General features: G+C 34.6%; 4 protein-coding genes across 5 annotated transcripts; 3 read left to right on the forward strand and 1 right to left on the reverse strand.

The window, feature by feature from the left end:
• Positions 1-278: 278 nt before the first annotated feature.
• On the reverse strand, positions 279-26,370 carry LOC118268441 (uncharacterized). Of its 2 annotated transcripts, none has more exons than XM_035582936.2 (7): positions 26,097-26,370; positions 14,973-15,136; positions 14,578-14,743; positions 14,013-14,250; positions 11,259-11,405; positions 1,865-2,741; positions 279-1,277 (listed from the first exon to the last, which is right to left on the reverse strand). In XM_035582936.2, the coding sequence occupies exons 1-6, from the start codon at positions 26,118-26,120 to the stop codon at positions 1,888-1,890; spliced, it is 1,593 nt and encodes a 530-aa protein (XP_035438829.2). In that variant the 5' UTR covers positions 26,121-26,370; the 3' UTR covers positions 279-1,277; positions 1,865-1,887. The 2 variants fall into 2 exon arrangements, with proteins under 2 accessions (XP_035438829.2, XP_035438830.1); XM_035582937.2 differs by lacking the exon at positions 1,865-2,741 and adding an exon at positions 3,071-3,127 and having other exon boundaries at positions 26,097-26,364.
• Positions 26,371-33,672: 7,302 nt separating this feature from the next.
• LOC118268376 (uncharacterized) lies at positions 33,673-35,511 on the forward strand. Its single transcript, XM_035582841.2, has 6 exons — positions 33,673-33,810; positions 34,056-34,101; positions 34,185-34,303; positions 34,432-34,509; positions 34,852-34,949; positions 35,227-35,511. The coding sequence occupies exons 1-6, from the start codon at positions 33,781-33,783 to the stop codon at positions 35,411-35,413; spliced, it is 558 nt and encodes a 185-aa protein (XP_035438734.1). The 5' UTR covers positions 33,673-33,780; the 3' UTR covers positions 35,414-35,511.
• Positions 35,512-37,663: 2,152 nt separating this feature from the next.
• Positions 37,664-39,829, forward strand: LOC118268247 (uncharacterized). Its single transcript, XM_035582656.2, has 6 exons — positions 37,664-37,819; positions 37,909-37,999; positions 38,368-38,471; positions 39,042-39,131; positions 39,300-39,400; positions 39,494-39,829. Exons 1-6 carry the CDS (start codon positions 37,790-37,792, stop codon positions 39,702-39,704), a joined length of 627 nt encoding a protein of 208 aa, XP_035438549.2. The 5' UTR covers positions 37,664-37,789; the 3' UTR covers positions 39,705-39,829.
• A 7,442-nt stretch (positions 39,830-47,271) lies between these two features.
• Positions 47,272-49,296, forward strand: LOC118268248 (uncharacterized). The gene is made up of 6 exons (XM_035582658.2): positions 47,272-47,409; positions 47,496-47,586; positions 48,115-48,218; positions 48,463-48,552; positions 48,719-48,819; positions 48,913-49,296. The coding sequence occupies exons 1-6, from the start codon at positions 47,380-47,382 to the stop codon at positions 49,124-49,126; spliced, it is 630 nt and encodes a 209-aa protein (XP_035438551.1). The 5' UTR covers positions 47,272-47,379; the 3' UTR covers positions 49,127-49,296.
• Positions 49,297-55,801: the final 6,505 nt, after the last annotated feature.

Below are 55,801 nucleotides of genomic sequence, written 5' to 3' on the forward strand. Positions count from 1 at the left end.
GAATAATGCCCAGTGTATGGCAATATGGTAATGGGACTTATAACCCAAAAAGGTGAAAACTGGGTGTACTTTGTACAGTGGCATTAGGTACATGCTGTATTGGGCACACCACTTTAATTGACCAAAAACGTAATTTCTAAGTATAAAATGTACCTAGAACTAGTTTCGTTGTAACTTTCTATTATATAAAATAAAATTAGTCATCTGCCCCATTGTGTACTTTATGGACTGAGGTTATTTAACAGGCAGGAAATCTGTGACACGAAATAAATACAAAGTTTCACACACCATTCGTCGTTTATTTACAAAAAAGAAATTATTATTAATATTTTACATAAAATATAAATAGCATCTAAGTATTAGGTATTTATCTGAGCATTATTTACAGAATACATTTTAATTTCCCTATATACTTATATGTAACACCAATTCTTCTAACAAGCAGCTTAATAAATAAGGTACATTGTGATGATTGAAGGCACAAATATGTACTTTACATGGTTTCGAATTGTGTATTTTATCTAATACTGCGAATCGCATAATTATATCTAATTAAATTTAAGACATTTGAGCAAATTAACTTAAAGACAGCATCTCTTAACATACATCTATTTTTGATAACAATTAGAGGCATTCGTTTAACTTTAATGGATACATTTTCGAGTCGATTATTTTTATACGTAGGAATAAAATCCTGGTCGCTGTCTTTCTGGTAGGTACTCTAACACACATTAGAATAAATAACGCACGATTGCACTGGGCACATATTCAGGAACATCAATTCAATATATCAAGTTACAAAATCCATCAATGTCCTTTCCATCAGCGGTCCTTCGATCTACCAAATGCTGTAGTACTCACGATCGACATCTGCTGGTGTAACTCAGTGTGTTATAACGTAGGTATTATCTCTCTATTATTTTTTTATTTGAATTTCACTCGGAGTCTTTTTGTTTTTTAATACAATTTTTGGTATTTCACGGTAGACTTACTTATAACTAACATCACCATCACTAGCTAAACTTGTGCATAATTTGAATAGTAGAATAATGTACCACATTTTGAGCATTTGTGTACAATTTACAATATAAGTCTGGCTTCAAAACCTATTGCAATTCAGCTAAGAGAACTTTTGGCTTAGAAAATATGAGTTATTTATAAAAATAAGACAAAAATTAGGACATTATCACCAAATAGTTTCAAAGAATGTATGGATTAGTGATGGTAATAGTGCTGCAGCTCCTCAGCATTGAGCAAAGTATGCTGGACTGGAATATCTGTAAAACAAAAACGACAACAAATTAATAAACTTGTAGAATAAATGACGTTTCCTTTGGCAGCAGTATTTACAGTTACATAATTCAATATTTTGCATACAAATAATATGAAATACAATTATATTGTACTTTCTACGCCGACTGCTATGAATGTGATGGCAATATCTGTCAAAACGTGAATGACTAAGATAAATAATGTATGATGCGCCTTACACATTGCGTCTAATAGGTTTACTTTCTCGACAGCTACATAGTTCAATGTATGTGTGTTGTATTATCTGTCCATAGACAGGTGAGCTTTATCATGTGTTCTGTAGTCTGTGGTCCTTTTATACTTAATTATGTTATAACGATTGCATTACAAAATAAATCTTGACAGATATTGACTTATATGTAATTACAAGTGAAAAGCAGTGTTTTGGCTAGACTATAACTACACACTACATGCGCATGAAATGATGCAAAGAGAAAGTTAGTCTTGTAGTCATTAAGTGGTGTTTATGTATAGAATAGTTTGGTCAGTTGTACATAGTCGAGAGGAGACAGTCACAGTCAATAGAGTTGAGCAGTCAGTCATCGTCACATACCTTCAGTCAGTCAAGAGTCAATGTTATCGCACTTGAACAATCTTGTTGCCTCGTAGATAGTATTTCACGTCTTGTCTTCTGGTCTGTTCTGTGGAGGTCTGTGGCTTTGCTGTAGTCGTGCTTGTGGTGGATATCGTGGTAGTGGTGGTGGTGCTAGTGGTTGTGGCCACTGAAGGAAGGGGATCGAGTATTTCCGCGGGGAGCACGCCAATCTCGTTGTCAGATACCACGGGTGTGGGTAGGAACGGTATCTCGCCCTTTGTTAACATTTCGCGATAGGCTTCTAAATCGGTCAGTTTGAACTCTTCCGATGATCTTTTTTGTTGGTGGTTGTTAATGTAAGCTGTTACTTTTTTCAAGTTAGTTGTAATTTTTTGTATTTTTTCTGGTGTTAAGCCCTGCTTTTTGGCTGTTGGCGCGACAGATCGTTTGGGTGTCGCGTAGTCGAGATAACTATGAGTGGGTGTTCTCGGGTCATAATCAATATAAGTGTCCGGGGCGGCGGGCTGGCCGTACGAGTTGACTGCTCCCCATGTCATTGGTTTGAAGGTAGGAAAAGATTGTGGAGGTGGAGGAGGTTGGTATGCGACTGGCGCGGCTGGAGCTATTGGGTCTTCAGCGTAGGAGGTTGGGTACGCAGGTGCATAAGAGGGAGCACCATAAGAAGGCTCAGTAAGTGTTGAGGCTGTGGATGAGAACGCGTTTTTAATGGCGCTGTAGACGGTGTGGAGGATAGAGGGAGGAGGGTCGAGGGGCGTGTGTCCAGTGTGGCCGGAGTGCTCGGTGTGCGCAGTGTCCAGAGTCTCGCTCGGCGCTACGTCGCCCAGCGGGGTCAGTATGACGAGGCCGGCGTGGACGCCGTTCAGTTTACCCCGGCCTGTCTCGAAAATGTGTCAGACTTAAATAACATGATGTCATTAATGATGGTTTGGATGCCCAAAAGTAAATACTACCCAAATTAGACATTATTGATAATAATTATGACTATGCAAAATAATTTCTAATTATTTGGACATTTTACAATGATAGCTACATAAAACTGCAGTGGGTAAAACCAGCCACAAACCTCAACTGCTATATTACTCAACTGCGTCTACATTTAGTAACTAACTACGTGATCCAACTCGTTACAATTCATATTATGTATATTTCGAACTACATGATGATTCGTAATGCCAAACATACAGAACTGAGGTCACGTGGTACCTAAACGGTTGTAAAACTGTAGTTCATCCCGAGGAGGATGAGGTTCATCGTGGTATCCTAAAATAAATGCATTTGAGTTAAATTCCTGTACCGAATGTCTGCGAAATACTTCCATATACTTTATCTGGATTTAAATTAACTTAAGAATAAATATTTTCGTCTTTTGTTCGCCGGTGACACTTTCAAGATTAATTTAAAAAAAAACAATTACAATGGACAACCATAGTATTATAGCAACACTGATTAGACTAGGTATATTACATATATGAATAATTTTAATAGCAATTAAATTATCAATTGTAACCTGAATTTAATGCTAATTAAATTAGGTTTACCACCTAATAATCAGGAAGTTGTATCAGTGAAAGGCCCTTATTATAAAGTATTTTCTCCTGAGACTTGTGAGGTGAAAGTAAGTGCAGATAAATTACTTATAAATAAAATTATTATTTCAAATAAATACCTACACGTTTGTGCAGTGACAACTATAGAAAAAAACAAAACTGGAAACATTACCGTTCAGCTTAAAATTAAGCATATGTGTGTTATGTATATTTCTAGGATCTCTTTCTGTCTGTTTCTTTCTTTATTTTCATTCATTACTTCTGTTTTTTCTTTTAAAAATATACTATAGTTAATTGTCCAGAGCTGCTCTACATATTGTAGATCTAATTCCCGGAAGCTATAAAATATTCTATTATTTATTTGTTATGTTTTAGTGTTCACAACTACAAAATATTATGATTTTTTATGGTTTAGTGTGTAATTTATGTTTAATGTGTATATAAACGCTAACATAAATTTCACATAGCTTAATATTTCATTTCAGAAATAATTGTAAGTTGTAACTTACGTTGAGAAATATTTGTAATCACTGGGTGTGAAATAGGAAGAAATTACAAAAAGAAGAAATAGTAATAAATTATATCATCCACATGTTTTTTTTACAATAAAACATAAACACAGGAGGGACTTAACAAGTCGCGCTCCATTAATTTTCTTGCACAAATATCTAATGATGCCCAATTTTATTCCGCAATTTAATGTTTATATTGCACTTAATGTGACGTAACCCGTACATCTGATGATTTCGATAACAATAGTAATGACATTAACAATGTTTCCTCATATTGCTGTCACTGCAACAGCAATTGCACTTGGGTATTAGTTATGTCATAATAATACACGAATACAATTGCTTTTCCTAAATAATTTGTCATTGATGAAATATTGACTGCACGGTTGATGCAGAGACTGGGCAGGTTAGCAGGTCCGAATCCCGCATGGAGCAACTCTTGTGTGTGATCCACATGTGCATGTGAACTTGTATGTTTGCAAAAGCACCCATGACACAGGAGAAAATTCTTATGTGGGGGGATTAAAATTTATAATATTCCCAGGTATCTACCTCTATTGAATTTAATATTATTACGTCATCTTGTGCAAATAATGGGTAATTAGCAACGGTTTAATGACATCATTAAATCGTTACGTAAAATAACTGCTTCATGGTAAATAGGCGGAAAAATACGTAATATTATACATAAATTCGCAGCTCAGGTGCGTAAGTACTTTATATGTATTTTACTTTTTCCTCTTGGTAATTGGCTTAGGTTGCTTGATGATATAGGTTACAAAATATTACGTCAGAGTTAAATTATCATAAACACACAGTCATACGTCACGTAGCGTGATGATTTAATATTATTACTATTAATTATATTGTATTCATAGTAATGTAGATTAACTTTCTCTTAATGGGTTATTATATAAAAATGCTGAAGTAAAATAATTATAAGAAAATGAGACTAGGATCAGGTGGTATTATGCACCTGCAGATTTTTCTAATCGTAAGTAGTCATAGTACTTAATAACTTTTATTCAAAAATTTAACTATTCCTTAGTAACGATTTTGTTCCGAAAAGAGGACGACGAAGGACTAGGTTAAAGGACCATCAAATGATCGGTTAGTGATTATAATAAAATTTTCAGTCCGAAGCGAAGCCATATATCATTCATTATCATTGTTCGAAGTAGGTACTTAGATAAAGGCATGGTTAAAATACTTAATGTTTACCATCAAACAGTACGTACCAACATATACAATATAAATTTTGGTAATGACATCCATGAAAAGATAAAATAAATACCCGTCGCAATATGATCGTCGATCGCATCTATTCATAAAGTGTGTCCCCTCTTACAATGAGCTACTTTCTGTGATGTGTGAAAGTGATGAGTGCTGCGCGTCAACGGACAATTATAGTAAAATGTAAGCCCTACATGGGTCGAAAGTCGCATAAACCGCGGCAAGTCTAGATCTGTGTTCTCGATGCATGTACCTGCGCGCCCGTGACCACAGAAGTTCACTGACTTCTACTATTTATAGCTACACCTGTTCTTACTCTACAGACTTTGAAACGAAACTATGATCTATAAAAAATGTACATACTACTTATACGTATGTAAAAGGTAGATGCAAAGTCATCAGAATTTTAACTTAAACTCGAAAACAGAATCACACTAATAATATAAATGTGAAAGTTTGATTATTTGGATGTTTGTCCGTCAATTACGCTGAAACTTCAGAACGGATTTTGATGAGATTTGGTATAGGTATGCAGACAGGGTATGAGTTGACTTGGGTGATAAGACTTTTTATGCTACGGGAACGCGGCCGAAGCCGCTAGCAGAAGCTAGTTTCTTAAAGAGTACTTATTTTATTTATAGCGAAAGTATTTTTATTGTGAAATAGAAATTATGCTTTAGAACATTCTCTACCACTCTGAAATACATCGTACCTATACATTGTAAATGGTTTGCATATTAATGTCTACGTTGTACCACTAATCTACTCATGCATGTTGTTTTGGTAATTCCGATATTTACTTATTTGTTAAGTGTTTCAACAGCGCGACCCAACCATTAGCCGACCTTACTCATATCCATTCTTCTGTTAAATTTGTCAGTTAAGTTAGAAAAGGATGTTACTGTAAATGTTTCGTAAAAATGATAGATAGTCCGTCAGGCATTTAATTTTAGTTTGGGTTTTTTCTTTGTCCGGCGTTGCATAATTTGTGTAGTCACAGAACAGTCAGTTAGGCGAAAAGTGCTTAAGTTTTTACGTTAATGTTTTTTGAAAGGAATTACGTAATTAAGTTTCTGTTGATAATTTATTATTTAATTCTCTATGCAGTAATTAAGGAGTGAACGTTAACTGGTCGTTGTGGCCCGGAGGTTTAAGATCCCCACTTATCCCGCTGCCATGCTCGAGGATGCGGGTTCGGAACCTACCAACGGCAAGTACCTATGTGACTTTTTCCGAGTTATAAATATTTACTTTCTAACATTATTTAGACACCACTGAAAATCGGTGAATGAAAACATCATGAGGAAACCTAAACTTATAATTTATATAATTATAAGTTTGAAATCCCCAAGCCGCATTGAGCAAGCGTGGTGGTTAATGTTCAAATCTTTTCCATGTGAGAAGAGGCCTTTGGTCAACAGTGGCCATTTATAGGCTGTTGATGTGATGTTGTGAATTGAGGTCATAATTAGCTCTGTACCGCACTAGAGTGATTCATGAAATATGTTTTAGTCAATCCGTGATAAACAATGTAACAATAAATTACAACAAAATATTTTTCACGTTTCGTTTGATTATATTATATGACATCACTGTGTACTCTAATTAATTGATAAGTATTGACTTTCAGAAAAACTATGTTCCAACAAGAGATCGTCGTCATCATACAGGAATTAAATAAATTAATCTATAGTAATATCGTATACTTAGTCACTGCAAATGCAATTTAACGAAAACTTCTGACAATCAAAGTTCTAGAACATTTCAAAATAATAATTCGATCAATTTATGTATCATTCTAAAAGTAATCGACTCGCTACACAAAGACGCTTATTGCAACAACTGTGCACTTACTCTGAAAGTTGGTTATATATTCCTAAGTATAAAGTATAATATTCCCAGTTATGTCACATGTTGCAAAATGAAATACAATGTAAAGGATCCAATTCCCTGAGACTTGGCGCTGTGCTCACGTGTCATATGATCATATAGTTACGACCGGGCCGACTGGATCCGTGACATAATAGGTACACTTTCACTGAAAGGCACCCGAAGCCGCGCCTAACTAAATCGTGTGCCTTCCTTAAATGTTACGGAATATAGCGCGATTGCATCTTGCACTTCCCTGATCTTAACAAATAGAGTTTCAAAATAGGTCTTTAGTTGACTTTTAGTGCGAGTGTATTCAGGTTAACAGATATGAAGATAACTGTTGAATAAACTGTTTTATAACTAGTATTTACAAATGGTGGTCACGCTCGAGGAGCAGCAAAAAGCAGATAAGTGTTTTGAAGTAATAAAGCATATTTTTTGCCCATTTCAATACGAATTTATTCTATATTTGCACTTCCTTATTAGTCTACCTAATTTTAAAGAAGTTCGACATACAAAACTTGAGACCTCTTACATACATTTCAAATGAAATCTGAGATACAAATCATTTTGTAATAGCTTCTGAAAGCCATATGATGTAAAGATGTCGTTATCTATAAGTATGGGAAAATACGAATTGGAAATGCATGCAATTTTTCTTATATTTCCATTGTGTACGGTACACAGTTACACGGCAATACACATCAAACTGAAAATTATTAGCCGAATTACAAAATGACACACATAGTTATTCGGACACAGTGTTTGAAGTTATTTCGTAATTTTAAACGTCTATTTCCGTTTGAAAGGGAAAGTCTTATGTAAATGAGGTGAGGACGTCGCTGCGGTTTTTGGGCATCGAAACAAAACCGTGAATGACAAATATTTTATAATAAGACCTCAAGTGTATTAATCATGCTTAAGGGATTTAGTCATGAACACATTAAACACTGTTGGAATTTCAAGAGTAGAGCTGATAGAAAATTTTAAAAAAGATTCCCAGTACTGTTTACTACCGTGCACACAAAAGTTAAATAGCTTACTTCCAAATCTGATGACATAGACACCTCCAGCTCTCGTTATGGACATCACTCACCATGATGCTGGTTACAACTTCACGATCTAAAATATAATTACAATCGCAGAACACTTTGAGACAACGTCTTGAAATCTGTTCTGCTTAAGAGTGCCAAAAGAGGAGATGTGTGCGAGATTGCTAGGAGATGAAGAAGTAACTAACTGCAGTCAGTTAGCAGTAATACTTACTGGTAGAAGAACGACAAAAGAATTGCACAATTTACAGCCAAAAGTGGTCGAAGATACTGGAGGAATAATACTGACTGAATAAAGACAATCTTTCGAAGATGTAGATTGATTGCGTTTAAGAATAAACGGCCATAACCCAATTCAGGACAAAAGACAACACTCCGAAACACAGCTTAACTATGACTTAGGTAGAGAGAAAAGCAGGATGAAGCTAAAAGAAACACAGTGTGCCAACCAGGCAGGAAGACTGGAGCGTACTCTTACCACAGTTCACTGACTAGGTCAAAATAGCGATACAATAGCTCTTCTGAGGGTAAAGGCATCGGCTCCTCTGAAACAGCATCTACTACTGACGACACTATCAATTCTGAAAAAATAAATTTTAATATAAACGACTGGTACCTAATTTATATGAAACAAGACTTTATTTTAAATCCTAGTCCCATTTTATATAATATACATTACCAACGTCACGTCTTTTATCCCCGAAGGGGTAGGCAGAGGTGCACATTACGGCACGTAATATAATATAATGACAATGTACACCCACTTTTCACCATTTGTGTTATAAGTCCCATGTAATAGGGGGTGAGCCTATGGCCATATACTGGGCACAATTCCAGTTTCCGTGCTACTACTGAGAAATTTTCCAAAAACTGAAAAAGCCCAAGTAATACTTCCTCCGACCCGGGAATCGAACCCGAGACCTCTTCTCCGGCAGTTACAGTTGCGAACACTCGACCAACGAGGCAGTCATTTTAACATTTTAACATATTTTAATAAACTGTTAGTAGGTAGGGATTAAAAATATGAATACGCCTTAGTTACAAGACGTTTCAAATAGGTACTATTGTTATATCCTCTTACAAAATGTGGTCGAAAGTAAAAGTATCCTCAATAAACAATGGGTACACGAATATGACCTCATTGGCAACGTTACTGACCACAATGTCTGCAATGATAACCGTTTGCTGAGTTATGTAAGGAACCACTATTGGATGTAACTTACATATCAATATTATTGCAATATCTACAACATAAGAATGTTGATAAACAGTATGTGCCTACATACTGTTATTACATTGCATTTAGCATTTAGCACAATTAAAATAAAATGATTATAGACCGTTCTGATTGAATGTCTGATTCAACAAAATCTAGGCTAAATTACTAGATACTAAAATATTTAATTTAAACGGAAAGTTATATCAGATATCAATCAAATTAATATACAAGCAATAAAATTAAAACGGCGATCTAGACCAATAGAAGATAAATGGCAAATTTTACGCAATCAAATCCAGGAAATGAGGATGTTATGCAATAATGACCTAGATGAAACATTAGCTTCTGATATAATAAGTGATAATAACTAGGTAGTAAAAGGTTCGAAGCTGAAGATCGTGACTTGAAGTTCAATCGAGTTAAACTTTATCCACGAATGGGGTAAACGGAACATTACAAGCCTAGGGTTTTTTTTTCTAAGTTAAACCAACCAAAATGTTGCTAAAAATGTAGTATAAACGGATATGCGGAGTATTGCAACGTAAAATAAAAAAAATAATGGAGCTGGGTAGTACTGTTTAAGTTACTATTTAAAAACTAAAGGTTTAGGTTACAGATGGTTACTATCTTTTGGTCCCCTTCTACTATAACATCATCATCATCATCAGCCTGTTCTCGTCCACTGCTGGACATAGGTCTCTACAATAACATATTGATTGCGAAGGAAAATTATGTTCGTGCCAAACAATATATTATTGTGTCCGAGTTCAAGAGCTACCTCAGTCATTGTCGCTGACTTTACGGCTGTTTATAAATAGTCAATATTAACTACAAGCTAGAGTCAACTTTTATGACTTCTTTATGTCCAATAATATTGTTACGTCTTATTTTCAACTCGTTGTTAATGCTTAGTCACGTACGTACATACGTTAATAATGACATTAGGTCTGTTAGTAAATTACTGCTACATACTAAAAATATTTCTGTAGATTTCTCACTGTTTGTTTAGGCTCATGGAGCGAATAAAACATTTTAATTACACAATGATGCTCCCACGAAGATATCCGTTAAGTTCCACTACGAGCGGTATTGTGTAAGCAGCATGCGTCTTGGCTTATATGAAAATTATGCAACTTTTTAGTTCCGTTGTATCAAGACCTCTGACCGGTCACATTACGCAATAGATTGTAGATAATAGATATGTTCTACTTTTTATATTGGCGTATATTCATGAGCTATCAATTTTGGTAATACTATTAGATAATCATAATAATAATTTGCAAATTGGTTGATGCCACGGAAACCTTGTTTCCGGAATCATAGTGATTTTAACAATATGCATTATTTATGTTGTCGTTCTGAATGATGTAATCAACTTTAGATTTATGTATATTGAGACTTAATCTAGTTTATCTTGATGCATAGAAATATTTTGTAAGACTTTTTATAAACATTGAATTTAGGTAAGAATTCTTTTTTTCCCGATAGGCTTTACGCGTCTAATATACCATTTAACAGCCAACATATAGTCAACAAAAACACAATACAGTGACAGCGTGAAATTAATTCATTTCCCGATGAATAATGGTGTTTTTTTCTGTATGTAATGATTGTTTGCGTAACGATGTTTACTAAAAAGCGTACAAGCTCCTAGATCGGAGATGTTACATAATATTCAGAGCACTTGTATAAACAACTTGTTTGTGTGACTATTCTTGTTTGTGTTTTTCATAATAAACATAACGGGTTTTGTTTGTTCACTTGGAATTTCTTGTGTGGTCAGAATTTACTGAAGTTATTTTCCAAATACATACTAAAAATAGCAGACATCGGCGAACAAAAGAAATTATATTTATTCATGTTATAATAAAATTGGATTGTAACTTTCGGTTGTAAGGAAGAGTAAGTACCTAGAGAGTATTTCGCATTTTTTTTAATATGATGTGTTTATCTTACCGTCTAGTTGCGAAGGATATTTGTGTGCTGCGTATCCAGTGGGCACTGAAGGGGCGGTAAAGTGCGCTGGTGCAGTGGGCGTGCCATACGCGGTCGGGGGCCCGTATTCCAAGTGTGTGGTCGGCGGGGGCCCGTATACTGCAGTCGCTGGAATATTTATACCAAAATATTTGAGAAATACATTTTTAAAGGATTTTTTCAGGATATTTTTCTATTCAATAAAAAAGGAAACTAATTAGGCACTAACTGATTGTTGTATTTTGTCATAAAAAGTATGAAGTCACCAATAACTAACTGGAATTCAGTAAGACTTCTTTATTGGTGAATCCATCTACTTATTCAATTGGTGAATCACTCTACCTCTTTTAGCCTAATAGGTATTTTTAATTGGATTTTTGCTCATTACAACATTGAGTGCAACTTAAGGATAATAATGTAAAACCCATTTTACGTTTTGTTATTCACCATAAAGGTTTCGCAAAACTGATTGCTGCATTTACCTTGTTGTACGATAAATAAATTGTAATCCAGACCACAAGATTTTTGGTTTTCCATTGGATTTACAATAAACTAAGTAAGCTGTTTGTTTTTAATTAAATATTATTTGTTTGTTATGATAACCACATTGGATTTTCTAGTACCTAATTACAATAATATGGTACGTAACTAATTTGTGGTGACATATTAGGTATAAAAAGATGTCTTTGAAGTAATTAGATATTTCCATAGAAATAAATTATTATTCATTTATGCTGAAATATCAATTTATGGTTTTATTGGAATAAATGGTTTGAATTTGACTTTGACTTTAATTATACTACATATTTGGCTACAAGGTTTCCCTGGCCACTGGTAAACCCAAACAAGTTGCAGCAATTCAATTCTTGCAGGACTCAACTGTTTGAGTCATATTTACTGAAATAATTCTCTTTTAATTCAAATCCTTTAGGTATTGCATTCTACTTTATTTGATTTAGATGGTAACTTAAGCTAATGTACAGGTAATTATGGACACAGGTCATAATATTTGTAATTTTTTTTTATAAAAGAAAAATGAATAGAGAAGATGTACGACAAATATAATAATTCTGCAAAGTCAATGTGTATAAACTACATAAATGTTCCTTGGAGTCTAATATCTATATAAAACAATTTAGAATACTATAAAAAACAACTGTAATAGGTTATAGGTATAAGTTGGTGTCACAGGTAACATGTATGAATAATTAGGGTTACCGTACAATTAAGGATAACAGATTTTAAAACAAATATGAATATAAGAAATTCCAATGAACTAATTATGATGTAATGAGTTTTGTACCTAATGGAAAACCGCGTAATAAGTATATACTTATGTATGTATTGATTACGTAACAGGCAGGTAATTGTCATAAACTGGACACAGCTGGTTACCATGAACAGTGACGTCGATTTTGTGGTTAACCCAATTTTCATTTACATTAACTAAATGCAGTTCATTCGAAATGATAACGGTAATCCATGAATTGGTTGTATGGAAATCGTTTTTTTGTAGAATTGTCATGTATCTTGGCTTTATTAAATGATACTTATGTACCTTAACACGACTAAAGGATGATATATAGGTCTCCGTAGGGAGGTGCCATAATATTTATTACACCAATGGGGGTTCCGGGGTTGGACTACTGAAAGGACCCGGTGCCTACTATAGGTGCAGATGATGATCACCGGGAGGGTTTTAGTGAGGTAAAAATTTCACACTCCCTAGTTTTTCCCCAAAAAGCTAGGCGTTTGAAAGTTTTTCCCCGTCAAAAATAAGGTACCTAAACATTAATTCATAGATATACATACTTTATCATGAAAAACAATTATATACAATGTAGACTAATAAATAAAAAATATTGAGGTACTTAATATTATATGTATACTGTGTAAAAAGCATTTTGAAAATAACAAATGAGTTCACAGATACATGATTTATTATTAAACATGTACAGATTTGGTCAATAGTAACATAACATAATTTTAAATATTTAAAATGTGTTTATGTTTACTTATTTCTAGTACTAATAGTTTACATAATCTGCATTCGTTTCAGGAACTTTGACATAGTTTTTACTAGTTTGGATTGCACCATTAATTACTTAATACACATAACCATCCATATAAATTATATAAGTACAAATAAACAACAAAATGGCAAGATTCGTAGATTAATTACTACATAACTAATTACATGTGTCGTAACTAAATGGATTTATCACATTTTTTCTAATTTACATAATTCATAGCTCCAAAAAGTATGTGACCGAATTTTACATGGTTAATTACATGTAGAATCTGACATAACATTTGATTGCTATGCAATAATATTAATAACTAGTAGCTATAAGTAACAAATTGACCCTTTTTAAACTTATTTGATTGAGTAATAAATTATGACACTAAAACCTCAATTACTATTCGTGTAAGACATTGCTATGATGTATCAGTGGTTCTCAACCAGTAGTCCGCAAAAAAAATACACAAGATGGCACTTCTGTCTAAGAAATACCACGGTCAAAGGTGGAATTAAATTTATTTCAAAGGACACAACTGAGAATAGCAACATATTACAATAATCCGGGATTTTATTCTGGACTATGGAGAAATGGTTAGTGGACTACTCATGAAAAAAGTTATAGTAGGTAAAGGTTGGGAACCGCTAAAGTATCATTACGATCAAATGATAAAAACACCTCTAAAAGTCTCGATAATATGAAAGAAATTACTCACAATGTGGTTTCTTGTGACTAAGGGCTGCGGAACTGACAATCTTCTTGCCGAGGTTGCTGACGGCGTCTCCCTTGCTGGAGATCACCTTGCCCAGCGTGGCAGCGAGCGCTCCGCCTCCCTTGATGAGCTGGCCCTTCAGTATCGTCACTCCACCAGTTATAGCTTTAACAGCTTGGAACAGAGTGTACAGGATAGATTTCTTCAGACCCCAGTAGTCGTACTTCTCGTCTTCTTGATGCTGGAATTAAATTATTGTCATTGTGACACCAAAAGTGAGTCATTTGGTTATACTATCTGAGTTTAACCGAACAATACCTCAGATTATTTAAAATTTAATAATTTTACCTTTAATTCTTATTCATACTCATTTATTAGAAACTACTATGGATGATTGGATAGTATGTTACGTCGCCTAATTGTAATCATTCATCGTTACCAAAATACGTGTGCAGCACTTCAACTAGTTATAACTCTGTTTTTAATACGTTTTAATTGTGTTTTAGAAGTAACAAAATATTTTTGCTTCTGCTGATATCCTACAGCATTTATCGGCCTCGTATATTACCGGTTCGTAATTGTATCCGTGGCCCTCTTCCCCGTGGCCTCCGCTCTTACTGGAGGCTGACGCGATGAAGGCAGACGCTTGGCCCAGTAGTCCCACTTTACTTTGAATCCCTGATGATGCTTTAGACACCACTGACGTTAGCGCTTGGGCTGACGACCGTTTTGTCCTTTAATGAAAAACAAAAATAACATAGGGTTAAGAAAAAATCATATTGAGTACTGTCCGTCTTATAGTACTACTACAAGCACATCTTTCGTTCAAGTACTTGAATAAATGACTAGCAAATTTGTGTAAAGCGTTGTGATTGATCCATTAAAAATCTCGTAATGCCACAGATGTTGAAAAAATTAGAATTAAACATGGCTTTGTACAATATGATATAAATATTATAGTACCTCATAATTTCTTCAGCTGCTAGACCCTCTGCCAGGGCTTCGAGTTGTTGTGGTGACATCCTGCTGATGGCGGCCATGTCGATAATGTCCAGGTACAGTTGGGGGCCCTGTGACGGAGCTGGGGCTGCCAGTGAAGACGCCAGACAAGCCACGCACAGCCATAACTGGTGAAGGAAGAGAAGAGTTAATTAATAAAACGTCAATAGTATGCTTGTTTTAGTAGTTCAAATAGGGTAAATAACTATTTTTTATTTTAATGCCCGTCTTGTATATTATTTTATAATATTAAACACGTATTTTTATTTTCTTACAGAAAATAATACTTTTAAAAATATGTCAATTTGAAATCTCGCGCAACGTCACTTTTAGGTATATTTTATACGTAGAAATGACGTATTTATTTCCAATACTTAAATCTCATTCGTCGTTGTACTTATGTACAACACAATAAAAAATACGTGTGTATAATTTTTCACTACCTAACTGACGGACTAAATAGATTTTCATTTATAACCCTGTCATCATCCCTATTGAGAAATTTCAATGTTTCGTCGGACTGTTTTATGTTCATAGGAATAATGTAAACATCTGTGTTATCTAGACAATTTGTACATGCGCAATTTGAAGTTACTTTACACGTACGTTAACAAAAGGCTAGTATGTCTTAATGTTACATCACATTCAGTAACAAAGTAGGAAGATGACTCGTTGAAAGAACAGTTTAACCATTGTCAACAACACGTGAAGCTACCTCAAATAATTGTGCTCAGCAACGTATGTATTTAATCACAGCAACTCTTTATGTCATGACAAAGCTTGACAATAAATTGCGTAGGAAATAGTAACATCACATTACTTCATACGACTAGTTATCGTTTCAACATTTCCCGTACAATTTAAGTAATAGATATAAGACAATAGCTATGTTGTTATAAACATAATATGATTATGACGACAGAGCGCGGCCGCGAGCCGAGCCTTGGCAGTGAAAGAAAAGTGAAAGTTTTTTATGCGCGCGCGCCGCTCTGACGTCAACCCGCATGGTTCCGCTTGGTGGGGCTACAACGTTGTTTGCGGCGGAAGCGATCAGCTGGTCATCGTTTTTAAGATCCTCCAATAGAGATGAACATTATTTCATAGAGTACCATAGAGTTATGCATATCTAGTGAGGGTGTTCACTTTGAATTTCGTACAGTTATTTTAAAAATATTTTATTTTACTTATCTACATTATATGCATAATATAAAAGTGTATATGTCGCTGATTTCATTGCCTCTGGGTTATTTATTGACAAAATGAATGAATCTTAAATTTCTTTGTGTCGATGTGTAAGCTTAACGAATGTTTATTTAATAAGTTTTAAGTGTGCTAAGTAACTTTCTAATGCTTTAATCAAACTGTGATACGTTTAAACTCAAATAATTTTAAGGAAATTGAAAATAAATAGTTTTTGAAGTATATACAAGAAAATTTTTCCCGAAAGCCCTTTGGATATAATAAAATAATTTTTATTATTCTATGCTAAGCAACAATACGTAAGTAAATAAAACATATCAAGGATTCTTTTTAATTGGTTATCTTGTTGCCAACGTTTTAAACTGACATTAACTGACATTTCACCAACCAAAACAAATAAACGGTGTAAGTTATGTAAACAAACGCACCCACGTGGAAGCAAGAGATGCATAATAATATGCATATCGAAGATGAAATCTTATTTCCATAAACAGAGAGAGAAGAGATCTTAATTGCAGCCTAATAGAAAATTACGACCTCTTGATTTTCTGGACTTGAATAAAATCTTCAAAGCCCGAGTGAATAGGTTGCTTGTGGACAGACGTGCTCCATCTTAGCCCGCATCATCACTTACCATCAGGCGAGATAGCGGCCAAACGTCGGCCCATTTAACATAAAAAAATCTATAACTATACTATATACTATACTATATATACTATCTATACTTCTATACTAATATTATAAAGCTGAAGAGTTTGTTTGTTTGAACGCGCTAATCTCCGGAACTACTGGTCCGAATTGAATAATTCTTTTTGTGTTGGATAGTGCATTTATCGAGGAAGGCTATAGGCTATAAAACATCACGCTATGATCAATCGAGCAGAGCGGGTGAAACCGCGCGGAAGTAGCTAGTAATTTATAAAATGAAAGGGTTAATATATTATGTCATTTCACACATCAACAGCCTATAAATGAGTCACTGCTGACCAAAGGCCTCTTCTCACACCGAGAAGGTTTGAGTATTATTCACCACATTTGCTGAAGGCAGGTTGACGATTTCAAACTTATAATTAAAGGTTTGGCTGGTAGAAAATGATTACTGCATTAAGCCCACCTTGTGTACACATTTATGTGCATGAAGAGCTAAATAGATAAATAAATTATAAGTTCTATTGTATACGCACTAATTATACAAATAAGAGAGACACTTACTGTTTATCTACGCATAAAGATATAACACTCCGTACGACACAACGGTGATAATTACTTACATTTAATTTCCTGTTGTTGGTAGTGAACATTTAGAGAAATCTTAGCGCGTAAGTAGGTCTCATAACATTAGACCATAACGAAGAAACTACATTTTCTTCAATTAAACTATAAAAATAGCAGTTACTTCCTAAATATCAGTACGTCACCATTTTATTGTCAAATTAGTATCAAAAACAATCAAAATTAAAAATTATAATTATATTCAATGAATCGAAAAATATGTGAAACAGCATTTTTAGAATTTATATTTTACGTAGAATAAAATATGTGATGGTCATTTGCGCCGTGTTGATTATTCATTTACTTCATTTAAATCATGTTTTTTGTTTTGCCTGCACTTTCTTGTAGCGGTGCGGATAAACTGTTTTGTTATTTCTTTCTTTCTTCCTTCAGTTGCATTGATCTGTGCCAATTAGGGCAATAAACCAATCCATGGTGCATGTACTTAAAGAATTAGCGAGTTTAAAGGAAACTCTTCAATGACAGGTTACAAAGCTATAGAGTGCCAATAAAAGTGTCACATGCGCCAATTTGAGCGCAGTGGAGCGGTGTAATAGCATATCGGTATCGACCATTTCCTTTTAAGACATTTTTTATTTCAAACAATGGGCGGCAAAGAATGATCATTATGTCGTAATGTAACGTCGCTTACATAAAACGTTTACAATTTCAGGGATTCGGAAAAAATGAAAACCTAATAGTAATGCGGTCAGTTAACAGTTTGCCATTGTCGTTGTTAACAAATGTCGTAAAGGTTTTTAGAAAGTGGCGATGTCAATGATCTTTGACTTTTCTTTGAAAGACGATATGATGAATTTTGGACTGGAATGTTACAAGGTACAATATGAGTATATTTAAAACTCATCTTTAATTTAGAGATAATTTATTGCTGCTACCCTTAATATTTTAATCAATTAAAAAAATAATTTGCGTCTAGACCAACATATAAGGTCATTGAACCTTTTCAAAAGTGTTATCGATCTTGTAGGTCTCACGTAATGTTTACTAGGATTATAAAAATTAAATGCTAGACACGGGTGTAAGTGTTTTTATAAACTCAAATAATATTTTTGGCCAATGCAATAGTCAATAGGTGTTAAGTAATATGCGCAATAGTAACAGGTTCAAAAGACGTAATTAAGTTACGTAGGAGAAGAATTGTTACATTATAATCTGCAAACATCGCCAATTTTGTAATCTGCATTAACAGCCTAGTAAACACATTGACACATTGCTATTTATTTCGCCACTTTACCAGACTTTGGCATCTGCAAAATTATTATGCGAGTAAACTTAACTTTGGTTTTTCTTTTTTTGTGACTTGAAAATGATCAAATGACTCATCTCGTTCTAGGCGCGTTCAGAAATAGTGTGACACTCTAAAAACCACTCTGTTCCAAGCTCCTACTTCAAGTCGGAGGTCCGGCAACCAGCAAATTCATCGGCAGCCCGACAATATCTTTAGTGACACGTGAAAACCAGTTGAGCAAAAATGCTTGATCACAAGTAATTACGTGACGCCCGTTCACAAAGTTATGGAAGCACCTTCCGATGCCATTAGCGTGTGTGTATCGTAAACCGGATTGTCTGTCAGAAAAACCGTAGTCTACTTTCTTTCCTTTTCGATTCCGGTCCGCACACATGTGACATTATTAATATTTATTTTAAACTTTTCCTTTATAAACATAACTATTTTGATTTCACAGCGTCTCTCTAGAATATTTTCAAAGTTTAAATATATCAGAATTATAAAGCACGAATGCCTTAATATTTCTAAATCAAAACAATTGAGAACATAATAAACTTTATGTGGTCCATAAAATCAACTTCCATAGTTCAACGCTTATTTTTTTTACAATCTCTATGCGTCCTTTCATCATAGGTAATCTTAATGTGGTGAATGTACCATCAACATGTCTATAATCACGTGAAGTGCCATCAATGGTACGAATAACGTAATAGTGAGCGGGTTCTCTCAAGCAACTGTTACCGAATTTTGCGTCTACAAGTTGAGTTGATATTTAAAACAAATATTTAAGTATTTGACATCATTTTTATTTAATTACTTCAGGCTTGTGTTGTTTGTGAAGTAAATATAACTTTAAAATACCAATAAAACTCTACTATTGACATTGACATTGTATTCTAGATGAATCAGATTAAGTTTCAATCGAAACACATGAATATTTAATGATTTATATTGTTATGTTCGTCGTCATATTTTCTCATTCAGAATTTTAGCTCTCCACAGTGAAAGTTAGAGTGCAAGTTAAACATACCCAAGCCCGGTGCCTGCACTGCCGTGTTCAGAGTGCTAATAACACGACTACATATTATAATCACGGTAAAATTTACCCATGTCTCTTCCTACATGTTTCCTTTTAGGTTTAGTAGAACTGTAGTGTCATTACCCGCGAAACCACAATTTTAGTTATAAAATTATTTACTAAAATTTTATTTGACTTATTTTATTTGCATTTCAATTGAATCACAAAATTACACAAAACACAAGTATCAAGAAAATGTAATCCTGGATGTGGTCATAGTCTAAGCGGGAATCACATTTTAACGAGACCGTTTATATGCAGTATTTTTTTTTTTATTTTAAGTGTGGGACAGTCATTCTTCGGAATCAATGGGCCTTGTGTTGTGTTTCGTTATGTAAGTGAGGTTACCGGAGGCTCAATTACCCCCTTCCCAATCCTCCCAATTCCCGATTCCCCAACAACCCTTAAACTCCTAACCCCCAAAAGGCCGGCAACACACTTGTAACGCCTCTGGTGTTTCAAGTACCCATGGGCGGCAGCGATTGCTTACCATCAGGTGATCCGTCAGCTCGTTTACCGGCTTATACCATAAAAATGCAGTAATTTGTGTTCTTACACTTTCTTTTAGTCACAGTCGATTCGTGCCTCTGTCTGGTCAAACCGTGTCAAAAGGCAAATTGGTTTGTAGTCCCACATTGTACGTTGCCCACAACGAGATCCGGTAGACGAAACAGTTATGGAAGATCTGAGTCATCTGGTTACTTAAGTTCATGTTAAGTAATACTTACATATTTACGTGCATACTGGCATGTACTATATACTTTTAATTTGTTACTCACAAATATATGTATACTGATCTAGTCTGGTTTGGACTGGTATGCATGATCGTGATCCAGTATTTTGTTATCAGTAAGTAGGTTAGTTATCATCTATTGTGAGTACATCATGGTCGTTGACCTTCTTTTAAAATAGTTTCACTGAGCTATAGAACCTTCTGTGACAATAAACATAATAATATGCCATTGTTTGACTGTTATCGACATTAAGTTATGGGCGTGTTACAATATTATAGTGCAAGTTACGAAAGGTTTATAGTCTTGTGATCATATTAAGGAAAACAATTATTAGTTGATATAAATTTTAATCATAATAAAATTAACCGTAGATTGTCCAGGTTATAATCTTACTATTTAGGTCAATTTAAAAACTATCACTCAGTCTTTAATGTGTACAATAAGTTTCATGTTACGTACTTTGTAATTTGTAGGTCAAAAAACATTAGCTTATGTCACATAGCAACTTGTACTGACCACTAACCAAACACAAAGATCACAATACAGTTACATAACGTGAAGTTGAATTTCTAGGTGTTTTACCTCATTATTGTCTACAGATTATGTATTTTTCCATTCAACCTTGAATATAGTAGCATATACGGTTGATATATGTATGATGAGCACTTTCCATCGACAGCTCAGTGCCAGCTCAATAAAGTAATGTTTATAATTTGGCCGTACATCGAATGGTGGTAGTCAGAAAGCAAAACGGCTTCACTTTCAATATGGTGTTACGTTACATGTCAATGCCCGAACGTGATCGAGATTATAGGTGGCCTTTGCGCGGGTTTCTGCGTCGGCATGCGATTGGACATCAATGACATTTCTGTGTACGAATCCGTTTCGTGGCGAATACAAGGAAAAAATTGTGACTCAATTGACACAATTGTATTATTATTAATTTTTATGTTATAAATTTTTATAGCGAACATAGAATGACATCACCGCACAGCCACATCTTTCGTAAAGATAGTAAACGCATTACGTTAGCTCTGATTCATTAATAATATTTTACCACATAGATTTGGATATTACAAGTACAATACGTTCGTATTATGAACATACAGATATCCAATAATACACTCGGCGTCACAAAAATTGCACCTCTTGGAAAATTGTAAGTTTAAAACATGTCCCGCCAGTAACGAATACATTACACATTATTAATATTGGTATCAATTGAAAGTACGTTTAACGACCTTTAAATTAACAACAGTTAGAATTCCTAAACACAACAGATCTCATCAGCACGTAACGTTAAAAAAATGTTGTCAAAATATTCAGAATGGGATAACATTCCTCAAGAGACTGTTGTCACATTAATTCGTCCATGAGAGAAAGCATGGAAGCAGTCATCAGGGCTAGGGAGGGTAACACTAGGTTTTAAGTTGTTTATTACTGATAAAATAAAATGTAACTTTTTAACCATTTGCATTTGCTTGCTTTTTTATTCCCTGGTAAACAAAAAACCAAATCCATTGATTTATTCTTAAACTTAAATGAATTGCCTTTCCAATGATACCTTACAGTCATATGTCTGCCATTGATTAATAGGGTTAAAATGACTATGAAGGGAACTTTTAAAGAGGTGCGATTTTTGTGACGCCGAGTGTATAAACATATAAACAACACATACTGTCTCCCACGGGGTAGGTAGGGACGATAGAACGCGAAATACTTTTTATACGCATTAATACATGCGTATAAAAAGTATTTCGCGTTATGCGCGCGTCATCTTTCGATTTATGAGAAAGTTAAACAAATTTCATACTTCTAAAATAGAAGCCATTTTGAAACTCATTGTAACACATTTCTAAAGGCTATGAATATGTAAATTCTAAATATGTTTCACCACTTCTGCAACTTACTTTTTGCCGTTTGTAGGAATAATTTAATCTTTCATAATGTAATCTTGACGGTCCAATATTCCTATCTTACCATATTGAACAATTAAGTAACATTCTACCTATTTTAGAGCTTAAACATTTTAAATTAATTACAGTTAATTGCTTGACTGTTAATACCACCTATTATTTAATTATTTAAAAACGGCCCCTACTTATCATGCATATGAATATTTAAAATGAAAAATTATTGTAAGTAAACTGAAGCGTTTAGGTAATTGCGTAACCGAAACATTGGTTACATTTTAAAACCTTTTCACAGGCTCTGACATTAACAGAAAATAATCATATGACCATTTATGGCTACTATGACATATCAACCAAAATATAATCATTGTAATTATAAAAGTCACACAGTTAAGTTGAGTCCACATCACGTCGTAATGATAGGTTGTTCAACTCACTTTTATTACGTAAACATAGAAAAAACAAAGACCGGATAAAAGTGAATCTTTGTCTATAAAGAAAGGGAAATTTGTTTATTGTCAGTTCAATGTAATGATCGTAAAAAGGATTGGATTTTTTAATCATTGAAGAATGGTGTATAAAGTTTAAATTTGTATAAAGCAAAACAAACAAATATGTATAATGTACTTAAGGGCCTTTAGCGTGAAAGGAAACCAACGATGAATTGATTACATATAAGTAAATAAAACATCATGATCTGTTATGTTTTTACATTCACTACCATTGCATAATCATGACCTTATTCCATAATTACATAATTGCGGACATTTATTAATTTTGTAGACATAAGTATGTTTTTGAGAAATGTATATTTTAAAAATGGCTACTGTATCACGGTTGCAGAGATTAAACAAATAAATAAAGAGACATTAGTATCTAGACTAATATGTACATCCAGCTGACCCAGCAAAATTGTTTTTCTAACCTTTAAACCTTCCATAGACTTCCACAATTAATTCAAGACCAAAATTAACAAAATTGGTTCAGCCGTTCCCGAGTCTTTGCGTAACTAACAAACAGCAATGATTTTTATATATATAGATATACGTACGTATACGTATTATATCTAATACGCCTAATCATTGAAATAAATTTCGACTATAATATAAATACCATTAAAATAAAGATCCCATATTAAAATTAGTAGGTCACTGCCCCAGACATCACCTTTAACAATAACAATGAGCTTCTCAGATATTAATTAATTACTCCCTACCCAATCAGTAAAGCTTTGCGTGTATATAATCTTAATTTTCCATTGAATTTGGTGTTCATTAAACACACGTTACACTATCATTACTTTAGATGTGTATCTCGGTTGTACCTAATTGCAGTATCCTGCACTTTTAGAATAACAATAAAAATCATGAGAATATGTGCTCAACCTGCAATTTGAACTTCCAAGCCTTGGCATAAGACCTAACGTTATTACGTAATAAGTACATAGTTTTAAGGGTCGTTAAAATGTACGTGTGAATTTTAAATATAACCTGAACATATGCGCTATCACGTTACATGCAATCGTAAATACATGTATTTAATATTATGGATGTAAATGAGTACTCACGATTTGGGTAATATGTTGCATTTATATTAGTATTTGTGTTTACGTATATTCATAGGTACATTTTATGTGCACAATATAAAAGCGCTTTCTTATAATATCTTAGAAATCAAAAGAAAAAAAAATAAAGTTCAAACTATGTAACGAGTAAGTTTTAGGTTTTTTAAGTTTTACGTTTATCGACTTACTAACGTTACTGATTAACAAAGTAACTCAACTAGTTTCAAGTTTCGCCAGGGGCTCATATTCATAAGTAGCGTTGCATAAAAATGATGACTGAAATTTGTCGAGTTACGCGACCAAGCCGTACAACATAAATAATTAATTTAATATGTCTCGTGATAGTTACATAACATACAAATACAAAAATTTATGTTTCTGTTCTCCTGTCGGAAGTAACAGTAAAGATATTTTGTAATGTTATGTTCATTCACCCAACTGAAATTGCATTGCAATTTTAGTCCTAAATATCAATGATATATAAAATATATTGGGATTAATATACATATTTTTAATGGGACTTCTGATATTGATATAGCTTTTGTTGTTCCAATTATAATTTCTGTTAATTTTAGTTTATCGATCAATAATAGGAAATACATGATTTGTACGTGGATGTGTTTAATTAAATACAGTCAGGTACCTAACTGAAGTCTACAATGCAGAACATATAATTTATATGTAGTTACCGGTATTACACTTATTTAAGGGGAAGAAGAATTAGTTACTTTTTTTTTATAAAATCGATCAACGAAATATCCTATTTAATGAAAGAAACCACTTCCTTGTATGTAGTACTACTTAATACTTATCTTATACTAGCTGATGCGCGCAGTTATTCGGTGGTTTACGGAATTAGCGACTAGCTTAAAACATTTATTTCTAAAATAACGGTACATCAGCTACCTGCCAGTAAAATTTCCATTAAAATAGGGCTAGTCGTTTTAGAGATTAGCCGGAACAGACAGACAGATAAAAAAATGTGAACTGTGAACTATTTTGGTGTATATTCATATATATGTAATAAAAACGCAAACGGTTATTTCAATATTACAAATAGAGAATCCAATTCTATTCGTTTGTATGTATGTATACATTTATTTCTCTATCAACTACTATATATTTGTTTATTTAAAATAATATCTAGCTTTTTACGTATAACAATGACAATTTTAAATATTTTTACCCATAATTATCAGAAATATTTCTGTATCTAACCATTTACTTAATACTGTTGAACTTTGAATCATAGTTTTTAAACAAGAATAAACAAGTAATGGAACCCATAACACGTTTTGCAGTAAACTGTCGTCCAACCAATGCACCAACGGAACATATGAAAGCATATCTTCACCTATTTTTATATGCACAATATAAAACGCCTACTCATAGAAAATATTTACCTTCAATCAATTACACCATAACACTTTTCTATGAAGTACAACAATCACACATTCTCACCTTTTTGTTTGTTGCCATTGTCAGAAAAGGTGAAACTTGTCTTTGATTGAAAAACGTTTTTTAACGCAATACTATCGCTATCATATATTACGAGTGTCAATCTGCAGTGAAAACAGCAGCTTTAAGAAGATTAGATACTTTAAGTAATATCACGACATTTGTCTCCGAAGGGCCAGGCAGAGATGCACTTGCACATTATGCCACTTAATGCCACTGCCACGTACCGGGCACCATTCCAGACTCAGACAGAGTTTTTTTTTCTAAAAACCGTAAAAAGGCCAGCAATTTTTTGCCCAATCCGGGAATCGAACCCGAGACCCCTTGTCCGCCAATTGCACTTGCGACCACTTGACCAACGGCAGTCAGATTAGATACTTTCTTGTTGGAAATATCATTTAAATTGGTAGGTACTCATTTTTATAACTACAGTTATTTTTAAATTATTAATGTGTTTCCAAACTTAGCGTAGCACACAATTGTAGTGTGTGTTTACCGCTTGAGAAATTATACTTCCCTTTATGTTTAAACCAATACTTTGCTTACGAAGCCAATTTTCGTGTGTGCAATATTATTTTTACCACAGGGTGCTTTTATAATAATTAGTGTTATTGATTTACCTTTATATTACGTGTGAACATCATTGTATCCTACACAAATAGGCGGCGAAAGTCACTAACACATGCACTGTCACCCCACTAGGAAAATTAAATTCACTTGATTAAAAAAAAAAATGAAAAATCCACAAATATTTTACTAGTCCACCTTTAGTTTATCCTGTTTTAAAAATAAATATAAGTCGGGATGACGTTTGTAATGGCGCGGGTTCAAATGTAACTTTCGCGCGCGTTCGCCAAGACGTCTTACTCTCACTGGCCACGGCGCCGAGTTTTCTTTTTATTTAAACTTGCAATCCCCTCTAGCGATTGTGAATTATCGCATAATATCTTGTGTTATCAACACTACATTCGGAGCGGACAGACACCGCTCTTATAAGGATCCACCTAGTTGCATTAATTAACTTAAACTTAATGTTAAATCTGAATTGAGGAAATGTTTTTGTAATACATTCTAAGCCTTAATTTTGTTATATTAGGAGTACTAATGGAACTGCTTGGTGTGAGTTTCTGGTTCATCGAGGTGCACTGAAATATATTGACCTTTTTAACTCTCTGAACTGATTTGGAACATTGATATGTCTTTATCGTAATATGACCAAAAATAGAAACAATGATGTACTACTATAAACCTTCTCTTATTTAAAAGATAATATTATTATGTAGACGAGCTCGCGTAGTGAGAAGAGCGATTGCCAATCAACGAGTTTGACTCTTAACCTACGTAAACTTTTATTTATTGACCCTTTTATTAGTATTTCTATATAATTTAAATAGATTACATGTACTGAAGTGAAGTTTTTCGAAGAAGAAACTAAATTTATATTTTTCTAAGTTTCAAAGAAAAGACTTCAATGCGTAACACTTACTCAAACTTAATATAGTTAACTTAATATAGCTTTAGAATTGTTAAAAAAGTTGAACATCCTGCAATATATTGAAAACCAACATAATAAACAACATCGTATGGACGAATTGTTTATTTTATACAATGAGGAGTGAACTAACAAATAAATGAAACGTGAGTAAGTTTTTACTTTACGATATCCGGACTTTATACTCAGTTGCTACAACTAGGCCGACGATGAGAAGAGAACTAAATGATTTATAGTCTATACACATCAGTCTATATCATTGCATAGGCTAGCCAAAAAAATATCGAGGAAGCTATCAGGTGCTCTCGATGACCCCAATAATATTTATTGCTTTTCACACGAGTATGATCATTGGTTCCAAGTGATTGGCAATTGTCGGTCAACTAGTTGCAACATGCAGTGAAGGGATGCTGTTGATGTTATTACATGTGCGTTATACTTTGTTCGTTTCAACATTTCATATTCAAATGCATGTAAGTATTAGATAAGAAAAAAAACTACTACATTACACCGTTTGTAACTACGACATTACACCTTGTAGTCCCTTCGCAATCACGGTGTCAACAAAATTATTTGTTTTAGAACAATTTTGTAGGGCTTACTAGCCATCTTCTACTGAAGATTACTTATTTTCTGTTTCGTTAATCATATATTATTAATTTGCATTCATCGCCTCTTCTATCATGGAGAAGGTTAGAGCCCTAATGACCGCGCTTGTTCAATACGGGTTGGTGACTCTACAGGCAAAAATAAGTAAAAGTAATTGAATATAATCAATAATTAAGACAAATAATAGATATAATATAATTTATTATTTTCTATCAAAAAGTGACACATCTTTTCATCACATCAGTGCTTTTCCCACTGATGTCGTATGACTAATTTAAGAGAGTGCTCTCTGATACTAATCGTTCTAAACCGCGATCTCCTACGCGTGGCATTTGGGAAGCCGTCTCTTTTGCAGAGGAGATCTATAATTGTCTATGAGTGGACAACTGACACTTTTTGTGGTCTCTTTCACATTTAAATAAGCGCATTCAAAATATATGTATTTTTTTATATGGGACAAGCTCCCATACCGCTGCAACACATGTAAGCCAGGTGATACAACCATGAAAACACCAGAAGTCGGGCGCGTCCCAGTATCCCAGGGTCCTAAGATATATTTACATACATACATACATACATACATATCGTTACACCTTTAATCCCCGAAGGGGTAGGCAGAGGTGCACATTATGGCACGTAATGCCACTGTGTACACCCACTTTTCACAATTTATGTTGTAAGTCCCATGTAATAGGGTGTGAGCCTATTGCCATATACCGGGCACATTTCCAGACTCCGTGCTATCACTGAGAAATTTTCGAAAAACCGAAAAAAGCCCAGTAATACTTCGCCCGACCCGGGAATCGAACCCGAGACCTCTTGCCCGGCAGTCGCACTTGCAACCACTCGGCCAACGAGGCAGTCAGATAAATTTAAGATATATTTACTAGGTACTAAATGCAAAAGTATTCTCCTCGACATAAATTACTTGTGTACATTATGATTTCCTCAATTGCATTTTGTTACAAACGTAGCCGTTCGATAGTTAATTGGTTGCCACAAACTCACAATCCTTATTATCATACACTGAAGTAGTATGAAAAATAAAATGACACAACCCATATGTGACCACAGCTGTGTGCTTCTAACTTTCAAAATACATAATTTGACATTCATAACAAAAGATGTTTTGTTAACATAGACCAATTTTGTTATCGTCAGTTGCAGAATACTCATGTAGGTATGTAAGTTGTAAATAGGTATGTGTAACTACTTAGTGCCAAGAAATATGTAAAATGCTGACTCTAAAATGAAACGTCTTAACATTACTCTTTGATATAGTTGGACCTTTAAAACGCGATCACCAAATCTGCTTGCCCTTGAGCCTAGAGGTAATAGCAAGTTCTTTTATGTAGAATAAATCTGTATTACAGCAGCACCTAGACTGTCACTTTCCGTTGATGATAATGAATATATCTCGCAAATAAAACTTTATCTGACAGTAGCTGGTTATATAATCATATAGTTTGTAAGATGTAGGTAAGTATATGTTAGAAGAGAATAAGTACCTACATATTTTGTTTATGTAGAAGTTATTGTATATTTAGTTACTTTGTGTCAAATTAGGCTAAGGGCTTGTTTCACAATGTCTGGATAGCTTCGCTGTATCAGATAACTTTGATTTAAGAACGTAATCTGTATGCACTACCTGTCACATAAGTTTACTACCCACTGCACTTATGTGGACACTTGTATGACGGTGTTGAAACAGGCGCTAAGTCTGTAAAAACAAATTTAATCTGTGCAATAATAACGTTAAATAAATAATAAATTACATTGACCAGTTATTCCTAATGTGTTACTACCGCTTTTTAAAAGTCATGCCGAGCTTAAAGCCTCGCGGGATCTAGACTTGACGCCTGTTACACTTAGAGCTGATCATAGCTCCTATTTCTTTACCTTTATAAAGTAGCATTCCGCGACACACGACACGCGGTGATTGTCGCACTGCTACTGGCGACTCGAGTCGCCAGTAGCATGCTCATGAATATGAGCCTCTAGCATGGCTTGAAACTAGTCGAGTTCCTCGTCAAAACATTACGTGAGTAATACCTTTATAAAGTTATAAGTACCCGATAAATTGATGTGATAGGTTTTTTTAAGCCCGACACAACTTCCCAAACCGCTGCAACTCCTGTAAGCTAGGATCTACTACAGTAGACACAGCCATGAAAACACTGGAACACTGAAGTCCGGCGCGTCTCGGGGAAAGAATGACTGTCTAGGATCCCGCAACGAAATAAATCAGAACATATTATTAAAGGAAAAGAAATGATGGTGGTTCGTACAAATTACGTTCTTAATTCAAAAGTGTCTGGTACATAACGGCTATCAAGACATTTAAAGCAAAACACGCTGTGTCTTCCTTAACCAATTCTGTATTCTTAAAAAATATTTTGGTAATTTGTGCTGCTTATTGAACGACATTTCATAAAACTGATACGTTGCTTCAGGTTCACCGGACACAGGGTGTTTTAACACTGTTGCATAACGTCCCACATTCATCGTTATCTAACCAGACATCCTAGTGTGCGTCCGTCGCTGTGTAAGGCATTTGCAAGAGCGGACCGAGAGCAGATGTTGTAAAATTTAATCACTTGCGTATTAGTAATGGGAATATACTCATACTGCTCGTTAGTCGAGTGGTCGTAAGTGCGACTGCCAGGCAAGGGGTCTCGGGTTCGATTCCCGGGTGGGGCAAAGTATTACTGGGCTTTTTTCAGGTTTTCGAAAATTTCTCAGTAGTAGCACGGAGTCTGGAATTGTGCCCAGTATATGGCAATAGGCTCACCCCCTATTACATGGGGCTTATTACACAAATGGTGAAAAGTGAGTGTACATTGTTTAATTATTATGTACGACATTACGTGTCGTAATGTGCACCTCTGCTTACCCCTTCGGAGATAAAAAAGCCGTGATGTTGTTGTACATACTCGTACTTCATTGAGAAAAACGATAATATGATAGCGTTATCCTTAACTATCCGAAAGTAAAAAAATATTTATAATATTTTGATGATTGAAATAAATATTAGTGTTACATAATTATTAGTCGTTTTAGACTACAAAGTCTAAAAAAAAGTAATTTACTTATACGAAATTATGTTTCCTCTATTAGCTTCAGAAATTGGTGTTAACCTTTGCGACATTATTATGTTTATTTGACTAATGTAAATTAGAAGACATTAAAATTTTATATACTTTTAAATTTTATATATTATGTACTGATTAGTTTAATATAGCTAAACCTATAAAATAGTTGAAAAAAGACGTCTCTATTCCTTTCTAAAATTATTATACAATCGTTACACCACCTAAAATATTTTATGAACAAGAAATTACTAAAAAACCCACCGGTTTATCAATTCGAGGAAAAGCCAACCACATTAATCCGGTATTAGCTACAAGTTACAACATGAACTAATCCCTGAATCTTGCGTTAAGTTTATGCCCCAATTACATCACATTCTATTTAGAATTTTCCCTGTTATACAAGAAGGAACATATTTCTTTAAGGCCACAAAATACACCTGATAATGTAAAGGCAAGTGTTGGAGGATGATCTACAGAACACAGCTCTAGAAACTGCTACATGTTGTGCGGCAACCTATTGCCCAGCCACCACAGCAGCCGTCAAACAATACATTAATAAACTTGATCATCATTGGGCCACACAAACAACAACCAGGCTTTGTTAAAAATTATATTATAGACTGCACGATTGGCGCGGTGGCTGGGCAACTGGCACAAATTCTTGTTTCGGTTTTGATGTCATGTGCATGTGAACTTGTATGTCTGTAAATGCACCCACGACTTAGGAAAAAATCCTAGCGCAGAGCAACGCTTTTTTATAAAAAAGAAAAAAGAAGAGTATTTATTATACCTACAAAATAAATAAACATAATAAAAAGGATGTGTTGCCTCACATTGTGTAACTCACAGCTTATAAAGGTGTAGTACATTGCACACTGAGGAATGTGTTTAAACATTACATATCCAATTGTTATGTTGACAATTTGGGCAGGAAACAGGGCGAAACGCAAACAGCAAGTACATGTGACTGTCATCAAAGAAAATTCTACCTTACATAAATGGCGCAAAGTCAAAAGTTGACAAGGTAGAAAAATTGCAAAAACATTTTGCCAAGACTGGTTTGGTACTACAGCAGCTATTTTTACATTTAATGACAAAAAGTGACAGTTTCGCATGAAATTGAATAATTAATCTTTGAGAAAATTTCATCATTGCTGTTTAGTGTAATACAAGTAGCACACATAGCAATTTTCACATGTTACGCTCATATTTTAACTGATCTACCTATATATACCTAATATAAATCTGCTATGCGGTGGGTAAACTTGCACATAACGTGCACAAATATGATATTATACTTATAATAATATGATATAGACGAATACAAGTATAGGGAAACCTCTTATGACTTAATTTAAACCACACATTTGTTATCATCTTGGCTGACAATATATAAAAAATTAGCAAAACAAGCCCAGTAGTTAAGTCAAAAAGTGTATTATTCTCTTTGAGCTAAGTTGAACACTCTTTAGGAAAACAACATTATAACAGCAACGCCACGTGTCCATTAGTGTATAGAACCGGGGAATCCCGGTACCTAAAATCCCGGTAAAATCCCGGTATTTATGTAGTAATAAAAGAACTGGGAATTCAAAACAAAGAACCGGGATTTTTTTTTGAAAATTCAATTTTATGGCAAGTGGCAACACTGACGCCGCGTACAAGCGGTGCGTCTATTGGGGGGTATATGTACATAATAAGGATCAAAATTCAATAAATATATGCCTCTTTTAACTAATTCTTGACGTCATATGGCTTTAACCATTTGTTTGACAAATCAAAGATCAGAAGAAATGTGAATTAATCCATTGGGTAGAACAAAGTCCATTTTAGTTTAAACAACAACATCTCGAAAATTGCTGGACAAACAGGGATTAAATAATAATAGATTCCGGTTATTTTTTGGTATGGTATGGTATGGTACCTATAAGCCGGTAAACGAATAGACGGAACACCTGATGGTAAGCAATTGCCGCCGCCCGTGGATACCCGAAATACCAGGGGCATTACAAGTGCGTTGCTGGCCTTTTGGGGATTAGGAATTTAAGGGTTGTTAGGGAATCGGGGATTGGGAAGATTCCAGCAGAGTCCGGTACCGAAAATCCCGGTTCCTTGAGACAGTACCGGTTCTCAGTACCCTAGTTTCCATAATATTCCTAGACAACTTATAACACTACAGCTCAACTAACATAATTGAATACTTGATTAATTTCATTATTTCTATGTTATGGACTCCTATGTAATAGGGAATGAGAATTGTTATACATTGAATACATAGAGGGTATTAGGTGGAGATAGGATCTGGTACTCGGTAATAAGAACAGATCTATCAGAACTCAGTACTTAGTGTCAACTACAATTGTGTTTAGCAACATTATAATGTGTAGTACTTATACAAATTGCGATCGGTACATATAAAGTAACTACAGTTCATCAACTATATCGATATGTAGCAAACTCCTTACTAAAACCACTAATAACAATCGATACAGATTTTTCTGCAATAGCTAAGTGTGGTGTGCAATATAATATAATTAAAGTGTGGGAGAGCAAAGCTTCGGTACGAATGAGTTGGCTCAACCGGAGTGATACCATGGCCTCACAGAAAACCGTTGCGAAACAACGCTTGCGTTGAATGAGTCAGGTTACCGGTGGACCCAATTACCTCCCTTGCCATTCTTCACCTTCCCCGATGCCCCAACAACCCTTAAATTCCTAACACCCAAGAGGCCGGTAATGCACTTGTAACGCCTCTGGTGTTTCGGGTGTTCATGGGCGGTAACGATAGCTTACCATCAGGTCAACATCTGCTCGTTTACCAGATTATACCATTAAAAAAATGCTAAGTGTAAAAAGTGGTTGTTTAATACAATACATTAAGGCTAACCTTTCCAGGAACGGGTAACATTACGTGTGCTAACGTCATCCAGTAAAATAAGGAAAATAAAATACCAACATTGATCGAAACCATTGTATATAAACCAAGCGATGTAATTAAACTATATAGTTAGATACTACCAATCATTGAAGTAGCATCATACAATCGATTATATATAACATTAAATATCATTTTAATTTGCTGAAAAATCGACATCATATTTTGACGTCATAATGAAGACATTCGGGCTTTTTTTATTAGTGGTAAATATTTTATTATCACAGAATAAAAAGACATTTCAAAAGAACATAAACATAAATTATAAACAAGCCAATAATATATAAGCTAGTAATTGATTCTAATATAAAAAATATTAAGTAGTAGAGTTTATTAATCATGTCATAGATTCGCTTATTTTGTGTATGATTTCGTTTAAGAAATTAATAGGAGTGACGCTACGTAAGCTGTTAATTATTTCAGTTTAAATAATCACAAATTTTGTTCACAGGTGCAGATATCTTTTATGACAACCAGTAATGGCACGCCGATGGGCGGTAAGTTAAAGCTTACTATCTTTCAAGTTTTTTATTTAGTACAATATGGTACAATTGATTTATTTTGTTAATTCTTCTTACAGTAAACTTAGATATCGAGGTTCCCGAGGAATGTAAAGGACAAGGTTTCTGTTCCGTCAGACCTCGAGGCTATGACGCAATCGAAGAGAAGCTCAACAGCATCCTCCCGCAACATATAATTGTGAGATATTCCTCTTTAATCCTGTAATTGTGTAATATGTTCTTAAACTTAACACTTAGTTATCATTTACATTTGGTAATTAACAACTATCTTTCTCGAGTATTAATTTTGAACAAATGTTTTTACAGGATCTTCACACCAGATCTAGTGATCTTTCAGATTTCTACCCTGATGACGTTGCCGATAACTGCCCAAGCACAATTACGGTACGAATATATTCAATATTATATGTAATCATGACTCGAGCAAGATTAATTTCATTTTCCATGATTATCTAAAATATTAATAACGCTTATTTAATGTACTTCTCATTTTCTCCCGTTACCTTTAAGTCCCATGAAGAACAGGGTATCCCATTGTAAAACACTAAGCACTGTTTTTATTTTATTGCTTACTACAAATTTGCAAAAACTGTAAAGTTCAATGATACTTTGTCTAATTCAGAAATTGAAATTACATATTTTGTAATCCTGCTTGCAATTACTCGAGTTACCTGTTGTGTTTACCGTTATATAATGAAAATCTAATCTTGTCTCATTATGTTGCAGACGCAATCGGTCTACATGTATGACCACGATTCTGATGAAGCGGACATCATCGTGCAAACCAAACTTATTCCCCAACAAATCACAGAAGTTAAATGCGAGTAAGTATTTTTAAGCGACTTTAAAAAACGAAGGAGGTTCTCAGTTTAACTACATAAGTATTTATGTTTGTCCGTGATTATCTCACGATTGGCTGGACTGGACCGATTTTGATGGGGTTTCCATTAAGTAGTATTTTTTATACTTGTAAAAAGTATAAAAATGAAAAAAAAGACGGTTGAAGTTGTTTGTAAACGTTAGTCTAATGACAATTATTTTGTTGTAAAACATGTCAAATAAATATACAAAGATATTTATTTTTTTCTATCCTTATTACAGTCGTCAGCAGATGGGAAATGGAGACCAATGCTTCATGAAAATGGCACTCAATGGTGTCAAGACTAGTTGTCGAGAGCAAATGGCAGAACGGACTTTACTGGTTTATGATCGTAGAATAGACAAAATTAGGATGAAAAGTTATAATATTAGTGTTTGCTGTTCCTGTCACATTACAACCGATCTCTAAAAACTTGTTATCTTCAAATAATTATGTATAATGAAATAATTTTTCTACGCTAAATGTTAATGTAATTTATAGAAACGAAGTAAATATTTGTATATGGTTCATTTTTTTTTTGTTGTTACCTACATACTATTTCCAAAATTGTGAATTTATACATACTTTTCGACTTATGAATCTAACTATAAATTGACCAAATTGAGTATAATTTCAAAGGTCTGTCATTTCTGTTGAAGGATAACTCTGAACGGACTAAGATTTGGAACTTAGTACCTTTTATTAACGCCATAGTAACTTTTATTCGGCTCAAAATTACCTGTCCAAAGATGTAACACACATAGCTATTGGAAAGTGAGACCAGGATTTGCATCCTCCTTTATATGCATTTTTAATGCACTTATCGATTGAATTAAAAAAAATATTTTATATGAAATGCTTTTTCACAAGTTTTAGATGTTGCGTCTTGTAGATAGTTATAATGTTATAGTTTCACCTCCCCATGTTAAATGATAGAGAGAATAGCTTAGTACTTATAATCAGTACAACAGCAGATCCAGCAGTAGCTCCGATAGTAAATAAGTATTCAATAAAAAATCATCGGAATATATTAGGAATGTTCCTCCACCATTTAAATGTTCCTCCAAATTATAGAGACTTACTTTTATATGTTATCCACGAAAAAGATACACCGTCGGCCAGTCCTTTGACTCTTGTTGCCACTAATCCATATTTTTTTCGTCTGTAGTTTTACTTACGCTATGTGCTTGAGTAACATGGAAAAAAATTCTGATCTAAGGGTTTTAGTTTGAAAAACCTTCTGAATAAAATTTTCACTTTACTTTAAGTGACTGTACTGAAAAAAATGTATTGCGCTAGAAAATTTCACCATAGTTGGCGCATTTAATAAGGATTGTAATATAGTATACGACTTTGCACATTTCTTAAATTCGGCACAAAAAATATTTTTCAACGAAATTTCGTTTTCATCAATTTATTTGCGCATACAAAAATTTCTTCTTGTGTACCTACTCAAAGCATATTTGATAACCTCGTATCCCTTAGACAACATTCTCTTGTTAAACAACATCGTCTGTGTATTCCTGATTTGCTTAGTAACATAAGTCTCAATATAGTCGCTAGAGGAAGTGATGGTGTGCATCATGTCTCACTAAAGAGCATGATTGCATTATGATATTCAAAGTGCATCAAAAAACATCAAATGTGTATTAAATCAAGAGGCGCGGACGGGGCAGCAGCGCAATGGCGGTGCTTCGGCAGCGTCGTGTACACAATGTGCGAGGGAGACGCGGCGGTGGTATCGTGTATACGAACCTATACACACGTTTGCTCGTCCTATCTCCATAAAAAAAAAAAAAACATCAGAGTTGGGTGGATCCACAATCAGGATACGTGATCATGCCTCATGATATGAATATAAGCTAAGCTAAGCTAATATAATATTAATTTAGTATGAGCTAGGGTTTGCCACTGACAGCTGGTAAATGTTAGTTTTGGGAATAATACATTTAAATCATTTATTTCAGTCAAAACCATACAATTTTATGTTGGTATCATAAGAGAAATACACATTACGAGTATGGAAATTTGTCTGCATAATAAATAAAAGCTATGTATATCTGTGCTTCACTGAACAAAATTTACACCATGGGTGATGCGAGAGGATCAGACTCTTACTGACTAAAAACCAGCACGATCCTACTCTTTGAGCCCCGGTAACTAGCTAGGCAGACCGCAGCTCAGTGTTGGGCATCAGCCCCACTGCGCCCCATCTGTAGTGGCCTAATGGCTCTTTGACGCGCGTGCTTACAGCGCGTTGCGCTTCCCAACGCGCTGTAGGTACCCTCGGGTCTGGGTTTGGTCTGAGGTCGGACTTCCCTTGCAGCAGACAGAATTAACAGGGTAGAATTAGGTAGCTTCTTAAGTAAAAAAAAAACACTTTTCAATTCAATAGAATATTATAATCGTCATAAATCGTCAAATTCAAGGTACACCCAGACCCCGAACATCAATTAAAATTGACAAGTTTGTTTTAATAAATTAAGTGAATGGTCAATCCGATATTAGAAATCGCAATTGCTGCGAATGTTTATTTATTTGCAACTTGTGCTCTTTGGACATACCCGACAAAATACCTTGCACAATGATACACGAAGTATTAATAATATTATAATAAGGTTTTTCCTCCTGTTGAGGAGTACCAAGCCGAGTATTTAATGGAGCTACAATTGACTTCAATATACAGTTGTCACCTATTCGCTACACACACTGGTCGTAAAACGTATTAATTTGTCCATAGAATTATTATATTATCAGTATAGAAGTTTGTTTGTTTGTTTTAATTTTTAATTTTGAAAATTTAAAATGTACCGCAATTCCTTTTCAGCTTATTTAGTAAGTAGACCCATGAAAACATTACTTTTTTCCTATTTCAAATCAATTTATATTTTTGTTCACTAATTTATTACTTGTATCATTTACAGACCGCTGTGCTTCTAAGCTTTTCAAAATCAATGGGTAATCCGCTCATCGATGGTGAAATTCTGACCCCCCCACCCGGCCTTCTTGACAACCGTAAGTATAAGATTTCTTGCTCGTTCCTAATAGCCTTAACATTACACTTTCTGCTATGCCTTAAAAAGATAAACAGACATAGGCGCTTACTATTGATGACTTATAATATAGTATATTATTTTCCATTCAATAGAGGAGACTCTTTCACTTCAAAATGAAATAATAACTATGTAAAAACACTTTACAATACATGTTGTGAATAAACAACATAAAGATAATATATTAATAATTTGATAGATAACTTATATAATCCCAAATTATTTAATTCACTGTCAAAGGTACATGTGCACTGTAAGTATATATTTATATGTATATAGGTATATCTTTCAGTGGAAGAATAATAACAGTGATTTCTTTATAACTTACAGTTCAGATGCCTGCAGCATGCGAAGATCAAACGTTCTGTTTCGAAAAGGGTGATAACTATCCTGACAAGCTAGTCGAAGACTTCTTAAAAGCGTTTCCTTTACAGGTAAGGATTACATTTTTAATTCTGAGATACTCATGAACGTTTAGTAACAATATACAGTAGAACTCCAATTATCCGAATTAATGGGGACCGGGACCCATTCGGATAATCAAATATTCGGATAATCGGATTTTTAAAAAAAAATGCCATTGAAGAGAATAAAAGCTACGTTTTGATATTGCACTATTTTTTTATTGAATTAAATTGCGGGGGAAGTCAGTGTAGGCACAACGGCAAGTTAAGACAAGTCAAGTCAAGACTTGACGCGCAAACACTGGCTTCGCGGGGGGGAGAATAATAGCGCACTTAGACTTTTTTTGGACAATTTTTGTGATTCGGATAATCGGCGATTCGGATAGTCGGAGTTCGGATAATTGGAGTTCTACTGTAATAGCAATACGGCGACTAAGCATAACTCAACTAAAAACAATGTTTACTGCGAAATAACCAACTGCTAAACCAGCATCTCGAGTTCCAATGAGAGGAGTCTCAGTATGGGAAAAGTATTACCAAGTTCTAGAGTTTTCAATATTTTTATTAAATAACTTTTCTATTAAATATTTCATTTTGCAGGATACACTTGGCCCAAGGATAGGCTTTAGTTTCCGAGACGGAGATAAGGAGAGTGGTAATGCGGATTGTCCAGCAAACAACACATTTGTTGTAAGTATTGTTGTTCCTATTTACGTTTAAATGGTCTTCAATGTTTTGTTTTTCAAAGTAGATTATGTACTTTACGGTGAAAAGAATATATTTAAAAACATAAACAATGAATTTATTTTTGTCAGCTTACAAAAGGAATTTGAAGAATGTTTTATTAATTGTTTACAGGATAAGCCTATTTACTACATTTTCGATGAAGAGGGTAAAGTCAGAGCAGTTATTCAATCTCCCAAAAAGTTCGAGCAAATCTACAGTACCAGATGGTGTGTGTAAGTAGTTAAATTCGTAATAAAATATTACTCTACATCCCTTAACACTCAGTTAGAGGATTATTCTTTTTACAATTTATTATACTATTTCAGGAATGAAGGAATCGTTAAGGATACGGAACATGTGCCTCTTCAAACGGCAAGATTCAAAACTTTCCAAGTTGAATGTGTTACAAAGTATATGGATTTTGAGTTCATAGTGTTGGAAGAAGATTTTGATCAAATAACATACAAAACTGTGAAGGCTATGGATGGTATTCCAGTTTGCTGCAGATGTCAATACCATAGGAAGAAAATTCAGTAATATTAACAATTATTTATTAATTTAAGCAAAGTTAATGAAACTAGACAACAGAGGCTTTTAATAAATAAATATAAGTCAATAATTATAATAAATTAAGAATGAAATATATTATATAATGAACTGAATTATCATAAATGTTTCTTTATTTACCATAATATTAACAGTTGACAGTTTTTCTTAAAAAATTAAGTCGATATAATATCTGTCGACAGATAGTTAAATAACATCGATATAAAAAATCAGAGGGTAAAAATAATAGGTATATATGAAATAATTACTATGCTGTAACATAATACCTACTATGTGACATTATGGGCCTTTATGTGTACCTCTGCCTATTCCTTAGGGGAGAGCGATGCTTTAGTGTGGGAGAACCATACTTCAGCATGAATGGGCCGGTTCGACCGGAGTAATACCACGGCTTCACAGAAAATCGACATGAAGCAACGCTTACGTTGGGTTTCGTTGTGTGTGTAAGGTTACCGGAAGCCCAAATACCACCTTTCTCAATTCCCGATTCCTCAACGGCAACGCACTTGACTTGTAATGTATTGCGGTGGTGTTTTGGGTATCCAAGGACGGCGGATTGCTTACCATCAGGTGATTAGTTAACTGGTTTACAGCTTTTCCCAAAAGTAAAAAAAAGATAAAAGGCGGGACGGTACACAAAAATAATAATAAAGGTTACTGCCAGTAGGTCTGTACCTCACAGTATTCTCTTGTATGTAGGTATTATTTAGTAGTAATTCATATTTCAATCAGTATGGTGCTACAGGGGATGGAGCTGTTCGTCCCATCCTCTCTGGTCCCTGTCGGTGGCAGGTATCGGCCCTGGTTTGATTCATCTTCCAGAAAGGCCTCACGCAGGAAGCGTGAAGAAAGTAATTTTAGACTTCACGCTGTTACTGGGTATTTCGAGAATTAATTAAAAAAGCCAATAAAATAAGGTGAATAGATTCGAAATTACAGAGGTGCATAAATATTAGGAAAATGTTCACACCTCTTCTGTATCTATTTACCCGTCGAATTCTTTTTCCCCATTAAAACGATTTTTTAATCCAATTTTATTTGGCGAGTCTGAGACCTGCACCTAAAAAGTTTACTAAATCTGTACCTTAGTAAAAATGCGTGACTTGGCTATTTAGTAAAAAACATTGAATGAACTTTTTAAGATAGTCAGAAGTATAAAAAAACGACAATCAAGGTTAATTTAATTAATTATCGAATAAAGTTGTGTTTAAAATTATATTCAACAACAACGTGCCTTATAATCATATGCGACATAACATACATCGTCTACAAGATGGTTTGGGATGCAATTAAATTACTAAAAATGAAAAGAAACTGTAGTAAAGCTGTAAAGCTAAGAAGTAAGCTTTTACTTCACGGTATCTGGTTCCGATTTTCTGACATAATATGTCGTATGGGGCAGACCTCTTTGACTTAATTTACACCACATAATGATTTGTTATCATCTTGGCTGACAATATACAAAAAAAAACCGGCGAAGTGCGAGTCGGACTCGCCCATGAAGGGTTCCGTAGCAGCAAGTATATGACATAATATAAAAGTTATAAAATAACTTGGTTTTACATAGTGTTTGTATGAACGACAAACTTATATTTGCGTATTTCGAAAATGTATTATTTCTTAAAAACTAATTATGATATCTGGTTCAAATCAATTTTCATTGTAAGTTTCTATTGAAATCTACGGCTTATATTTTTTCAGCTTTCTCACTCTCTTATTTTAAAAGTTAGAGGGAGGGGCACTAATAACATAACAAACGATACGGGAAGGGTTTTTTAAACTCATGTTTTCATGGTACCAAGTTATGAATTTTTCCAATCGCACCGCCGCGCTAATCAAAATTAGGTAGACAGGTGCTTCTTGATTTCTTGATGTATATGGGTATTTTGTTACACGTTGTATAAGAGTTTCGTTTTTTGCCATATGGCTACGGAGCCCTAATGGGCGAAATAGGCCAAGCCATTAAACTAAATAGTCCATTATTCTCTATTAGCTAATTTCAACATTATTAGGTTAGATAGATTACATACATTTTAAGTTATATGCGTACAATGGATGGTCTTAACACACAATGGGGATTTCTTCCAGACAACCTTTAGATGGAACAATTAAAAACAAAACAGATAAAGGGTAGATGTGTGCACAAAAAGAAATAAAATAATGGTTATTAATATAATACACTAGCAATACCTATACTAAATATATACATACATACATACTATATATATATACTAAATATTTACATATATACATTATATATATATATATATATATATATATATATATATATATATATATATATATATATTGAGTTGTGTGTGTGTGTAATAAATACTATGAAAGGAAAAACAAAGACTTACATAGAGAGAAAGTAGTCCTTCACAAGGTTTTTAAATTGATATAAGGTTTTGGCACGCCTAAACTCAATAGGCAAGCCATTCCATAATCGAGCTGCTTGTATAGTAAAAGACTTATCGAAGAAGGAAGAGGAATGTATAGGAATGCATAGTTTAAGATATTCCGACGACCTCAGGAACTTCGAATGTGAGTCACCGAGACACTGAACACGGTATTTTAAGTAAAAAGGGGTTAAAGGTTTAAAAAAAATAAGGAAAGAATATGAGAGTTCCGGCGAAGTCGAATAGGAATCCATTTGAGCTTATTACGGAATTCAGTTACATGATCATATTTGCGAAGACCAAATATGAATCTGATGGAAAGATTTTGAAGTCGCTCAAGCTTATCCAATTGTTCTTGAAACAAATCGAGATATCTAACATCCGCATAGTCCAGAATAGGCAGAAGAAGAGATTGAGCAAGTGTAATTTTGGTAGCAGTGGGCAAGAAATTACGGAACCGTCTAAGGGAGCCCGCAGAAGCAAATAACTTGCAACTGACCATCTCTAACTGCTTAGTCCAAGAGAGGGAAATGTCCAAGAAAATCCCCAGGTTCTTGACTTTTCGAGAGAAAGAAATAGTATTTAAGTAAAAAACCTGAGGAAGACTCGTCCAATCAATTTTGGAAACAGTACGCGCGTTACCAATGACTGTCATTTGCGTTCTGGATGGATTAATTTGCAGTCCAAAGTTAATGCTCCTTTTTTATTATTTACAAATACGGCAGAGCATGCCGCATGTCCATACCATTCCTAGACAATCTACAACATTACAGCCCTTCCGTGGTCAAGGTACATGAAGCTGTTCACACAGAATTGAATTGATTTATAATTATTCATTTTGTTTGAAAAATGACATTTATTTAATTTGCTCTTTTCGTTGAAATATTTAGTTGTATTGTGCTTCTGTGATCGAGTACTACTTGTAGTTTTATTTAAATCGATCGTAAAAAAATACGATCGTATAATGACAGGCTTTCCCATTTCAAGATGGTATCATTACAAAAAAGAAGGGATATACTCGATTCGGTTTTCCTATTTAAAATCCTACGACACAAAATTGATTGTCCGCAGCTGCTGAGTCAGATAAAACTCCGAGTCCCCGCTAGGATACCACGAGCTCCAATAACTCCTTTGTACCCTCCACGTCGTAGAACTGTGCTTGGTGCCAACTCTCCTATCCCTCGCTTAAATTGGTATATTGCTCCTCGTGTAAATTGTTAAATAGTTGCAGTGATCTTGTTGACATATACGCTGACCAGCTTAGCAAACTCAAAAGGATTCGCCTCCGAAATTCAATTGAAACTGAATAATTAGCTTTATTTGTATTTAATTTCTAAAATATAATTTAACTCAATTTTCACAATGTTATTTTGTTAAGTTTCGGATGTCTTATTATGTTGTATAAATGTTAACATTAACTAAGTTTTATAACGCATGCTGTGCTTACCTGTAAGAGATTGTTACACAAATATTTGTCTTATATTGAATGTATTTATATTTCTATCGTGTAAATAATTGTTGGTGAGCCAAATAAATAAAAAAAATAAAAAAATAAAATAAATGATGATAATAATATGAGTGATCTCCATGCTGTATAGGTGTGACATAATTAATATTTTTTATTAAATACACAACGTAACTCGTAATGTGGCGTATTCCTGTTAGGACGTCAGAGATGAGGAAAAAAGCAACACATTACATCATATTACCGCTAAATAACTAGACTGATTTATTGGTTGTGATATTCGTAATATAATCTTATGAAAAGCGTCATCATAATTACTGAAAATAAACAAAACAGGAACTGTTGGATTATTTATTAGAGGTAGTGATTACTTTATAGTTGAAATAAAGAAAAGATTATTTCGGAGGGAAAAAAAAGGTATAATCATTTGTAATAAAAAAGTAACAGAGTAGAGTTGCCAACATAAAATATTAATAAAATATTGCTACATTAGAAGCTGTAAATGCTGCTACAAAGCCTTTATCTTCATTTTTACTTGTACTTTTCTTCTGTGTCCGGCAATTTTTACTAACATGACCATACTTGTTGCAGTTGAAACATCTTGGACCTTTAGGTTTCACATAAGTCTGTTTTTCAAACTGTTTCTTCTTGGCTGAATAAAAAGCAGTAGTATCGGAACTCTGAACTTCTTGTAGTAGTTTAGTTTTGATAATATCGGCACTGATTTTTACTCCTGAGCTCTCTATAGCCATAATCATTGGTTTGTACATCTCCGGCAAACCAGCTAACATCAGGGTGCCCAGCCATTCGTCATCCACAGTAAATCCTTTGTTTCTTAATTTATGTGCCGATGTCATGATTTTGTTAACGTAATCCTCGACACTCTTGGAGGTTTCCAGTGTTGTAGTGATGAGATCTTTTAACAAAGCAACTTTCCGCGTCAATCCATTGTCGTCGAATGCTCGTTCCAGATTCAACCAAACTTCTTTTGCTGTTTTCGCGTCCTGTATGTGAACGTAATTGATAGCGTCCACTAACAGTTTTGACTTGGCTTTTACATCTTTCCTGGCTTTTATTCTTTCATTATTTTAGTTATTTTCACAGCATAATGTCTTACGGCATTTTGCTGTGGGGGCGAGCTGCGGATGTAGAATCAATTTTTATTTTGCAAAAGCGAGCTATTCGAGCAATATATAACTTGCCCCGTCGCGAATCTTTGAGAGAACTATTTAAAACTATAAACATTCTTACAGTGCCTTCTCAATTCATTTACGAAAATATTATGTACGTGAGAAAAAATCAACAATTGTTTGAAAAAAGAAGCGACAGACACAATTTTAATACGAGAGGTAAAAATAAGTTAGCTATACCGCAATTCCGATTGTCCAAAGTGCAGAAATCCTTCATGGGATTTTGTGTTAAGTGTTACAATAAACTACCAACCACCATACTGAATCTGAACGAGAAAAAATTTAAATCTTGTATAAAGCGTAAACTGTGTAAACAGACATATTATAAACTGTCAGATTATATTGAAGATAAAAATGTGTGGCAGCATGTTGGTCCGACTCCACTGGACACTCGCTCACACTAGACAATGCTCTAATACGATCACTAGTTACACGTTAAATTAAAGTACTAATTTATTCCAAGGTAGTCTAGGGATCCTGTGGCATCAAGCAGTTATTTCTTTTTTTATTTGAAAAATTAAATTAAAGATTATTTTTTAATTGTATAGAAGCATTATTTCAAAATTGTAAGTGTACATAAATATGTGGGCACTATGTTTGAAACAACCCGCTTTTTTATTTTATTTTATATTTACAAATTGGTTTTATTGTCCCATAGTTTTGACGTCGTATTGTCGTTACATTGTTCCTACATATATATACAATAGGTAAATGATCAAATAATGTATCAGATATTGTAAAAATCATTTTTTGAAAAGAGTAACGATGGAGTTTCTTGCTCGTTCTTCTCCATTCGAAGCAACACTTTGGAATGAGCGCCTAGCTTCACTGACAGACAGACTGACGGACAATTCAATTTGACGTTTCAAAAGTGCCTAATTTAGGATTAATTGAAATAAATGCTTTGACTTTGACTTTGACTTTTTTTCCCGCTATCGACTTCCTTGTCGACTATGCATTGCCACAGATCTTCATGTTCTAAATATGCTTTTGTTGCAAACTTCCAATTAGCATAATTATCCCGTCCAACGAGTTTTTCGATGTTAAATATCGTATTTGCAGACATTTTTCACAATTTTATTTGTACGTTAACTTTCGGTATGACACGTCACTTCGCCGGTAGAATTTTCAATTTTCTCCAAACGGACTTTTCACGAGTAATCTCTTATTTCGCGTAGATTTATATTGAACCACGCTCTGCTACCATGTTGGATTATTTATTAGAGGTAGTGATTACTTTATAGTTGAAATAAAGAAAAGATTATTTCGGAGGGAAAAAAAGGTACAATCATTTGTAATAAAAAAGTAACAGAGTAGAGTTGCCAACATAAAATATTAATAAAATAATTGCCAGTGCAATGAAAAAGGTTGCGTTCACAATTCAACAGGAACATTGAATCCCAACATGAATAACATTACCTAAAATATGTTTTTATGAAATAGATTATAGTGATAGCAGGAAATCTTCATGGTATGGGGAAAGGGGATTTTTTACTCAAAATTTAACGTGTACGAGCATTAATGAATAAATCAAAACAACTGGATCGATTTTAATCATTTTTTCAGTAAATGACATAGGCTATACACGTTGTGAACACAGCAATAAAGAAGCAGACAATCCATGATAGCGTACCACATGCAGTAGTTGCAATATCGCGTCACACACATAGTTTCATCTACTACACGGACAACTGTGATGACACGATAAGCAAAGTGATCAGGAGGGCGGCCGATGAAAGCGACTATAGGATTATTGACTACAACCCGAAAATGGCTATTAAACACAGAGACGAGTAATGTTCTTTGGATCAAAATATAAATTTATATAACAGGAGGTAATGTGTATACGGAAAGCATCAATAAAAACATAACTGCTATATACATAATAAGATAATTTTTAACTCTTTGACTTCTGTAAGCTCTGTTGAAGTCAGCACACGCGACAAGGGCTGAGGCGTCACGCACACATATATGTCCTACAGTCGGTAGCGCTGTGTGTTGGGTTGTTCCTTTCCCAACAAAATGGTTGACCGGACTAATTGCTGACACACACGTCATACTCGTGAACGAGTGCCTTCTGCTGGGGCAGGTCGTCTCCTGCAGCAAGCCGGTGGGTTGACTTGTCAGAGCGTAACCCAAACTTAGCCTAAGCCAAACTTAATTTAGTAGATAAAAAAAAACAAATAAGTTAATACGTAAGTATTTTTGTAGTTATGGTTAATTGTGGTGTGCAACGTAGAGATAGCAAATAGATGAAATTTATTGTAAAAAAAAAATGTATGACTAGGGCACGGACCAAGAGTCCGGGCAGAACAAATGTAAATAAACATTTTAAAAAAATACCCGTGGGAAGCCGGGGCGGTTCGCTAGTTAATAATATTATAATGAGGTTAATGTTATTAAATATTTCCTAGTATAGGTTTTTCCTCCCGTTATGGAGTACCAAGCCGCGTATATAACGGAGTTACAATTGACTTCAATGTACAGTTGTCACCTATTCGCTACACGAACTGGTTGTTAAACCTATTAATTTGTCCATAGAATTATTATCAGTATATAAGTAGAATACTCTTAATTTAAAAAAAAACAAAATGTATCGAATTTCGGTTTCAGCTTATTTAGTGAGTAGACACGTAACTTTTTTTCCTATTTCAAGTCAATATAAATATGTTTTTGTTCACTAATTTATTACTTGTATCATTTACAGACCGCTGTGCTTCTAAGCTTTTCAAAATCAATGGGTAATCCGCTCATCGATGGTGAAATTCTGACCCCGCCACCCGGCCTTCTTGACAACCGTAAGTATAAGATTTCTTGCTCGTTCCTAATAGCCTTAACATTACACTTTCTGCTATGCCTTCAAAAGATAAGCAGAGACCTATGTCTCTGCTTATCTTGCAGTAAATAAAAATAGTAATAAATAATAGTAAGCGCCTATGCACTTATTATTGATGACTTACAATATAGTATATTATTTTACATTCAACAGAGGGCTTCAAAATGAAATAATAACTGTTTAATAAACACTTACTTAACTTATATAATCCCAAATTATTTAATTCAGTTAACGTGCACTGATGTTTTTTTCTTTTTTTTTTGAGGGGGGAAAATCATCCTATTACTTCTCCCGCCTTGGGCGAGAGGGAGTGTCAGACTCTTACTGACTAAACACCACCCCGTTCCTTCTCCTGCTTTTCGAGCCGGAGCCCCGGTAAACCCGCTAGGTAGTCCGCAGCTCCGGATCAGGCATCATCCCATGTGCGCTGATGTAGGTCGTACATCTTTCAGTGGAAGAATAATAACAGTGATTTCTTTATAACTTACAGTTCAGATGCCTGCAGCATGCGAAGATCAAACGTTCTGTTTCGAAAAGGGTGATAACTATCCTGACAAGCTAGTCGAAGACTTCTTAAAAGCGTTTCCTTTACAGGTAAGGATTACATTTTTAATTCTGAGATACTCATGAACGTTTAGTAACAATATAATAGCAATACGGCGACTAAGCATAACTCAACTAAAAACAATGTTTACTACGAAATAACGAACAACCAACTGCTAAACCAGCATCTCGAGTTCCAATGAGAGGAGTCTCAGTATGGGAAAAGTATTACCAAGTTCTAGAGTTTTCAATATTTTTATTAAATAACTTTTCTATTAAATATTTCATTTTGCAGGATACACTCGGCTCAAGGATAGGCTTTAGTTTCCGAGACGGAGATAAGGAGAGTGGTAATGCGGATTGTCCAGCAAACAACACATTTGTTGTAAGTATTGTTGTTCTATTTACGTTTAAGTGGTCTTCAATGTTTTGTTTTTCAAAGTAGGTTGTGTATTTTACGGTGAAAAGAATATATTTAAAAACATAAACAATGAATTTATTTTTGTTAGCTTACGTAGGAAATTGAAGAATGTTTTATTAATTGTTTACAGGATAAGCCTATTTACTACATTTTTGATGAAGAGGGTAAAGTCAGACCAGTTATTCAATCTCCCAAAAAGTTCGAGCAAATCTACAGTACCAGATGGTGTGTGTAAGTAGTTAGATTTGTAATAAAATATTACGATACATCCCTTAATACTCAGTAACAGGATTATTCTTTTTACAATTTATTATACTATTTCAGGAATGAAGGAAAAATCATTAAGGATACGGAACATTTTGCTCTTCAAACGCCAAGATTCAAAACTTTTCAAGTTGAATGTGTTACAAAGTATATGGATTTTGAGTTCATAGTGTTGGAAGAAGATTTTGATAAAATAACATACAAATTTGTGAAGGCTATGGATGGTATTCCAGTTTGCTGCAGATGTCAATACCATAGGAAGAAAATTCAGTAATATTAACAATTATTTATTAATTTAAGCAAAGTGTATGAAACTAGACAACAGAGGCTCACCGTGTATCTATAAAGTAGTTTATATATAATAAATAAATAAATATAAGTCAATAATTATAATAAATTAAGCTTGAAATATATTATATAATGAATGAACTGAATTATCATAAATGTTTTTTTATTTATCAAAATATTAACACTTACAGTTTTTCTTAAAAAATTAAGTCGATATATCTGTAGCTATTTAGCTAAACACCGATATAAAAATCAGAGGGTAAAGATAACATATGAAACAATTATATGGTATAACGTAATACTATGTGAGATCATGTGCCTTTATGTCTACCTCTGCCTACTCCTTAGAGGAGGGCGATGCTTAAGTGTGGGACACCCATACCTCAACACGAATGGGCCGGCACGACCGGGGTGATACCACAGCTTCACAGAAAACCGACGTGAAACAACGCTTGCGTTGGGTTTCATTGTGTGAGTGAGGTTACCGGAAATCCAAATACCCCATCTTCCCAATGCTCGGCGTGAATAAATATTAGGAAAATGTTCACACCTCTTCTGTATCTATTCACCCGTCGAATTGGGTAGTATCCTCGGTCAATAATAAATTATTAGAACTTTTCAATACAATAAAATATTCAAATTTAATCACACTCTCATTCATACATTTGATGAACTACTCAATTTTCGATTTTTTCTAGCTAAATTTCTAGAAATAAGTCTGCTATTTGACGTAAAAATCTGATGACGTCATAATAGAGTATTTCATACAAAGTTCATAGAAAATATCGTTTTTGACGTTTCGAAAAAAGTATTGAATTTGACTAGTAGGCAACTAGCCTATTCTTTTCACCCGTTTTACCTATACCATATTATGCCGAATAGCTAAACAACCAAGCCCCATGGCTTGGTAGTATAGTAGTCAAAGTCCATACTTTGACTATAATGTAGAGTTTGTCTACGATTACATACGCTTGAAATTAAAAGCTGGAAAATGTTGCTACACGCTCAGAACTACGTGCTACAAACTACCCACCACGAACTACGCGTCACGAGCTATGGCTGTAGTATTTCGCGACAAATTAGTGTCGATTTTGTTCTACAAAAGAATTACGTTCGTCAGATACCAATTTGACTAATAAAGATTTATAAACACTTTTCGATACAAACAACTGTAGTAAAATTATCTATACTTATAATAAATCTGTAAAAGGGTCAATTCTGTACATTGAAAATATCTATACCTACGTAAATCTGTTATTATGTCTTATTATCCTGGGCATAAAATGGGATACTTTTTATCCTGGAAAAATACGCAGATTTTTTTTTCAGTTTTATCCAAAGACGTTGTTCTGTAGAACCGCGTACACACGAGAAATCTTCATGTTCATATTCCGGACGAGCTCACTAACAATGTTGTATATGCTGAAGCTTTCAATTAACTTTCTGTCGCATTGTCACGATTACTTTTTTATTTTTGCAAACTTTTCGTCACTGTCAGTAATTTACTGCTACATGCTGACGCGAGCTCAACAGCAGTAACTCAATAGAGGGATATCCTTAATTATTATGGGCCTAGCCGTATTTGGGTCCAATAGATATTTATAAGATGTCATTGTCAGAGTTACTTAAAATGGAAAGGTAAAACATCCACGCGAAGTCCGACATCCGCCCGGACGGAGTCGCGGGCGAAAGCTAGTTCATAAATACTTATAGGCAGCACAAGTATAATGATGTAAAGAGGAATATTTTGAAACTGTTTTTACACTTTTATATTATAATAATGCAAATTATTGAAAGCTAGTTCATAAATACTTATAGGCAGCACAAGTATAATGATGTAAAGAGGAATATTTTGAAACTGTTTTTACACTTTTATATTATAATAATGCAAATTAGATTTTTTATAACCTATGAAATTTCTTTCCTGAGCATTTTTTTTTGCCTTCAGAATGAATTCCTTCTTAGTTTTAGTTTTTATCAATTACGGCGACTATTCAGACGCTGTGACCCTGCAGTCGCGGTGACTCTTCAGACGCGGCGACTCTTCAGACGCGGCGACTGTTCAGACGCGGCGACTATTCAGACGCTGTGACCCTGCAGTCGCGGTGACTCTTCAGACGCGGCGACTGTTCAGATGCGGCGACTCTTCAGACGCGGTGACTCTTCAGACGCGGCGACTGTTCAGATGCGGCGACTCTTCAGACGCGGCGACTATTCAGACGCTGTGACCCTGCAGTCGCGGTGACTCTTCAGACGCGGCGACTGTTCAGATGCGGCGACTCTTCAGACGCGGCGACTATTCAGACGCTGTGACCCTGCAGACGCGGCGACTGTTCAGATGCGGCGACTATTCAGACGCTGTGACCCTGCAGTCGCGGCGACTCTTCAGATGCGGCGACTCTTCAGACGCGGCGACTATTCAGACGCTGTGACCCTGCAGTCGCGGTGACTCTTCAGACGCGGCGACTGTTCAGATGCGGCGACTCTTCAGACGCGGCGACTATTCAGACGCTGTGACCCTGCAGTCGCGGTGACTCTTCAGACGCGGCGACTCTTCAGACGCGGCGATTGTTAAGGCATCAACTTATTTATCTAAATGGTAAATGATATTTATTTTTGCAAATAGGGTACAATGTAACTCTTTTACACTTCAATCTCTTAAATAACTAGATGAGGCCGGCATTTCCAATCGGACTACTCTAAGAAGAAATGCCAAAACAAACTCAGAGGTCATAGTCTCTTTTAAAGTCCAGACCATGAAATAGAGGATAATGTGAGAGAACCGTGCAAGTTGATTCTGTAGTGGTCTTTAGAGGAAAGAACCACAACAGTCTGTTCAGATGACAGTACGCATGTGTCAGTTTACAATCAGCTCAGCTGACGGCTGTTGCTGAATGATCCAACGAACAATACCAACCCAAAGAACATTTGGGTAGGCCACGCAAATGCTCAAACTGTCAGAATATTATTTACTAAAAGTAAAATGACTAGCCAAAGTCTCATACGGTCCTCAAACTAACAATTTTAAAAAGAAAAAGTAAACATCTAAAAGAAAATAAAATATATAACAAATGTCGAATTATATTAATGTCAAATTGTATAAAAATATGACTATATGTTACTAACATGTCAATAAGACCTGTGTGGACATTATAGCAACTCATTCTCATTCATCATCTAAGTAGTCTTTTATTGCATATTTTAGGTAATACAAACCTATTCTTTAATAACATTTTTAAATTTATTTAGGTTTAAACTTTGAATATGGCTGGGAACTTATTGTAACAGCGATTATTGTAAAAACATTGAAATCTAAACAAACCGCTTTTTTTCTTAAGTGTAGTAGTAGGAACAACATATTTATTTTTAACCGACTTCCCAAAAAGGAGGAGGTTCTCAATTCGGCCGGTGTGGTTTTTTTTCTTTTTTTCTATGTATGTACCGATCACGCCGAGGTTTAAAGACCGATTTGCGTGATTCTTTTTGTCTTTGACGCGGAATTTCTCAACTTATGTCCCATTATAAATTTGATTCACATTGGTTCAGTAGTTTTTATTTTATTAGCATTACAATAAGTACACACTTCAAGCTTCCTTGTGCGAACTGCTAGGGAGTGGAACTCCTTGCCGGAGTCTGTATTTCCTGATGGGTATAACCTGGGTGTCTTCAAAGCCCGAGTGAATAGGTTGCTTATGGGCAGACGTGCTCCACCGTAGGCCGCATCATCACTTACCATCAGGCGAGATAGCGGCCAAACGTCGGCCCATTTAACATTAAAAAAAAACATGTCGTCATTTTTAGGGTTCCGTAGCCAAATGGCAATTAAAACGGAACCCTTATAGATTCGTCATGTCTGTCTGTCTGTCCGTCTGTCCGTCTGTCCGTCCGTCCGTCCGTCCGTCCGTATGTCACAGCCATTTATTTCCGAAACTGTTGGGCCTACATAGTTGAAACTTTGTAAGATGGTGTATTTCGGTAACCGCTATTAGAATTTTGAATAAAAATTAATAAATTTAAAAATTAAAGGGGGGCACTCCATACATGGAACTGATTCAAAAATTTTTTTTTCAGCTTACATATCCGTGGATAGGTCTTTAAAAAAGATATTAAGGTTCCTAAAACCACTTTTCGTCAAAATCAATCGTTTGAAAGTTAGACGCTTCCAAAGTGGAAAAATGTGTGTCCCCTCTAACTTTTAAAATAAGAGAGTGAGAAAACTGAAAAAATATATGCTGTAGATTTCAATGGAAACTAACAACGAAAATTGGTTTGAACGAGATATCATTATTAGTTTTTAAGAAATAAAACATTTTCAAAAACCGCAAATATAACTTTGTCGTTCATACAAACACTATGTAAAACCAAGTTATTTTACAACTTTTATATTATGTCATCTACTTGCTGTTACGGAACCCTTCATGAGCGAGTCCGACTCGCACTTGGCCGGTTTTTTACGATAGTTCGTAGATGATCAACATCGAACAGTTCTGGTCCGATTTGCGCGATTCTTGTTTTGTACGACGCGGATTGGCTCATTTTAGGTCACATAAGAATTTTTCAGATTGGTTCAGTATTTTTTATTTTATTAGCATTATAAGTACTTGAACGATGTAATTTTCATGATCTATTATATAAAAATAAGTCGGGTTTTCCTTCCTGACGCTATAACTCTGGAGTTATATAACTCACCAACTGATTTCCATGGTTTAGCTTTCGTTGGAAAGGTCTCGGGCTCCGTGAGGTTTATAGCAAAGAAAATTCAGGAAAAAAGACATGGTGGCGAAACGGAGTTCGCCAGGTTTGCTAGTATTTCATAAATTTAAACATCGATTACTTAAACTGTTCTGGTCCGATTTAATTTTGCGTCATTCTTTTTTTGTTCGGCCACCAGATGAGCATCTGATGATTATAATCTATATATTAGTTGTGACAATTTCTAAAAACTGTTCAACCATTTATGTCTGATGATCATCATTTCATGTCAAAGAGCTGATGATGGAAGGCGTAACTCCTCAATGGTTAAAAGTTCAAAGAAATTTCTTTCAAAAATATGCTTACATATTGATCCAGCATAGTAGTCTTTGAGGCTATTAGGTAGACCTGCTTATAGAAGGTAAGGGCCTCTTTCACCATCTCCAAGTAAAGTGTTGAGTAGTTACTTGTCGATTAACGATACTTGGCAAGTAAAACTAACGAGTAACTTTTGTCAATTTCACAAGTAAAATTAAAGCTCTGAGTAACTACTTGCCGGCTAAGCCAATGACGTCACAAATCGTACATTACATTCGTTCAATATTACGTCAACATTACTCGGCAGACGTTGTTATTGGTGGGATAGCTGAGATTTGCGACATGCGTGTGCATGTGTGTGTGTGTGACATGTGTGTGCATGTTCTTTGGTTAGGAAAATTTTAATAACCCGTGATACGGAGATATATGCGAGACGAGTTTAATTAATCATGATTTAATTAAATAATTAAAAAGACATACCTAATCACCTTTATATCTTAGGAATTACTTTGTTTCGTCAAGTTTTATTGATACTTAGTTCACTGAAGGTATACTTCTATAAACAAATTATAGCCAAAACATCAGTTTTATCAAAGTCCGATCAACACGGGATTTAAAGATACGAATTGTTGATGTCCGTTGGCACCGACTTCTAAACTAGCAGTACAATGATAGTTATTTTTTGGATTTTAGTTTAAGGTTTTTAGTTAAGGGTTTATAGTTTTGGGAAGTCGGTTTTTTTACTAGTAGTTTCTAGTGTTGATATTGTGTATATCACTGTACTTTTTAAATAATTTAATGGTTTTATGAGCATACGCTACATTTTCATAAATATATTGAGAGGCAACAGTCATTATATTAATTTCTTTAAATAGTTCATGTAATGTGGGGCAACGTTTAATTTAAGAAAAAATAAATATTCGTAGGGGTTTCCTATGACGTTCATTGAATGACGTAATTTGATAAAACCTCATAATAATTGGAATAACGGGCAAGCCGTAAGAGGAAAAGGTGAATCTAACAGTATTAGGCATCGTCCACACCAAATGTATTGTCCGCCACGTGAACATAGACGCATTCTGCAGTAGGTACGCGTTCTTAACAAGAGTACAATGCGCTACATGTGTTAACTTGTACGTTACGTTGCCGATTGTAACAGCAATCTTGTATGCTGTTACAATCGGCAACGTAGTCAATCCGCATCCGCCGTACATAGACACGTATTACAATAATTAATCGGCCGCCGAGAGCAATATATGCAGAAAAGCAATAAACTACGTCAGCGGCAGTTTACATTCAGTGGCCGACAATACTTTTAGTATAAACGATCACATCGTCAGCAGTAGACTAGCACTTATAGTGCTAGCCTACTGCTGACCAACGAGCTCTTCTTGCACGGTTGGTGATTTCAAACTAATAATCAGAAATTATAAGATCAGGTTTCCTCACGATGTTTTCCTTCACCGTTAATCAGTAATGTCTAAATAATCTTAGAAAGAACATATAACCTGGAAAACATCACATTTATAGGTACTAAACTTGTCATTGGTAGGTTACGATCCCACGCCCTCATGCATGAGAAGCGGTCGTCTTAAACGTCTAGGCCACACGACATGGTATGAACGATGCCTTATAGTTGTTTAAAATATAT

This window comes from Spodoptera frugiperda, chromosome 29 (assembly GCF_023101765.2).
Source record: "Spodoptera frugiperda isolate SF20-4 chromosome 29, AGI-APGP_CSIRO_Sfru_2.0, whole genome shotgun sequence".
Classification (NCBI taxonomy): domain Eukaryota; kingdom Metazoa; phylum Arthropoda; class Insecta; order Lepidoptera; family Noctuidae; genus Spodoptera; species Spodoptera frugiperda.

Excerpts from the sequence above, each read along its gene's own strand:
- LOC118268248 (XM_035582658.2), top strand. The coding sequence starts at position 47,380 with ATGTATCGAATTTCGGTTTCAGCTTATTTA. Across the intron at positions 47,410-47,495 it reads TTTCGGTTTCAGCTTATTTA|ACCGCTGTGCTTCTAAGCTT; the intron begins GTGAGTAGACAC and ends TATCATTTACAG. Across the intron at positions 48,820-48,912 it reads TACAGTACCAGATGGTGTGT|GAATGAAGGAAAAATCATTA; the intron begins GTAAGTAGTTAG and ends ATACTATTTCAG.
- LOC118268376 (XM_035582841.2), top strand. The coding sequence starts at position 33,781 with ATGAAGACATTCGGGCTTTTTTTATTAGTG. Across the intron at positions 34,102-34,184 it reads TAATGGCACGCCGATGGGCG|TAAACTTAGATATCGAGGTT; the intron begins GTAAGTTAAAGC and ends TTCTTCTTACAG. Across the intron at positions 34,950-35,226 it reads ATCACAGAAGTTAAATGCGA|TCGTCAGCAGATGGGAAATG; the intron begins GTAAGTATTTTT and ends TCCTTATTACAG.
- LOC118268247 (XM_035582656.2), top strand. The coding sequence starts at position 37,790 with ATGTACCGCAATTCCTTTTCAGCTTATTTA. Across the intron at positions 38,000-38,367 it reads ACCCGGCCTTCTTGACAACC|TTCAGATGCCTGCAGCATGC; the intron begins GTAAGTATAAGA and ends TATAACTTACAG. Across the intron at positions 38,472-39,041 it reads TAAAAGCGTTTCCTTTACAG|GATACACTTGGCCCAAGGAT; the intron begins GTAAGGATTACA and ends TTCATTTTGCAG.
- LOC118268441 (XM_035582936.2), bottom strand. The coding sequence starts at position 26,120 with ATGATGTTCACACGTAATATAAAG. Across the intron at positions 11,406-14,012 it reads TAGTCACAAGAAACCACATT|CGACTGCAGTATACGGGCCC; the intron begins GTGAGTAATTTC and ends TAAATATTCCAG. Across the intron at positions 2,742-11,258 it reads ATATCCTTCGCAACTAGACG|GCCGGGGTAAACTGAACGGC; the intron begins GTAAGATAAACA and ends TTTTCGAGACAG.